This window comes from Emys orbicularis, chromosome 4, assembly GCF_028017835.1.
Source record: "Emys orbicularis isolate rEmyOrb1 chromosome 4, rEmyOrb1.hap1, whole genome shotgun sequence".
Taxonomy (NCBI): domain Eukaryota; kingdom Metazoa; phylum Chordata; order Testudines; family Emydidae; genus Emys; species Emys orbicularis.
In genome coordinates, this window is record NC_088686.1 from 14069243 (window position 1) to 14128172 (window position 58930).

General features: G+C 44.3%; 2 protein-coding genes across 2 annotated transcripts; one reads left to right on the top strand and one right to left on the bottom strand.

The window, feature by feature from the left end:
* The first annotated feature begins 9126 nt into the window (after nt 1–9126).
* Nucleotides 9127–20191, top strand: PCNX4 (pecanex 4). Its single transcript, XM_065403886.1, has 10 exons — nt 9127–9815; nt 10495–10674; nt 10774–11282; nt 12150–12250; nt 12398–12520; nt 12775–13138; nt 16989–17092; nt 17702–18753; nt 19092–19278; nt 19831–20191. The coding sequence occupies exons 1-10, from the start codon at nt 9127–9129 to the stop codon at nt 20080–20082; spliced, it is 3561 nt and encodes a 1186-aa protein (XP_065259958.1). The 3' UTR covers nt 20083–20191.
* Nucleotides 20192–21530: 1339 nt separating this feature from the next.
* On the bottom strand, nt 21531–55861 carry DHRS7 (dehydrogenase/reductase 7). Its single transcript, XM_065403080.1, has 7 exons — nt 55649–55861; nt 38680–38832; nt 34155–34261; nt 32860–33099; nt 24287–24409; nt 22445–22660; nt 21531–21765 (listed from the first exon to the last, which is right to left on the bottom strand). The coding sequence occupies exons 1-7, from the start codon at nt 55776–55778 to the stop codon at nt 21727–21729; spliced, it is 1008 nt and encodes a 335-aa protein (XP_065259152.1). The 5' UTR covers nt 55779–55861; the 3' UTR covers nt 21531–21726.
* Nucleotides 55862–58930: the final 3069 nt, after the last annotated feature.

Consider the following 58930-nt stretch of genomic DNA (forward strand, 5'->3'; position numbering starts at 1 on the left):
TGGCCCAAGACTGTGGATGAACTCCCACAGGAAATAACGAGCATCACAAACCTCCCCACCTTTTGCTCCAAGTGCAAGGTGTATTTCTTTGACCTTGCCTTCTCTAACATAAACATATAGCAGCAGGTGTATATATTATTTTTTTTAAATCCACAAAACACTTCACTGCACACACTTCTCCTCCTGGGGAAGAGGATGAGAGAACAAACACCTGACAAATGTTAGTCACGTTGCTTAATGCTCTAGTGGGAAGCACTCATCCTAGGGTCATGAGCACAGTACAAGAACCTAGAAAGAACAGAATAGAGGCACTTAAACATAAACTCCTTCCCATTATACAATATTACAATAACTGGCAACTCAGATATTCTCCTCTTTCACAAAAAGGACCCTCTGAATGTAAATCTCTGTTCTAGGACTACTTGTAGATTGATGTTGCTGATAACCCATTTTACCTGATGATGCTGTAGAATTATAATGTTAAGATGTTCCTCATATAATAATTAACAATATATTTGATATTATTATGCTTAGGTCTGTCTGGAATTAATTAGTAACGTTAAATACATTTTTGTTTTTCTTGTTTAATTGGTTAATTTACTTTGTTTAAAAATACATTTAAAAATATTTTAATAAAAAGATGGACCAACATTTACAAATGAAAATCACCTACTAAGGACAATTTTAAATGTGTAGTATACTATGTAAGGCTGACAATAGCTATATTCCTGTATATGTCTGAACACCCATTAACACACCCATACATTGAACATTTTTGTCTAGTCAATAGCAAAACAATCAACGCTCCTCTTGTAGTGACACCAAACTCTCGTCTTTGTTTCTTTCATACCTAAGGCCTGATCCACCTAACCCTTACTCATGGGATGAAAGACAGGCAGGAATCAATAGCTTAAGAAGTGCTGACTATGGCTGTTGACATCTTACATTTAGAAAGGTCAATAACAAGGTAAATTTAGAATAGCCACTAGCCTTCTTCTCTTCATCATTTAATTTCATAATGGGCTTAAGAAGTCTGCAGTATAAATTTGCAGAATTCTTAAATTTTAGGAAAACACTGTACCGATGTATGAAGCCAGTTACGAGTATACGATTTGTCAAATGGCTAAAACTGATTCTTTTTATGTCAATGTTATAATTTCATGATGTGGGCCTAGGAGGTTTGCATACATAGATACATTAGCTCTGTATGTAAAGATACTTGAATTGTGAATGTCACATCAATTAGATTTGTGGTTAGACACTACACTGATAAGTGCCTTACAAAAACCTATGGAGAGATGAACACATGGAGTCTTAATGAAGAATGGAGAATGATGGTCTTTAGTATGCTGCTTGTCTACTAAGAATTTTATACAATATTTGTCATGCGGATGGTAGATAGGCATAAAGAACATTAGAGTCAGCATATCCACTTTGGAGCTGAAAGAAAAGCATTGACAGGTCAAATGAAATTGATTGTTATGGATGGATAAAGTTGTTTCAAAGACCCCTCTCCATTCCATCTCCCACGAAATTACTGTTAGGACAGAGTTAAAGTTGTTTTGGTGTTGCACAGCCAAAAATGCCCAGTGTATAGATGTGTATTAATCAACAGTGTGTTACAGTTGGGCAAGAGCTATATAATTAACCTTAGCTGATGAATTCCAGAGTTTAATATTTGCAGTGATGAATAATATTTGAACTTACAAGTCACAACTTAACTGTTAGCTAACAAATGTTTTCTTTGGGAATGCCTATGTTTTTTGTAGTAGTAACTAATGTATCTGAAAATAGCAACAGTGATTTTTTAAAAATATAAATAACAGGATGGGGTAAGGAGACAGCAGGAGTATGTAGATCAGCAAGATGTCTCATTGGCCTCCCAATCTGTTTGTATCCATCTGTTGTCTTATCTTATTGTATGCACATTGTAGCAGTGACCAACTTTTGTTATGCAGTTTGTACAGTCTTTAGTACAGGTCTGCTCAGGCCTAATTTTAAAGCCTGACCCAGCCCCAGAACAGACTGGAGCACAGCTGACCCAAATTCCACCCAAGAGTATCAAGTTATTTTCAGATCTGACCTGACCCTGACACTTCCCCCCAAACCTGCCCCCCATACTCATGATATGTCTCTGGTCACCGCCTGTCCCTGGGGCTGGCGTGACAGCGCCTGCATGGCCCTTCCCTCCCCCCGTTGGCCATTGCTGTCACCTCACTGTGGAATGAGAGATGTTGTGACTCATTGGCAAGCTAACTCCGTAACGCACACAGCGCAGGCGGTGGCTAGCAAGAGCAGGGCACGCAATTGCCACCACACCGACCTCCTGGGCAGAAAGAGAAGATCAGAGCCAACCTGAGCCTGAGAGGATTGGGTTGTTTTCAGAGCTGGCCCAATCCCTGTAGTCAGGTTGCAATGCTCTAGTGCAGTGGTTCTCAAACTGTGGGTCAGGACCCCAAAATGGGTTGCGACCCTGTTTTAATGGGGTTGCCAGGGCTGACTTATACCCGCTGGAGTCCAGGGCTGAAGCCCAAGCCCCACCACTGGGTCAAAGCCCAAGGGCTTCAGCCCCAGGCAGCAGGGCTCAGGTTACAGCCCCCCCTGACTTGGGCTAAAGCCCTTGGGCTTCAGCTTTGCTCCCCCCAACCAGGGGCAGCGAGGCTCAGGCTTCCCCTCACCCCGGGGTGGCCTGGCTCGGGCAGGCTGAGGCTTCGGTCCCCCTTCCTGGGGTCATGCGGTAATTTTTGTTGTCCGAAGGGGGTCGCCGTGCAATGAAGTTTGAGAACCCCTGCTCTAGAGCCTAGCACAATGTGATCCTAACTCATGAGCGGGGCCCCAAGATGCTACCAGTAGGTCTATCAGTGCCTTAAGTGTGAGGCGGGAACAAACGTATATTTTAACGAAGCGTTAAGAGTGACCAGGGCTTGGTTGGGACGCCTGTTCAACGTCTGCAGTGAGCCTCAACGGACATTACGACTCAATAAGGTGAGGAGAAGGATTGGCAAAGGCAGGGCAGCAGGCAATGCCCACCACCCCCATCAAACCCCCCTCTCAGCCCACAGGTGTCCTTTGGGGGATCCAGCCCCCCAGCACGGGGCGAAGGCAGAGTCAGGCCCCTGCCCCTTGTGCCCAACATCAGCAGAGGAGCAGCAGAGCCCCGTGGCGACCCTACAAACACCGCCCGCGCGCAGGAGCCGTTGTTTGTACAGACCCAGCCGGGAACTAACCCCCCGGCCACGCTGCCGCCAACGTGCGGCGCGTGCAGCAGGCGGCCCCGGGCCGTTTCCCGCGGCAGGCAGGCAGGGCCGGTTCCCGGGACCGAGGGCTGCGTCAGGCGGGAAAATGGCGGCGGCTGTGAGTAGTAGTAGTGGTGGTGGTGGCGGCGGCGGCGGGGGGAGGGGGACGCAGCTCCCTCCGTCAGCGCGCGGGGCCGGGCGCCCGGGAGACCTGCAGCCAGCGCCGCCGCCGCGGAGAGAGCGAGAGCGGCCCCTGCTGCCGCCGCGTCTGAACCCCGCGCCCCCGCTTCGCTGCAGCGGCCTAGGCGGAGTGGGAGGGATTCCCCCGCCAGGCGGTGCCCGCCTCAGTTAGGTTCCCTGTGGAAACCAACGGGGGGGATTTGGGCCCGCGAGCCGCTGCTGGGGCTCCGACGCCGGGCAGCCCGCGCTGCCCCCAGGTACGCGGCTTCCCAAGGGGCGCTGGTCGGGCTGCGCTGCCCCCAGCCTGCTGCCCTCAGGGCTAAGCCCCGCAGGCGGCAGCCTGGAGCGCTCCCCACGCCCGGGTACCCTCAAATGAGCTGGGCGGGGAGTGAGGGAGGCTCTGAGCAGCTTGGGGTGTCAGGCTCGCCAGCCCCCCGAGTCTGAGCTGGGGTGTCCGGCCTCAATCTCCACTGGGGCCAAGCCCCAGGGCTGATTCCGGAGCCTGAAAGTGCCAGGGTTTGTGGGGGCTGTGTCCCTGGCTGGGTGGCTACTGCAGACCTTGGCAAGGCACCCGCTCCTGGATGAGGAACCTGTTGCGCTAGGTGCTGTACAAACGCAGAACAAAGAGACAGTGCCTTCCCCAAAGGATATTTGGGATGCTGCTGTGGGAGCTGAGAGGGGTGTGTGAACAGGGCCGGCTCCAGGTACCAGCGCAGCAAGCAGGTGCTTGGGGCGGCCAACGAAAGGGGCGGCACGTCCGGCTCTTCGGCGGCAATTCGGAGGTGGGTCCCTCAGTCCCTCTTGGAGAGAAGGACCTGCTGCCGAATTGCCGCTGAAGAATGAAGCGGCGGCGGTAGAGCTGCTGCCGAAGTGCCACCTATTGCGGATTTTTTTTCCCCGCCGCTTGGGGTAGCAAAAACGCTGGAGCCGGCCCTGGATGTGAATGCTGGTCCTAGGACTAAGGTGTTGATGTACCCCGGGCCTTGGACTTCAACTAAAACAAACTTGACCTTATCTTTCTTAGTTTTTAGTACAAAGGCTGTGCAATTTGTAGGTGACCCTTGATCTGACACGAGGTTTGTGTGTATGCAGATATGGAGCTGTAGTGTTAGATAACAGTCTTCCAAAATTGTCATGATCAGTTGCTAATCCAAGTACAAAATCTACTTCTGATTTTAGGGTTTTATATTGCCACCCCCTCATCATGATAGCTGAGCACCTTCTATGAACATTTCATAGCAGTAATTAAGTCCTTGGTGAACTTCATGAAGTCTCTCAGGATTAAAACTCTGCTTGGGGTAAGGGGGTGCTTATTTTTGTATTTATTTTATTTGTTTGTTTATGGTTGGTTGATCTTACTGACTGATAGTTTCATGTGTTGAGTATTGTGGCCTGGCTTGTACTAAGCAGGTAACTTTTAAATAACCTCAAAGCCTTATATGACATAATTTAAAAAATTAAAATTATACAAATATAATCCTATGTTTTGCTGTGAAATATTAGAAGTAGGCATTCATCCACCTCACCCTTTCAGCCTCTCCAAGAAATTTAAAGCTGCACTTAACGATCTAAGCCCTGAAGAGGAAGGATGGTCTCATACATAGGGCACTAGCTTGGGACTTGGGAGATTAGGGTTCATGTCCTGACTCCACCAATAACTTCCTATGTGACTTTGGTCAAGTCTCTTTGTGCCTCTGTTCTCCATCTGTAAAATAAGGATAACACATCTCTACCTCAGGGGGATATTGTGAGGATAAACACGTTAAAAGATTTAATGGTGTTCAGATACTATTGGGTAATGGGGATGATATAAGCAACTGAGAAATATAGGTGTAGAACTACCCTGGTTATGTCCAATTGTTGTTGTTTGTATTGTAGTAGTACCTAGGAGCCCATTGTGCTAGTACAAACGGAACAAAAAGCTGCAACCCCCCCCCAAGATCTTACAATCAAAGTATAAGACAAGGAGCAACAGATGGATATAGGTTGGGGGAGTACAAGGAAACAGTGAGACAATATTGAGCAGTATGATAGGCAGTGGTATTAGCACTTCAGTGGCCTACCTATTGTCAGTGTTTTTGTAGGCATCCCAGCAAAGGACACTAATGAGGTAGCTTTGCAGATATTTTGTGGGATGCTTCTCCCAGATGAGGGACAGCATGGAAGAAAACACAACTGTGCTTGTTTGACAGTTTAACAAATGACATCATGGGCTGATCAGAGGTGGAAGTTGATGCTTCAGTAATGAAAGAGAGAAAATAGGTAGGTTGGAGTTAGGCCATGAAGGGCTTTGAAAGTGAAGAAAGGTAGCTTATGTTTGATGTGACTGTTGTTACCCAGGCCAGCAGGGTAACCAGGCAATGTGGTCCGCCTAGAACTGTCCACATACTTTAGAAATGCAAACTAAGGGTAGATCCTGCAAACAGTTACTTTTGCTGGGACTCGTGCAGAGGTAACTATAAGTACATAAGCTCCTGTTTGAAGATTTGGCACCAATATATTTATCAATTCAGAGGTCAGAGATATTTAAGATTACATGGTTTCCCATATTTGTTGGGCTTAAGTCTCTGATTTCTCTTATAAATTTGTTTATTGTTTTTTTTATAGTGCCTTACAATGTTTCTGTTTTGCATTGCACTCAAGTAGGAGGACTGTGTTGTTTATACACATAGATTTTAAATTTTATGCAAGTATGTCTATTATTTATGCAGAACTTGTAGTGGAAATATGTTTATTTAACAAATAAAACATTGTTAAATATGTTTTATTGGTTAATATTTTGTTTATGGTTTAGCAAATATATACTTAGAAACAAGAATGCAGACTAAACTTGAAACAAATAATAACACTGTGGGAAAACAGTAAAATCACAGCTGCCAGGGAAACTTTATTTTAAAAAAAAAAGTAAAACTTTACCTTTGATTTATGTTTCCTTTAAAACTGAATTTCTCTCCTTTACATGCTCCCACAATTTTTCACATATCAAACTCTTTTTAACCTGGCACTGTTGCACACACAGCTTTAAAACATGCTATTTAATTTTATTTATAAAGTTCCAGTGGTTTCTGAGCAAGCTTAGGATGTCCTTTTTTTTTTTTTAATGTACTTTTTGAATCTTTTTACTAGGGTGTGTCCATATTGCATTTACAAACTGTAGAACTGTTTGTAATGAATGCCCTATCCAATATCTGTATGATTGGCAGTATTTTCACATTACATTTTAGTTGCTTTCAGACATGGTTGCTGTTTTCACCTCAGTTGCAAGAGAATGCAAGTAACACCACAACATGCAAAGTTACAACAGAAGAAAGAAATATACAGTACTATGTAGAGAGTGCTCTGTGTTATAAGGGCAGCAGATCAACAGTACCTCATGGCTCTACATTTTATTACTGAGTATTATGTATTGATTTAGCCTAATATCTTTTAGAGAAAATGCCAATTATTGGCCAGTAACACTAATTTAGAGTATCTTGGTGCCTCTCATTTCCATTATTTCTGACGGAATGTTGTGATGCCCAGTGTATGCTTGCAGACCATGTGACTGTTTCCTTGGTGAATGTAAACTGTACATTGTGCACTAAAGCACTTACAAGTACTGAATATAGTAGTGAGAGGATACGTCAGTGGCCTTAGCACATTTGTTTCTCACTACACCTGTAGTGCTGTTAAAAATGGGGTGCAGTTTACTTGTCAGATAGACGGTAACTAGTATAAAACACTTTCTGCATTAAATCGTCTAGCTACACCCACAGGTACCTTATTTAAAACAAAACTAGTGAGTCGCTACACAGTAGATTTTTCTGAGTCCTGTTCTCTATCCAGGCCCTCAGACTGAGTACTCCTGTCTGTTGCCTCTAGATCCTTGCTTCTGTGATCAGTAAGAGAGCAAAACATACATTTATATCATTACGTTTGTAGAGTACAAAGATACTCTCCATTAAGTTTCCCTACCCCTTGAGTAATAATTCCTTTTGGATGTCTACTTACATTCACAGTTGGCCCTGAAAAAATCCAAATGGAAGCAACAACCCTGTAAATGGTTTGCTGGACTTGCTCATTCATATAATTAACAAGCATATGCTGAATACATGTTGTGCCTGTTACAATTAGGTCTTCAATTTTTTTCTCCCGCATTGCAGATGGGGAAGTGGGTATGTCAGCCAATAGCATTCATTGTCTACTTATTAAATTTTCAAACAAGCACCTTGTGCGTTCTCCCATGCTGTCCCTCTCTGTTGCATGGAGCGCCCCATAAACATCTACAAAGCTACCTCATTGTACTCCTTAAAACTCTTGTTGTCAATGTTTTTGTAGGGATGGCAAACAATTAGGCTAGTGGTGTGCTGAGGCCACTGTCCATCATGCTGACCAATTTTGTCGCATTGTTTACTTGTACTTCCCCATCTGTCTCTTATCTTATACTTTGATTGCAAGCTCTTCGGGCAAGGGCCATCTTTTTGTTCTGTGTTTATGAAGTGCTGAGCACAACTGGGTCCTGGTCAATGAGTAGGGCTCCTAAGTATCAGGGTAACTGAAAAGGGCTTTGATGCCACTAACTATATATATATATATTTTTTTTACAATTAAGATGTTATATATATATATAACATCTTAATTGTAAAAAATATATATATTTATATATATATTTTACAATTAAGATGTTATATGTTTGATCTAGACCAGGGGTCGGCAACCTGCGGCATGCGTGCCAAAGGCGGCACGCGTGCTGATTTTTAGTGGCACGCTGCTACCAGCCAGGGTCCTGGCTGCCGGCCCCACTAAGCCCGCTGCCGGCTTGGATTACGGAACCCCAGACCAGCAGCGGGATGAGCGTCTCAGCCCTCTGCCGGTCTGGGGTCCCAGCCGCCGGCCCTCCTCAGCCCGCTGCTGGCCTGGATGGACGGAACCCGAGCTGGCAGCGGGTTGAGCAGAGCCGGCGGCCGGGACCCTGGCTGGCAGGGTCTGGTGGACAGAACCCCAGACCGGCAGCAGGATGAGCGGCTCAGCCCGCTGCCGGTCTGGGGTTCCATCTGCTGCCTGCACTGCTGGTCTGGCATGCGAAACCTTAAACTGGCAAGCGAAACCTTAAATTAATGAAGACTTGGCACACCACTTCCCAAAGGTTGCCGACCCCGATCTAGACAGCCCTAATTTTACAAGGAACTCGATGTGGAACCTCTGTACGCACGTGGGTCCTCACTGAAATCGATGGGGTTCCTCCTGGACATGGGTGGCCTCCAAGTTGGAAGTCCTTGGGGGATCGAGGCTTAAATCATAAGTTGGAATTGGGCTAGATGTAAATTTCAATTCTAGACAAGTGCTCTGTCGTGAGGGTAAACAATTCATTTTATTAACTCCAAAGAGTAGAGGCCATGTTAAATTAGCCCCATAATTCTTCACATAAGTTCTGCAATGGTCAGTATATTCTGTATTTTAAAATATGTTGTAATTTTTTCCCCATTTTAACAGTTTACTTATAGTCCTTAGAGTTCAGTGTATTCTGCAAATAGGATAGAAGATGTCTACTGAAATTAACAACATGAGAATTCCATATGATTTTACAAATGAAAACAGTACAAAACAATTATCTTTATTGCCTACTTGTGAAGTTTTGAATGTGGCATTTAGTAACACTACCTTATTTTTCTTTATCTGCTGTTGTTCTACAGGGAAGATGGGACACATCCAAGATTCCTGAGTAATAAGAATGGGTCCAGATGTACCTCTCCTGAATGATTACAAACAGGAGTTCTTCTTGAAGCGCTTTCCACAGACTGTTTTGGGTGGTCCCCGATTTAAATTGGGCTATTGTGCGCCTCCTTACATATATGTGAATCAGATCATTCTTTTCCTGACACCATGGGTTTTGGGAGGAGTAGGAACACTTTTGTATCAGTTAGACATTATGAAAGACTATTACACTGCAGCACTTTCAGGAGGACTGATGCTTGTTACAGCACTTATTCTCCAGATGACAAATCTGTATGCAAGACAGAAAACAGTGACAGTAGAAAGAATGCAAATTCAGAATACCCTAAGGGATGAAGATGAGTATGAATTTTCCAGCTGTGTGGGTTCAGAGACAGTTAAATTTATTATTCCAGGCAAGAAATATATAGTCAACACTGTTTTTCATTCCTTTCTTGCTGGGGTAATGTGTGGGTTGGGAACTTGGTATTTGCTGCCAAACAGAATAACCTTGCTGTATAGTAACATTGGAGGAACTGTTGTGATCTTTGTGTTTGGATGGGTAACTATTTGTATAGGAGAATATTCTTTAATCATAAACACAGCTACAGAGACAGCTACTTTTCAAGCACTGGATACTTATGAAATTACTGCTCTGATGAGACCATTCTATATTTTTGTCTTTATTGCAGTGGATCTTGCACACAGGTAAACTTCTATAATGTTTATATAACTGTAATGTTGGCTTATGTATGCAGTTTGTTGGTAGATGCTATGAAATAACTTTCCTGAAAGATTTTCTATTAGAGATGTCAGTCAGTTGGAAAAATATACACTAGAACTTAATGCTTTTATTTTGCCTTTATAGAAAATTAAGAACTTAATAGCTTTCAAGAAAAGTTAGGTGGGAGACTGAGAAGTTATAAGGTTAGCATAGTTAAAATGGTCACCCTCAGTCTTAAATTCAGTACTATTGGAAGTAACTGTTTGCCTCACTGTCCTTTTAAGGATCAGTTATCAAGCAATATATTTTTACAGCTTTTAAATGTCTTAAAATAATGTATACAAAATATAGTACTTTTAAATTAGAGAGAGGCCTGATTTGGAATTATAGATCCAAACACTGAACTTCAGAAACATTTAGATCTGGATTCGAACTTTGGGCTTCTAGTTGTTGTCAGTCTGATAATGTCCAGGCATTAATTTAAGTATATTTAAAAAAAAAACCCAAAACACAAAAATAAAGTCTGACTGTATTCTGACATTTGAATATGGGATACATAACTTTTATACTTCTGGATTTATCGTGTGTGTTAAACTTGAACTGTATCTATACATACAGTATCTTCCTTTCATAGGAGTCAAATACATTTCCTTTTTCATCCAGGTTTACTGTTAACATACCAGTTTTAGAACAGACAAACCAGATTTTGCACATCATATTTCTGTTTTTGCCATTTTTATGGGCATTGGGGATTCTGCCCCCACTTGATGCACTTTTTCTATGGGGAATGGAACAAGTGTTGGAGTTTGGCCTAGGAGGTTCACCCATGTCAAGTAATACAAGGTAAATTTTATTGACATAATGATCAAATATAACATTGTAGTTTATAACCTATTTTCTTTTCATTCAAATCTTTTTTTTTTTTTTTTTTTTCATTTTCAGGTTGTTAGTAATGTTTCTCATTTCTGCTGGAACAGCTATAGCGTCATATTTCATTCCCAGCACTGTTGGTGTGGTCCTCTTCATGACTGGATTTGGGTTCATACTCAGTCTTAACCTAAGTGAGATTGGTCTAGCCTTCAAGCACACCATGATCAGCCATTTAGCTTCCAACAAGTCTAAGTCCAGTGGTCCTAGGATACACTTTGTGTGGAGGGAATTCTTTTTCTATTTGACTGTCTTGACATTGGCTCTCATAGAAGCCAGCTTGCTGCATCACTTTGCTGGTTTTTCAGCATTTTCCAAAGCCAGTCCCCAGGCTATAGTGAGTTACATTCTGATCATATTACTTATAGTTATGTGGATTCTTAGAGAGATTCAGGGAGTGTACTTGTTTGGAATCTTCCGAAACCCTTTTTATCCAAAGGATGTCAGGACTGTGACTGTGTTCATGGAGACGCAAAGAAGGCTTATGAAAGTTGGTGTTGTCAGAAGGATTTTACTAACACTAGGTAGGAATTCCTTCTATATACTATGTGTAAGATGATTAAAACATGGCAATATCATTTCTCTGTGTGAGTTAAAATGTATGTGCTAAGAAGATTTAAATGGCTTAAAGTTTTCATTGAAGTTTTACTTTTAGCCTTGTATGCACAATTAATGGATTCAGATTTTCAGAAGTGACTAGTGATCTAGGGTGCATGAATTTTAGGGTGCTCAATTTGAGGGACTGACTTTCAGAGTGTGGGTGCTCCATGCTTTCTGAAAACCAGCACCCTTTAAGGAGTGTAGATTTGGAACCCAAAAATCACTGGTCACTTTTTTGAAAATCTTTGCTGTAACTTTGATAAAATAGTTCTAAAAGAAAACTGTTTTGACCCTGGAAGTCAGTCAAAATATTTGTTCCTTGCAACTTCCTAATTAAAGGTCTAATCCTACTTCCATTGAAGTCGATAGCACATTTTCCACTCTCTTCTATGGAACCAAAATTTGGCCCAGATTGAGTTTGTTTGTGTTGATCTACCAGTTTTGGGACATAATCCTGCAGTGCTTATTCACATGTTTCACTCATTTGAGTATTCCCATTAACTTCAGAGAGACTGATCACAAGTTAAGCATGGGCGTAAGCGCTTGCAGGAATGGGCCCTTTGTGTTAAAATGCCACCTAATTTTAACCTTTTTTTTTTTTGAGGGGGAGAGGGAAGTTCACGAAAAAAATTACTGGTTTAGTGGTGGCAATTCCCATTCACAAACTAAGATTTCCATTCTGCAGTGAGCTCACTGCAGGATCTGGAGCCAATTTATGGACTTTGGTAGACATTGCAAAGAAAAAACATTGATGTTTCTCTCGTGTTTTCTTTTTTTTTTTTTAATTGCAGTGTCTCCATTTGCTATGATAGCATTTCTTTCATTAGACAGTTCCCTACAAAGTCTTCATTCTGTATCTATTTGCATTGGATTCACAAGAACCTTTAGAATGGTAATTTTTAAATTTTTCTGATTTGTTACCTTGTCGAAGAAATTTTTTCCAAAAGAAATAAGAAGTGACTTGGAAGAAATACTCCAGGTCAAGAAGAGGGAGAAAGGGCAGATGCTTGGTACAACAAATAATCAGTTTCTGTTTTAGGTTTGGCAAAATACAGAGAATGCCCTGTTGGAGATGGTGATTGTATCGATAGTGCAGATGTTGCTATTTAATACAGATGTGTGGTGGAACAGAAGCCTTGATACAGGAATCAGACTCTTACTGGTAAACCTAATTTTAATTTTGATTAAGCAGCTAGCTATTGCATCCTATTCTTTTCTTGCCCACTTCTTCCAAAATTAGGGCTCAGGGCTTATGGCTATGGAGACTGAAACTCTGTAGACCTGGATTTTCTCTTGGTTTAATAATTAATGTTAAGTGTACTAAATAAAACTATGTAAACCTGAAAGAGCTCTAGCAATGCTGAATGTGACCTGATACCTAAGAAAAATATTTGATTATTGTATGTATCTCAACAGGCTGGTGTCATTCGGGATCGATTACTTCAGTTGATCTCAAAACTGCAGTTTGCTGTAGCTGTTCTCTTGACATCATGGACAGAGAAAAAGCAACGTCGGAAATCTACTGCCACCTTAATAACACTCAACATTGTTTTCTTCCCAATTGTATTGGCCTTCATAGCTGTCTCTGCACTACTTTCTTCCCCCATGCTGCCGCTCTTCACTCTACCAATATTTTTGATTGGGTTTCCTAGACCTATCCGAAGCTGGCCTGGACCTGTGGGTGCAACAGCATGTGTTTGTTCAGATACCATGTACTACCAGCAGGTGGTTCCGAGTCTGGCCGCTGCACTGCAGTCTGCACTAGCATCTGGTAGTCTAGGTAGGTAAACTGTAGCTGTATAAAATAATTTGCAGATAATATAGTTAAATGCTTTAATCTGTGTAGCCTCTATTGGAGAACATTGTGATTTGCAACCTCTACGTTAAATAAATGCGCTTACTACCTAGATTAAAACTTACAGTGCAGTGTTTCAGGGCTTATTCAGCTAAGAAAAAAATGGGTGGTTTCTGACCTTGCTGTATTCTCTTAATAGAGAATGCTATGATTTAATACAATGATACAGTGGTGGCAAAACTATGTTGCACTTGGCATTCCTTATATTGAACAAGAGAGGATGTCTTTCTAAAAGATCTATCTAGGCTTAACTGAAATCTATGGGCTTAATCTATGAACCACTTGGTAAAATTCTGTGGCCTATGTTATGTAGGAAATGAGGCTAGAGGATCATAATGGTCCCTTCTAGCCTTACAATTTTACGAAAGATTGTGGCATGTATTTATTTATTTGTAATGATACTAAAAGAAAACAAAAACCAAGATTTTTGTTCTCCGCCAAACATAATTGCTGAAATTGCAAGAAATTCTTTTGAGAAACACTTGGCACACATAACCAGAATAATCAAGAGCATGTTGCCCCACTGATAAGTTATTAGTATTTAATTTTGCTGTCTTACATTAATGGCTAGTAAGGGAGGCATCTTAACATTCAAAGGTAATTGAATCTAACTTAATTCACTCTTTCTCGGAGGAAGAGATAAATGCAGAAACTTTTGTCAACGGCCCTATGCGATGGTTTTGGTATGAGGGCTGAAGAGACTTGAAGTAATTATTGGAAGCTTCCCCACAAAAGGAGAATCCCCACTCCCAGTTCACTCAGCCAGTAAATAAGAGAACATCTTCCTTATTGCTACTATGAAAGTGCAGTGTTGTGGCACTCATGCCTCAGATTCAATATTTTTTTTAAAAATAGAAAAAATTACGTGCTTTTTAAAGGGATAATCTTTGAATGGATATCTCCAGGCAAGAGATCATGTCAGGATCTCAGATCATTTAAACATGAAGCGACAATGCTCTATGTGCCACTATTTTAATTTAAAATAAAAGTCTAAACTACAGAGAGGATTTTTAGTAGCTTTGACAGCCCAAATTTTAAAATAATCTTTGCAAAAATGGTAGCAAGAAAGTGCACTTTATTAGCACAGTGGAATATAAGGTTATTTTTAATTTTAACTATAACCTAATGGCTGGTTTTACTGATTTGTATTTTACAACATTCTGAAACTAAAATTCACTGTACAAGTCAAAGATGATTTGAACGTGAGTGAGGATGCAAATGAGCAATGTACTGGCAGCAAACAAGCATTGTCCTGTTTTGGAATATCACAGATGTGTTGGAGAAGTGACAGCTGACTGTAATCTAAGGCCTGAATTAAGGAAATCAGTTAGATAGCAAGTTTACCATCATCCTCTTAGATCTAAACAGAGAGTAGAGGAAAGCAATGTGATGTTTCTGTGGGAGGGAGAGCAATCTACTGGCTAAAGCAGTGAGCTTGATTTCAGGACTTTTAAGTGCTAGCATTGCCACTAACTTGACATGTGCAAGTCATTTATGTCTTAATTTTCAAATGCCTACTAATTTTGGTTTCCTCAGGTTTTTTTGTGGTTCCCAATTTGATATCTAGGGCCTGATTTTTCTTCCTAGTGGTGCTGAGGAACAGCAAATTCCATTGGAGCTGTGGGTGCTTAGTACCTCTGAAAATTAGTCTGTTAGAGTTTCATGTGGGACATCCAAAAATGGGTACACTTGCAAAATATAGGCCTTAACATCTGCTTAAGCAGCTGTAAAGCAGGCATGATAATACCTCACAGGTGGATTGAGGTTTAATTGATATTTATAAAGCATTTTGAGATCCTTAAATAAAAATGCCATAGAAGCACAGCTTATTGTTATTAAAACTATAATAAATCAGTGTTTGGGGACTGTGGTGACAGGCACTTTAGAAAAGTCTTAAATAGATAAAGGATGACTTACGCATTCCCAAACTCTCTTACGAATCAGGTAATTTAGACAAAAATGCAATTGTCTTGCAGAAGTTTTTCCCTTCCAACTGAGTAAGTAATGATCAACTATGGAGGTGGTGTATTACAAAAGCATGTCTTAATGGTTCTTGGATGCAGGTTTATTAATTTAGAAATTGGGAGCCCATGTATGAAGTCTTATTCGGTTATAGTTCTCTTCTTCACTTTCCGCTAACAAAAATATGATGTACGACAGTGATTAGAGACTCATAGCGATGAGGGCTAATATAGGGTCTGTTGGCTGGAAGACTGTTCTTTTTTAACATTTTTAATTGGGTATATTCCGCAGTCATACACGTGTGGAACTCCAGTTGATATCCGTGGGTGTGCTATGCGGGGAAGGACTGCCAAAAAGAACTCTTTTAAATGTTTAGTTATTCTGTTGAACAGTGCTCCTTGAATTACACAATTTTGTTTCTTCCTCCTCCTCTTCCCTGCAGCCTGACCCTCTGCTGCTGGGGGAGTCTCTGAATTCCCTTTTGTGTACACATTGATTTTGCACAAAAGCAAGAAATCATAGGAGCTTTCTATTGGCTGAGAAATGTTGGCTATGACTCCTTCCAGAGCTCATTGCTGCTGCAAAAAAACATTGTGAATTAATGAAAAAAGTTGAAAGGCATGCCTTCCTCTGTCTAATCTTCAGGATCATCAGCCTTGCTGATACAGGGAGTAATAGAAGAAACATGATCCTATATTTTAAGAAGTCTGCCCCCTTTCCTGTATTTCTCTCTCATCTCATTCCCACCTTCCTTTTGGAGTATTTTAAGTACCTTGCACTCCTTTGCTGTTTCTCACTTATTTTATCTGTGGCTCCCTCTGTCTTCATGCCCCACAGTTCTGTTTCTTGCTGTGCCCGAGACTCAACTGTGTGATCCTGGACCAAGCCACTTACTTCATTTGCCTGTTGTAAAGAGGTTAACATCTCATAAGGTTGTCATGAAGCTGAATTAATGTTTGGAAAGCACTTTGAGATGCTCTGCTGAACGGTTCTATAGACGTGCATTGTAGTAGTATTATACAGCTTATGTATATACGTAACCCTGTAGGCAAGAAAATTAACTTGGTTTCCACTAAGTTTTCCCAGCTTGCCTCATCATTTCTATTTACACTACCTAAGTGTTTCAGAATGTACTGTAGTCATTGTTCTGGACACAGTATTTGGATCCAGATTTGCACCTTACTTGCTTTGGTTTCTATTCTTGACCTGACACAAGGTAGTTTAATATAAGCAGCAGTCCATAATCTAACTAAAGTTGTGGACGCTAATGCACAAAGGCTCAATCTATACCGAAGAAAGTATGGCAAAAAGCAGTGCTTGGAAAGCTCTCTGTGTACACAAATTCACCAAATATTTCAAGATGTTTTACAAGTTCTGGTTGTAACATCGAGGAATAGGTCTCCAGCTCAACCAGTGTAGTCTACGGTAGTTTCTTCATATTGCAAGAGGAAACCACAAGCATTGCAGCTGCCCTAGTTCTGCTGGCCATTCTAACCCCATTCCACAAGGCAATGCCTCATACTGGCAAATTGCCCCAAAGCTCCAGCTAGTAACGGTTGCGGGCACTATGGGATATGTACATCAAGAAGCCAGGAATTCACTGAAGCAACACCTGTGCTGTGCTTGGCCAACCCAAACTGGTTCTGGCAGGATCATTGTTGCTGTGTAAATGTGCTCGGCTGTTGCAAGGACATCACAGGCCACAAACTATTTCATACAAGAGCGTCTTTGCAATGGTTTCCTCAATGTACAGAAGAAACCTTAATCAACAGAATCCAACAGTAAACGTTAACTTTTTCTGCATCTTTTTTAGGTCTGTCTTTACCTGGATCACACTACTTGTGCCGTTTTCAGGACAGACTGATTTGGATATTAGTACTAGAAAGAGGCTTCACATACTGCTGTGTTAATATTAAGGTGAATATTTACTGAAAACTTACCTAGTCATGTTTTGGAAACACACACATTTGTTTTTGTGTAACTTCCTGTAATAGCACAAATAACACATTACATAAGGTTTATATATTCTGGGTGTGTAGCTAATTTAGTTTTGCAACTGATAGGATCTTTTGTGTTGCACCATTAAGTCCGTAATAATACATTTGAAACAATCTGAAGCACATAAGCAAGTTATGACATAGAAGAAGTTGGGGGGGGGGGGGGACTACTAGATTAGCAAGTACAGAAGTACTGTGTCACTCGTCCTGTGGCTCAAGACATTTTTTGTAAAAACAACCGTATACGGTTGATCTGTAAGGGGCAAAGGTAACATGGCAAATAAAATGCAAGGTTCTAAAGAAAATTCAGATTTATCCTGTCTGTATTTAACGTCTGTAGTCAATCTTAGATTGTACGATGGGTGCTATATAAAAAAAAAAAATCTTAGCTTCATTGGTGCCAGAAATATTAGAAATGGAAGTGTGTCTTCAATTGCTGGGAATAATTTTTAATACAAGAAAATAGCATTTGTTAGCATTGCTTATTCGGCCAAAGAGCAAAGATGACTTGTTTCCATTTGTGCTATAGGGGCTAGAATTGCAGGAAACTTCCTGCCACACTGCTGAAGCACACAGAGTGGATGAAGTTTTTGAAATGGCCTTTGAACACCAGGAGCATGCAGAGACTTTCTCTCTCAATCATCATTTTGGAAACATTTTAACCCCTTGTACTGCCCTACCTGTGAGACTGTATTCTGATGCCAGGAATGTCTTGTCTGGAATCATTGATTCACATGAGAACTTAAAGCAACTGAAAGATGATTTCCTTAAAGTGCTTGTATGGATACTTGTCCAGTATTGCTATAAAAAATCAAAAATGTGCGAGAAGCTGGACAAAACAACCAAGAACAAAGAAGGGTCATTTCCATTAACCCAGCCCAAAGCATTTGACAATGCAGTAGAAAAACCCAGGCCCATAAAGGATGAAGATAGCTTTAGTGTAGATACAATTGCGGATTGGACCGATGATAGTGATCTTTTTGATCTTGACCCCAGCAGAACAAGAGAAAGAAAAGAAACCAAGCCATTGGAAGCTGCACCAAGAACACTTTTGTCTGTTCCAGGATCAGTAGAAATGGAGAGTGCAGTTGGTGCTCTGCAAGAGACAGCACCTGAAGATAAACTCTACAAAGCTGTTGTGCTTGGACTCCCTGCTGTAGACAAAGGAAAGAAGCAGGAAGTTGTAAGCTTACCTTTAGTTGAATTTAGCTGCTCCTACTCTGAGTTGCTAAGCATACCTGAAGAGTGGAGAACTGCACCCATACCTACTTCCAAACTCAATGAGATGAGGCAGAGGTTTCCAGAAGCCTGGTACCATTTTGTTTTGAGTCAACTGGATTTTTTTCATTTGAAAGAAAAACCTTCCAATTTACTTGAAGACATTACTAAAGACAAAGCTTTGAAAGAGTTGTACGTCCATGGTGTATTGTCTTGTTGTTTTGGTTTGTTTGGACTAGACAATACAGTTCCTGCTCCTAGTCATGTATTTAGAGCGTACACTGGTGGCATTCCCTGGTGTGTTGGTTTGGATTGGCTAACTGGAAAACCAGAGCTGTTCCAACTAGCACTGAAAGCATTCAGGTAAAAAGCCATGCGTATTATAAAACATAGCATAACGCTGTCGGAAGAGAGCATTTGTGCTTTCAGAGTTGGCTTTAAACTATATGTAGTGAAGAGATATTTGCTATCTAAATGACAGTAAGTCACCATATTCATTGCCAAATAGTATAGCAAATTAGTTCTGAAATTAAATATTTTGCATTTTCCATGATCAATCCATAGTGCCAATGTTTGAGCTAACTGAAACAACTATAACAACCTGTAAGTAGGTTATCATAGCTACATTGCTTTTGATAACTGCTTTGTCCCTCTCTCTGAAGTGTATACTTACTCTAGGCATTCTGTTATGCATCTTTCAGATATACGTTTAAGCTCATGGTTGACAAAGCAAGCCTGGGTCCAGTAGAGAACTTCAAAGAGCTGATTAACTATCTGGAAGAATATGAAAGTGACTGGTACATTGGTTTAGTATCAGATATTGAGTGGCAACAAGCAGTTTTACAGGAAAAGCCGTATCTTTTTTCTTTGGGACATGATCCTAACATGGTAAGGGGAGGGGAAAAAAATGCTAGCAAGCAACATTAATGTATTTTTTTCCACTGCTCATTATTTTAATGTGTGTCTTACTTCCAAGCCTTTACAGAGAACTTTACATCCAAAGAACAAGTGAATGCTTGACAAAATTTGGCATTAGTACTGCTGGAAATTGCTAGACAGCTGTTCTGCAAACGCAGCAGCATTTGTTAACTATGACATGGGATATTCAAGCATTCAGCCATTAAAGATTCAACAGTTCTAGTTAATTATATGCAACAGCATAGTCTAGAGGCCTATACGCCTTTCATCTTACACTAAATATTGGGAAGGGACCAGTGCATGTGACATTATTTGGTTCAAGGAACTGCAGTGTTGAAAGTCTCACTTGTTAAATTGCAGTCTCCACAGTTTCACCTGTTGAAATTATGGAAGAGGCAGTTTTAAAAAGACAGTACCCAGAATGATGCTAACTATTCCCTTTCTGCTCTGTAACTGAAACATTTATCTTTGTCTGATTCTATTAGATAGTGTACTGAAAATTAAATGTTTTTTCTTTCAAAGGGAGTTTACACCGGCAGAGTGCTTACCCTTCAGGAATTGTTAGTGCAGGTTGGGAAGCTCAACAATGAAGCTGTCCGAGGTCAATGGGCAAATCTTTCATGGGAGCTGCTGTATGCTACCAATGATGATGAAGAACGCTACAGTATACAAGCTCACCCAGTCCTTCTGAGAAACCTTACTGTGCAAGCAGCAGACCCACCGCTTGGCTACCCTGTTTATTCATCTGCATCTCTCCATGTGCCTTTGTTGTAGGCTGTTGATTTGTAAGGTGTTTTTTTTGTATTTCCTATCTGTAAGTAGGAAACAAAGCACTAATGCTGCATTTGTATAACTAGAAATATGAAGATTTTATTGAGTGGCATTGGATGGCAGTTGCCAAACCAAGGAAACCTAATTTGCACAGAAAAGGTGCTAGCTGGAGGCAAGAACTTTAGAAGCTGTTTTTTCACTGCTGGAACTACCCAAACCCCTTTCCCTGTGTGGCTGCCACACGTCTTGATTTCCACTTCAGAGAAGAGAGACTTAGCTCTGGCCACTAACTGTTGTTGGTGCTTTTTTTTTTTAAATAGCTTGACAGGTGACTTGCATTCGTAGGCAGGTTACAGCTCATTGTAGTATAGTGAACTGTAGAGTTGGTAACCAAAGTGTACATATGAATATTTATATGAAATTTTTATTCTGATCATTTTATATATTGATGTATTTTGATTTTTTTAGAACTTGTTAAAATTATTTGAAGTTATACATTATATTTAATGTGTATTACCAGCTGCCCTTTCACAAAGGAAGCCTTGGAGTGTTTCTATAGAAGTGCACACTAGCTACTACAGGCTTTCCCCTCCTCCAGTGTAAACAAACCATTATAGAGGCTGTATGTAGGCAGGGGGGTAGTTCAGGATGCAGGTGGGCTCCCCCTTGCAGTCTTCCTGCAGTTCCCTCCCAATTCCACCCCCAGCTTTTGCCCCATGGAGGGCAACAGGGCACTGGACTTCAGCTGGACAATCTAGGTGTGTAAAGCTATTACACTTGAACCTGTTTGACTGCCCAAGCCCTTCAGCAGGGCAGTCAGACTCCTCCACTTTCCTATGTACTAATAGGAAGGAGATCTTCTAGCAGGAGGTAGAGTCCTTGCTGACTTGGTGTCCAAGACAGCTGAGACATTTAGAACTATTGACCCTGACTACCTGAGCAGAACTCTACTAAAAGGAGAGAGGGCTCAGTTGACAATTACTTCTCCCCTATGTAGAGAGGGGAAGTGCCTTCCCCTAACCAATGCAGGGCTAAGGGGAAAGCCACAAGCCTGCTGCATCCCCTCCCATCCAAACTGATCAGATGTGTGCACAAGTTATCCAGCCCCAGTGCTGCCCTTCTAGAGTAGCCCTCACAAGCAATAAACACTCTTTTCCCCCTTCATAGGCTTGGTTGATATTGGTCCTGAATGTCAGCCTAGGGTGCAACCAGCTTATGGGACATGGGGCTTTCAGGCTCCAGGAAGGGAAGAATCTGGGCTGGTGGGTGGGGTCTGTAAGGTGTGAGAATGGTGGAAATAGGATCAAGTAGTTTATGATTCGTAGCTACCCTCCAAATACAGGGTAAACTCATGGCAGCAGAAAGATCACGATAGGGTTCCTGTCCTCCTACCATTGTTTTTATAAACCTAAAGAATGAATTTATAGAAGGCCCTGCAACAGTAAAGCAGATATGTTTAGAGACATGCTTTTATTCAAAAAATGTTCTTACAATCACATTAAGTTGCATTTGTCAGGTTACATGATAGCAAAAAAGTAAGGAATTAAAAAAATAAAGGCCTTAACTTGCAAAGATTAATAGAGGACAGAACACGCCTCCTGCTACAGCTACTACTTTGCTTTAGTGGGGTTTTGTGCAGGTTTCTCTTCAAGCTTTCTTCTTTTGAGAGTAGGAGATATCAGCATCCTGTAATAATGAGAACACAACACCTTTTAAGCAATGTTTTCCTCCATTTTCTATTTCATTTAGATTTGGAAATCCTTCACACAAGATGGAGTTAAAAAAAAATAATCTCATTCTACTTGTATTTGTATTGTCAGCATCTGATCACATACTGTTGTGCAGGAGGACAGCTTTAAGTGTGCACATGAAACTTTTGCTGCTTGATTTTAGAGTGCTTAACCTTTTGCATAATATAGGTTTTTCTACCTAAAATGAGGCTTTTGTCTCAGACACAGCTTTAAGTATGTGACATAAGCAATACTTGCAAGGAAGTGAGAGATTCTCAGCCTGTCTGAATTCCAAATATATTGCTCAAGTCACTTTAAATATTATAGTAGTGACAGAGCATAGTGCAGGCCAGGTCTATAGCAGCTGCTCAGTATCCAGCTCTGAACCTACATTTGTGCACTGCAGACTAGATATATTTGAGGTGAAATGTTTTGTCATAAGCTTACTCACTTCACTGTTCTGCTTGAACAGCAATAACCCATGGAGCTGTATATGCTTGTGTAGTGTCCAAATGTGGTACCAAGCAGGGAGGAAGATGAACAGCAGACCCAGAATGCAGCCTACATTGAGAACTAAAGTCTCTCTACTAAGAGATGAAAGGATATACAGAAACACCCTGTTAGGTATGGCTTACCACTCCACTCTTGAAGTTTTGTATTCTTATTTTGCCCATCTTGTTCATAAGCCACCATGCCCAGGTGGGTGCATATTGCCAAAGGTAGCAGACTGCTAGATATGGGTGATCACTGATCCAGGCTTCTTTCAGATCATTTACCATGCTGACCAATGTAAGCCGAACGCAGCGATCAGTTGGCATTTTGTGTGACTGATCACCGGTGTTATCTAGTGACTGGGGAAAAAAAGAGGAATGACGAAATGCTACAGAACTTTTGCCTAGAGAAAAATTACTTCATTCCCCCATCTTTGGATTTCCTGTGTACCCATCATCAGAGCATTTAGAGCATACATAATTCAAAACAAAATGTCTGCCTCAATGCCGTTCTCCCTTCTTCCCTCATTTATGCTGCATCCTTAAGGGGGAGTTATACTTTGTTTTTAAATGGATCACAGCTCATTGCATATGTATCCCTAAGAATAATAAAATACAGGTCTCTTATGGCCTCTGGCAAAGTAGGCTGGCCAGAGGACTGGTCTCTATTTATTTTATATGAACAGTGTAGGACTTGGGGTAAATGAAGCCTATATAATACACCTGGGCCCAAAGCCCACCCAAGCAACTAGATGTGTGTGCTAAGGAGAAGTCATTTTCCTCCAAAGGCTACGGCAGCTCTACGCAGGCTACTGGGTAGGCTGCTAAGGAAAACACTCCCTGATTGATTGGTTGTGGAAAGAGGCAGGACCAGACTTCTTATCCCCAGGAGCCTGAGAAATTTTTTATTTTTAAAGAATCAAACGAAGATGCTGATCTCCAGTGTTTTGCTCTCAGCGGGGTTTTAATAGAATAGATAACTTTAGACACAATGTTTTATTTTTTGTGAAAGTACAGTTACACAAGCACCTACCAGAACCTGGCTCGAATGTACAGGACAGGTGGCCTGTTCCCCACATGGCATGGAATTATCCTAGGTATTATGTTTGCTGGGTAGTTTGTAGACACCCTCCCTCCCCCCCAAAAAAATTGTTCACCAATTTCAATTACTAGGGGTTTTTTGCAGGATAGTTTAGCTGAAACAGTTTTGGAACTTGAGAGATTTTCCTTGGCTTTCCAAGAATGCATGCCTTGAAGCTGACAACAGTAGGAGCTTTGCCAATGATTGCACCATCGAGTCAACAGAATAGGGAACTTTGTGAGTTGAGCAGACAGAAGTTGCCTAGATGGCAGCTAATGTATTCTGCATTTCAAAGTTCTGTGGGACTAATCCAGACCCTTTCCTTGCAGCTGCAAAATGGCTTCTATGCAGCAGAGCAGGGTGATTCTGTGAGTAAAAGCTGACTGTACAGGGAGTTGGCTGCATAGTGGCAGGTTCCAGGTTGCCTGGAATGGGAGGATGTACACCAAATCAATCACCTACAAAGGGATTAACACACCTGTGCACGTAGGAAAGGGAAGGTACACCATTTGCAAAGGTGAGTAAGGATGTGATTCTATATGAAGTTAGGGACGAAGGCCCAGATTTTTAAAGGTATTTAGACATGGTGGTGCTCAGTGTTGCAATGACTAACTGATTTATGTGCCTAAATCACTTCTGAAAAATGAGATTTTAGACTTCTAAATCAGTTAGGCATTGCAACACTGAGCACCACAATGCCTAAATACCTTTAAAAATCTGGGCCTATATAATGTTCCTTTATTACACTGTAGGGTATTCATCTCCTTACTGCTGTAAGCTTAGTGTTTGCTAACACGGAGGAGCTCAGTTCTACATTGGAAAATATAATTAAAGTTTTACTGTGCTTGTAACAGAATTAGCTTCTACTGTAGCAGAGTTTCAGCAGGGAAATATCTGCTCCTTACCTTTGAGAGGTCTTCAGTAAAGACATTGTGTATAATTTTGGATTGGACAGGTCCTGGACAGATGGTGGTAATGATTATCTCCGGGTATTCACCAAGTTCAGGCCGAAGAGAATTAAAGAAACCCTAGAAAAAAGGAAGTTATGTTGTTATTGCCCCATGCTTCAGTTTCCCTAGTCACAGAATGAGGATAATGTTTATGTAGTTCACTGTGGTATTGTGAGGTTTAACTTATTTAATAAGTATTAAACTCTAACTCTGCTGTAGAAGTTCCAGGTATTGTACTAAATGCGATCACCACCACCAGTCTTCAATCTTTCATGTTGAGTGACCACTTTGAATGCTTACTCCTAGTTCAGTCTACAGCTAAAGGGCCTGGATAGTAAGAGATTGTCTGCAGTCACTGATGCCTCTTTCCATCAGCTCTCAGAAGCACAAGGGTCTCTATACCAGAAGCTTTCCCCACTCTTGCAGTTCTCAGGTCTGCACAACACCCACCAACAAAGTATTATGGGGCCTAAATTTTAGAGGTACTGAGCATCTCTAGCACCAAGTGACATTAATGGCACTGCATAGTGCTCAGCCCCTCAGAGAATCAAGGCCCCTGGTGTTTTGTCAAAGGGAGTTGTGCAGGAATAAGAACGGCAGGAGCATGGAAAGGAATAGACCATTGCAATCAAATGCCTATCGCTTCTCCCAACTCCTCATGCAGAGAGTAAAACATGATAAAAATGATTCTTTAAGTAAGGGACAAGGATTGTGTGTCACATGAAGGAGGGTGTGACAGGTTGGACCCCCCCATCTGGGATGCCACTTGATGTGCTGGTGTCCCACTGGTTCTGCCCATTCCACCAGCCTGGGTTTCCTCACCCTGTCCTAGGCCCTCAAGCCTTCTCCAGCACACATTGGTAGGGACACCCAGCTGAAAATAGACACAGAGCCCGAGATCAGCTGTGTGGGAGAGGAATCAGCTTGGGGATTCACCCAGCACTCACGTGCACATCCCCCTTTGGGAGTAAACCCAAAATAATATTGTCTTGCACTGTATAGAAAAATCTGCACAGTGCAAGCTCATAAAAATCACCCTCTCCCTCAATGTGGAAAGAGAGATGCACAGCTTCTTCCCTCCCAGATATGAATTGCATAAACTGGGTTATGTTATGAACAAGAAATAAGTTTATTAACTACAAAAGGTAAATTTTAAGTGATTATAAGGGATAGCAAACAGAACAAAGCAGATTACTGAGCAAATAAAACAAAACACACAAACTAAGCTTAATATATTTTGTAACCAGTTTCTTGAGTGTAATTTCTCACCCTAAATGTTGTTTTAGGCAATGTGATACAGGAGGGCCAGGGAGCAGTGGTAGAGTGGAAATATATAAGCCCTAGGCTAATTAAGGCATGGTTCCCTGTAGACTAGGGAGGGTTGCTACAGGTTAATTGGTTCAGGCAGTTGGGAAGAGGAGGAAAGAAAGAGGACTGGAGCTTGGAGATATGTTGTGAGAGCTGAAAGACCAGAGAACTGAAGTAAGGGAGACAGGGCAGGGAGACTCCCTCCCCCAGCATCTAAGGACCGAGGGTAACCCCACCCAAGGGGGAAGAAGATAAGAAAGCCACAGGGGTTGAGAGGGGCTGGGACTCAGAGCGAGGAGCAAACCCAGACCCCTTCCCCGCTTCCCTCCTCTACCACCTTCCCAGGCAGGGGCAAAGGGTGGCATCTTAACCCCCCCCTCCCCCAGAAAAGCACAGGACCCACCCTACGAACATCAGCCATCTTGTCACAGCAAGTTGCAGAGTTTCCGGAGCTTAGAGTTTCAGTTATTTCTTTTTACAGACTGGACCCCATCTCAACCCTGCCTTTCCCTTCAGGTGTTCTTAGCAGTCTTCCTTCCTGGGCAGGCAATGGAGGAGAGTCTGGATTGCCTTGCTTCCCAGCCTTAAATAGAATTTACATAAGTACCAGCAGTGTCCAAGGTGGTATTTTGTACCCCATAACATTAGCACATGACCTTGCAGAGTCAGGGCAACTATGAGACAATGTTTATTTGCAAGGTCCACAGGAAGGAATTCCTAGAAGGGGTGTGTGTGTGTGGGGGGGGTCCTACATCTTTAAACACTCATTGTCTTTTCCTAATGGCTCATTAAGGCTGATTACTTACTTTCTGGTGGGCGTTTCCCAAGCACATAGACCATATTCCTAACTTTAGATACAGAAATGATACATGCATACAAATGAGATAAATACATTCAGTAAATCATAACCTTTTCACTGATACCTCACATGACCCATCTTGCATAAGACATAGAATATGGCACAACTAAGATAATATTTCTATGAAGAATATGGGGTGTAACTGTACTGCCAAAACTTCACTGCTACCTGAGCTAGCTTTGAGCTAAACTAGCTTGGGTAGGTCTATGCTTGCTCCAATCACACCTCCCATGTGCAGTGTAGACACACCCCATTTATCTTTAAGGTGTAAGAGTGCAGTCCTTCCTAGGCTCTGTAGCTATTAACATTTGTACAGTAGCTGCTTTGGGGAACATGTGATTCAAAGACATGTTTTGCATGGAGTTCATGGTTGAACATTAGTTGATTTATGGTCTGGTAAACAGAATCAGGAATAAACCCTCCTGGGAGAAGTATCCTGCAGTTCCAGTGTAGGGAGTAAACAGGCCAAAATAACATCCCACAACATACTGCACGTTTATTATTAGATCACTGCATTGAGAGACTCCTAGCTTAGAAATCATAACAAAGAGATAAGTAACCAGCTCCTTCTACTTAACTGCATCAAGAAGCTTCTTAACTAAAGTGAAAGTGTAGGTGTGTCCAATAAGAGAGATGCTGTACACAGAGGATTACATAGGTGACTGTCCTCAAGTAACACAATTTTTTCTTCCACATCAGTTAGGTTCTCCCCCTTAACGCTGTTCGAAATGCTGTTCTACTATGAAGAGCAACCATGTAAAAAAGGCAGATTCTTACTCAGAACTGCCACTTAAGTATTCCAAGTCACATTTATGTAATTAAACATTTTGTCCCCTTTTTCCTGTTGGCTCTGCAGAGCCAACAGCTTCAGGAAGTGAGCTGGAGTCTATTCTGGCTCATAACAGAATTTTTAACTACAGTCTTTGTCTACACCGTGCCTAATGCGTACACTGCATAAAAAAACCCTGGCACAGAATCCCAGACTCACTGCTATGGTTATTTTCTTTGTTTGTTGGGATGGGGTGGGTTCAGTGTCTGAGAGCACAGATCAGTGATTTTATAATATTATTGCTATTAAGAGACAAGCACTGTCAAAAAGATAGATATTAGGATAGGCTTCAAAGAAAGCCCAACATTTGAAAGTACGGAAATACAGTTAGGCCACACAGCAACCCTAACTCTGGCCCTGGTGACACCCTCGCTGGAGTGCATTTGGGGAGGGGACAGTGTTAGAACAGAAAGTGTTATCCATCCATACGCACTTTCAACTCAATGACCACAAACATTAAGATGTTCTGCTCCTAATTGCACTGCTATTGTGCAAGAACTAGCAGCCTTTATGTCTAGCAAAGACACCTATTTTAGAAATTTTTGATTAGGCAGCAAGCTAAGACATCATAGATCATTCTTCAGTGCAACTCCATGTGGCACCAATACTACAAATTCCTAATTAGGATGAATACTGAAGGCTGCCATTGCCCCATTGAGCCACCATGTGCTACCAATTATCAAATTAGGAATTTGTATGAAGAGCATACTGAAGTCCATCATTCTGCATGCTTCATTAAGACTCGCTGTGTCACCAATTAAGAATCAACAAATAAAAAACAATTACATTTAGACAAACTTCCTAGACCCAGATCATGGAATTAAAGCCACTTCAAAACCTAAGGTAAGGGTGCTCCTCTGCCATCACAGTAACTAGCACTATAGATACAAGTCTTTACAAATACAGTATCTTCATGCTGAAGGTTTGTGCTTTTAAAGAATGCAGACTTCTTAAAAGGTCTGTGATGTGACAAAATGAGGATGATAGTGGGGTGGTCAAAGAGTCAATGTACTGACTCTTACAAGAAGATATCCACTACCCTATCCTGAATTTCTTAAGCCTTTGGTTTAAAAAAACAACCCCACACACACTACTTGTAGGATCAAGCCCTCTGCTTTAATAACAAGGAGTCTGGTGACACCTTAAAGACTAACAGATTTATTTGGGCATAAGCTTTCGTGAGTAAAAACCTCACTTCTACGGATCTGTTAGTCTTTAAGGTACCACCAGACTCCTTGTTGTTTTTGTAGATACAGACTAACATGGCTACCCCCTGATACTTGCCCTCTGCTTTGCAACCCTGTAGGAAGCTATGTGAATAGCAGTTTGTAGAACCAAGCACTAGCTGTGAAAAAAAAAAAAAAACAGAAGAAAGGTGATTTGAGGCTTGTTTTGCTATACATTAAGGCTGTTGGAGTGGTTTAATTGTTCATTTCCATACTTTCAAATGTTAGATTAAGAGAAGATTAACTTTGTGTCCTGGGGCTTTTTTTTTTTTTTTTTTAAATAAATAGCCCACCCTTAACACCACTTAGCAAAGTGCTCTACATCTAGGGATTTACAGAGCCTTGTGTGTGCACATGGTGATGTACAATGGGTGAATTGTGTTTAGACAAAAAAGCATTCAGAATTGAGTTTGCAGTCAGAAACAAGACTACAGAAGTGACCCTGGGGGAGGGTGTTCACATTTACATGCCTTTTCTCTCAATGACTTCCAGATCAGTTCTCAGTGTAGAATAGGGTGACCAGACAGCAAGTGTGAAAAATCGGGACGGGGGTGGGGGGTAATAGGATCCTATGTAAGAAAAAGACCCAAAAATCGGGACTGTCCCTATAAAATCGGGACATCTGGTCACCCTAGTGTAGAAGTCAAAAGCTGACTTTTTAAGGGAGAGCTCAAACCGCCACCTATGATTTCAGCAGTCAGAGTTTTCAGTAACAGCTGACAACTGTCTTGTGCCTCCTCAACAGAATTGGGCTCATTCTTTCATATCTTATTGCCTGGCTTATTATGCCAGCCCTTTGCTTTACAAAATGTTGTTTCAGTAAACTAAGCAAATATCTGCTGTGTGCACCTTCAAGGCAGGTGTTGAGTAAGAAGGTGCCATTTTACAAAGTCACTGACTGGAACAGTCACTGCAGTTTAAGCTGAAAACAAATCACACTTTAGCAAAATAAAAATATATGGAGATATACCTATCTCATAGAGCTGGAAGGAACCCTGAAAGGTCAAATCCAGCCACCTGCCTTCACTAGCAAACCAAGTACTGATTTTGCCCCAGATTCCTAACTGGCCCCCTCAAGGATTGAACTCACAACCCTGAGTTTAGCAGGCCAATGCTCAAACCACTGAGCTATCCCTCCCTAGCCCTTCACAGAACAATCTTGAAGGCAGATCATATCTAACCCCATAAATTTATACAAATTCATATGCAACCCTTACAGCCATTTTGTTTCCTGGTCTATTGCTCTGAGAGCCTTCTGCACTGGTGAAGATAAACATACACATCCCCAATTTGTTGCAATAAATGGTGAGAATAAAGGGCAGGATGCTGAAAGATACCAGGTACTTCACAAGGGGCCATGAGCCACTGATTCTTTGAAAGTCATGAAAGTGCTCAAAATTCAAAGGACTGGGCCCAGAATTCCCTCAGTTATTCCAACCCATGAACATGAATTTCAATTCCCTTCTTCACAAGGAGTTCCCATTACCACTCATGGCTTTCTCCTTCAGAGATGCGTATTTCAGCTAGTAAGGCTGTAGGTTTCATATGGGATTATTTCTATTTCAAAATATAAATAAGGAAACCCCCATACCAAAGTGAACACAGTTTACAGTAGACCCTCAAAATAACAAACACCTTGGGAATGGAGGTTGTTCATAACTCTTATATTTACACCAATATAAAAAAGCCTTACAAGGAAACAGGGCTGTAATAAAGTATGTCCTACAGCAACTGTTTCTGGTTTTTTGATGATTTCACTGTGCCCCTTGACATACAGCATTGCCAAATCCTATGATTTTATTGAGTCTCGTAGTTTTTGGAGTCTTCCTTAAAGCCCCAGCTGCTAGAGTCAAGTGATTATTAGACACTCAGCTTTCACTGAAGGGGAAATAAATAGTTCTCTGAAACCATAAGGGCCAGGAAAAGCTTGAAAGGGGGCATCCTAAAGGCTCCAAAACCAGAAGGCAAAGAATTAAATATTTAAACCCCCCCCCCCCAAGTTCTTGTGATGTTTAGACCACTTATGATTTTGTGCATAGGTACTGACCTTTGTTTTTGCCAGTGAGTGCTTCTGAAAGGGGAGGGAGATGCTGTTGGGGGAGGGGGGAGAAGAGAGAGAGGGGGCACTCTGCCAGTGTTGGGGGGGAAGGCTATTTTCAGCATATTTTAAATACTTTTCATATTCTAGTTATTGAATGCGTCTACCGTTGGTATCTTTACTATTTTAATAATTAAGTTATGAACTACATAATTACATCATGAATTACAGTATATTAAAATCATTGCAATCACCTACAAGCTGTCTTCACTAATGTCGCAGTTTAAAGACATTATGTCTCACTGTAGCTTTCTGGATGAAACGGTCAGCAATCTTATTTACATCTAGTTCCCTGGTATGGTCTTGATGCACGTTAAGGAGAGCTACATTTAGTTGCGTCTGTCCCATTGATGACTGGAGATCATTTTTAAGTCTTTTGAAGCTGGAGAATGAGTGTTCTGCAGTTCAGGATGATACAGGCACAGTGAGAAGGATTCTTATAAACCTGAAGTACTCTGCTTCCAGAGTACTGCAAATGACTCCACGATCTCTTTCTTGAAGGGTAACAGCTAATTTAGGCCCCATCATTTTGTATGTATAGTTGGGATTATATTTTGCCATGTGCATTACTTTGCATTTAACATTGAATTTCATTTGTCATTTTGTTGCCAAGTCACCCAGTTTTGTGAGATCACTTTGTAACTCTTTGCAGTATGCTTTGGACTTTACAAAATTACTCAAGATAGTTATCACCTGCAAATTTAGCCACGTCACTGTTTACCCCTTTTTGCAGATCATTTATAAATACAGTAAACTCCTCACTTAACATTGTAGTTATGTTCCTGAAAAATGCAACTTTAAACAATGTTAAACGAATCCAATTGTCCCATAAGATTTAATGTAAATGCGGGGGGTTAGGTTCCAAGGAAATTTTGGGGGGGGGGGCAGACAAAAGGCATTATACTGTATAGTACTGTACTGTGGTTGGGAAGTGCCCCTGGCTTACCCCACACAGGCACAGCCCGCTTCAGGCAAGGACGCTAGGAAGCACCTTTGCAGCAGCAGCGGCAGCTTCCCCGGAGAACAGGCTCGGATTTTGCCGGGAATGCTCCAGGCCCACCTCCTCCCACCCCCACTCCATCTCCTCTCCGGAGCACACCACATCCCTTCCCCCCCCTCCCAAAGTCCTACGTGCCACCAAACAGCTGTTGGGGGGAGGGGGAGCGCTGGGAGGGAGGGGGAGGAGGCGGAGAAGCAGAACTTGTGCAATGCTCCCTTGTAAAGTTGCTGCTCTTCCACAGAACCTTACAAGCAGGCAGCCAAACGACGTTATAAGGGAGCACTGCACAACTTTAAACGAGCATGTTCCCTAATTGAGCAGGGACATAACACTGAAACAACGTTAAGTGGGACAACCTTAAAAGAGGAGTTACTGTATGTTGAACAGCACTGGTCCCAGTCCAAGCTCTTGGGGGACACCACTATTTACTTCTCTTCATTCTGAAAATAGACCATTTATTCCCACCCTTTGTTTCTTACCTTTTAACAAGAGCGCCTGGCAATGCTTTCAGGATCATTTTAGGATTCTTAATTTAATGACAAGCCTTTTGTTATCTTAATCACCCTACCTCTGTTTACAAATCTCCCTATCCCAAGAGCAGAAGTTGTTAGCAGCATGGAACTCATCACATTCCACACTCAAGCTCTGGCTTATGGGTGGTGAGCACCCATTCCTCCCCCCCCCGCCCCCCATGAGTGCTTGAGCCCCAGAGCACCCACAGAGTCAGCACCTATGATTTTGGGGGGGGCCTAACTCGTGGTTTTTGGATCCAAATCCCATCATACTATTTTGCCTAACAAGCCTAGGAAGTCAGCCAGGCAAAAAATGGTGATCTTATTTCAGTTGTAAATCTGTTAGCCCTACCTGAGGCCCCTGCAGTCCCCCACCGGGAGTTGTTTGCTATCCGAAAAGGAAAGGATGGATGGATAGGAGACACTTTTCCTTGTCACCAATTGTGCCCAGGTTTGGGAGGGGAGTGTCGTCCATAGCCAGCCCCTTCTGTTAATTCTGAGGAGCTTTAAAATATTTGGGCAAGTAACCCACAATAAGCATACACTTCTTCAGCCAAATCTCTCTCCTTGCCGGATGTTGGTTAGAATAAAAGCTTCTGCAAGGACTAGCTGCTATAACAATAGCGCTTCCTAGAGACAGAAGGTGACTGTGTTCCAAGACTGCTAGTTTAGCAAGCCAGATGGAATTTAGCTTACCTGGAGGGCATGCTTGCTGGCACAATATCCCGTGGCAAGGGGGGCTCCCATGATGCCCATTACACTGCTCATAGTTACAATCTTCCCTTTCTCCCTTTGGACCATGTGATTCAGGACATGTTTAGTTAAGGAGACTGTACCCAGGTAATTAAGTTCCATTATGGCAGCATAGACTTCCACCTTCGTATCCACAAACAGGGAGCGCTGGGAACGTCCACCATTGTTCACCAAAACGTCAATCTTCAGAAAACAAAAACAAATTAATACACGTCTTAACCAAACTTGGTCTCCAAACTTTTTTGATCGCGCACCCCTATCAGTAAAAAAATTTTGAGCACGCACCCCCTGCCGCGCTGGCTCTACCATTTTTGCCAAAGCAAAAAAAAAAAGCGTTCCTCCTGCCGCGCACCCCCAAGGATCCTCTTGCGCACCCCCTGTGGTGCACGCACCCCACTTTGGAGACCATTGCATTAGAGGAACAGTTGCAGATGGAAACCACATAGCAGGATTTAAAAAAAAAAAAAAAAAAAAAAAAGCCTGTAATCTTGTAGCAAGTAACATCTAAGGCCCTGGTCCTGCAAGATGGTCCACATGGGCTGACTCCTAGGTCTGCCCAGAGCTCCACTGGAGGAGACAGCAATGAGGGAGAGAAAGACAATTACAAAAACAGGACTGTAAAAGCATAAAGTGTATCTAAAACTTCCCACTTTATTACACTGCCTGGATTTCAGATTATGTTTGAAGTTAAAAGGGACAACAGCAGAGCCAGGCATTTGGAGCAAAACACCTATGCACAGGAAAATATTTGATCTTCCCCCCCCCCTCCCCCCAACCTTGATATGAACCATCAGCTTTTGAGTTATGTACATTTCTGTTGTGCATGGTAGCTAACACAAACAGATATTACTAACACTGCAACACAAAGCTCTCTGAATTTGCTTTCTTCTGTTCAACTTTCAGACCAAACACCCACAGTTATGGTTATTCCATTTTCAGTATGGGTCTAGACATGAGGTTCTGCAACCACAGATCAGGAACAATCAAATTAGATTCTTAGATCCTTACTCAAGTTATTTGCTCATTGTTGCACCCGTGCAGAACCCCACTGACGTCAATGGCATGCCCACAAGCAAACAGTTATAGGATCAAGGACTTGATATCCACACAAACATGCGCACACACACACATACAAAATGGGTAACCAACTTTGCTGAATTACTGGAAATTCAAACAAAACCAAAGAATAAAGGTGGAGGGATGGGGGTGGGAAGGCCTCAGCCCAAAATTCAACTCACTCTGCCAAAATGCTGAAGAACGGTTTTAGTTGCAGCTTCATGGGAGCTTCTATCAGTCAAATCAAGGGGCAAAACAAGGATATCTTTACTGCTCAAGTTGGAGATCTCTAAAGTAAAAGAAAGTATTTAAACGGAGCATTCCAGACAAAACACCAATAAGGCACATTTAATTCCTGATATTTTAAAATAAGTAAATCCAACAGCCTCACCACCAACACAGCTTCCAAAAAGGAAATTCCATTAAGTGGGAAGGGAACAGATTTTGTTTTCTCAAGCACTGAATCAGCTAATGGAATGCTATCATAACAGTACCAACACAAAGTACTATCTTATTAAATGAAATGGGTTTGTGTACCTTGAACAACATACCAACACGCTCCAGTCTACAAGGAATTTACACATACCTTATAACCACTGCAATATGGTTTTTTAAATTAAGATTTTAACAAAGGCCTTCAGAAGCACAGAGTATCATGATCCTTCACATTTTGCCTGTAGGTTAAACTGTTCAGCTGTGTGCATTCCTGAGAGCATGCGGGGTATTGTCCTCTCCAAGAGGGCCAGGGGGAGGTAATGGCCAACCTACATACACAATACCTGAGCCAGAGGCTGAAGAACCTTGAATATGGTTACTGCTATATGACTTTCAAGGCAGAAAGGATTAAAATAAATTCTGTATTAGGGAATAAGCTCCTTTAAAGTTATGCAATACTCCCGTATGTCGTTTGGCAGCTGTCTGCCTTGTCCACTGCTTGCAGGATTCTCTGGAACAGCAGCCCCTCCTTGTGGGGGATTAGAACCCCCCCCCCAATCAGCTCCCCTAAATTCCCTATAAGGCATGTGGCTCGGCAACTGCTCAGCAGCAGTTGAGCTGTCCCTCCCCCCACTGCTGTGCTGCTCCTGCCCTGCCCTCTTCCTTGGAGCTGCTCCCGGGAGCTTCTTGCTTGCGGGGGGCAGGAGAGAAGAGTGCCAATATCAGGATGTCCCCCCCACTCTGTACCCCCTCTCCACAAAGCGGAGGAGAGGGATAGAAAGGAGGGAGCTGGCTAGAAGCTGTTGCTTCCTGTCTGATCTGCTTAAAAGGGCAACAAACTTGAAGTGGAGTCAGCGTACTTAAAGGGGCAATGCACGTCTCTCTCTCTCTCTCTCTCTCTCATGCACGCACCCCCCAGCACTTTGGGGCAAGTCAGCACCTGTGCAGCCGTGCATGTGCGGTCAGGAGGAGGGAGTGGTGCGCTCCAGCTGAACAGTGTGGGTTCATCATCATGTTCAGTTTTTGCAGGGAAGTGTTTCCAGCTACTGCCCTGCATCTACTGTGTTTCCTTCCTCCTGCCTCAGTCCATGCTGCCTTGCAGAGTGTGAGGCTACATTAACAACAGCTTATTAACCCTTGAGGGCTCAGCTGAGTGCTGGTTCATCATTTAGCAGCAAGGCATTCCCTGCAAAAATATTCCACCCCCTTAATCCACCATCTCAGCCAAGCTTCACAGTCATTCATTGCTGTGTACAATATTAAACTTTGTTTAAAACTTACACCATATATAATGTCTTTTGTCTGGCAAAAAAAAATTTCCCTGGAACCTAACCCCCCCTCCCCATTTACATTAATTCTTATGGGGAAATTGGATTTGCTTAACATCATTTTACATAAAGTCACATTTTTCAGGAACATAACTACAACATTAAGTGAGGAGTTACTGTATAGCAAGGGTCTCAAACACGCAGGCCGCATTTCCTTCGGCTGCCAAGCTCCCCTCACCCTCCCCTCCAGCACGCTGTGTCCCCGCTCCTCTGCCTACCTCCCGGTGCTTCCTGCCACCGAACAGCTGTTTGGTAGCGCTTAGCGCTTTCCAGGAGGGAGGGGGAGGAGGCGGAGAAGAGGCAGGAATTTGGGGAAGGGGGTGGAGTTGGGGTGGGGACTTTGGGGAAGGGGTGGGAAGAGGCGCGGCAGGGGCAGGGCCTCATGGAAGGGGTGGAGTGGGGGCAGGGCCCGAGGCGGGGGGGGAGGGCTTTTGTACATTTATATGAAAAGGTGTCAGTGATGCGGCCCTCGGGCCAATGTACTAGTCCTCGTGTGGTCCTCATGGTGATTGGAATTTGAGATCCCTGCTGTATATAGTCATGAAAAATAAGGCACAGTGGAAAATTCACAAGCGTAACCACTAGAGCTCATGAGTTTCATAGGGAGTAAGGCCTCATTCACATGGCAAGCTGGTGCACAGTAGATTCACACCTGGGCTTGCCACACATTAATTTGACATCTGGGCAAGCCCTCAGATATTAAGCGTTACTTTGAAGTTTTACAAAGCGAGAGAGAGACACAGACACAGACACAAAACGAACATTAAGGTCACTTGAGATCAAATCCCAGTAAACTTGTAAGGCTAACTGACAAGAACCAGAGAGTCAGGGAAGGTTGAGGTGACTTCAGTGGCTTTTTTAATGCCCTCTGCCTGGGAAACACATGAATGATCTGAAGTACTTCCCACAAGAATAAGAAAAGCATCAAAAGGCCATTCAGTGTTCCAAGGCATCCTATCACTAATGAACCACATATGCTGGCCTTATTGCGAGGCCATTCAGACAGTATATTTTCAGAAGACTGGTTCTTTTCCTTTCAATAGGAGAGAAAGGAAGCATGTAAACATAACCCCCACCCCCCAACTATTTTTGTAAGAGTTTTAGTTGGCAAACCAAGTACTAAGCAAATGGCATAGATGTTCAATAATTTAAACTGGCTTCCCTCTTATACATTAAGATGTGGTTCCATCCTCAAAAGTGGGTTTGTCTGTCTCAGTTTCCACATCAAGTGCGCTCGGATTATATGGCTTAAAATGTGTGCTGACAACTTTCTGCTTCTAATTAAGCACCAGAAAGATTTAGTGTAAAGCTAGCCCGAGTTTGTTCCATGCCAATCACAGATCCCAAAATGTCTGAGCCAGTCCTGTCATTCTGAGCAGTTTCATCAGCTTGAGCCAGTGAATCCACACTCTTCGGGAGAGGGCAGGGGATGGACCCTATAGACACCACCTCTCCTGGACCAACCCCCAGTCCCTCACTGTCAAGCTGCCATTTCTTTTGTTAATAGTACTTTATGGTAAAGCAGAACACTTGCGTTTGCTAATTTCTTTTTGTTATGAAGAAGGATTTGAGGAGGCTTAAATGCAGCTCATAAGATATCTTCACTATTGCATCACAGATGTCTGTTTATTACATTGAGTGCTCTTTAGGATGCTTTCAGGCTGATGAATACGTTAGCAAAGCCAAGTGCCATCAATTCCAAGTCTTCATGCTGAATGCATCAGCTTTTCTATTTATTTTGAACAACTGACCTTTCTCACCCTTGCACTGAGCTTGCTTTCTAAATAGTGGCTTGGGAGTCTTCTTCACACAGCAAAGGCAACAAAATTATTCCCCTTCCCCACATCTTAATGTCTATTTTTGTGCGTTTTAAATGTTTTTAATTAGACTCCACCTGGTAACTAATTCTCTTTCATCTTGGATTGTTTCTGGGCCATAACTACATTCATCTTTCTCCTTCCCTCATCTGCACACTATTGAGAAAGTAGAGGGCTGCAGCACGATTTGTTAATGATTACATTTATAGCAATCCAATATATGCAGGCTAGACTGAATCTTCTTTCCACAATGCTAGGCAAATACTGTGTTGGACCTTGTCCCTGCTCCCAACAAGTGTTTTTTCATTAGAGACATAACCTTTGCCACAAATGCGGAGTCCCTGCTTGTGCACCTGGATGCAGTAACCCCATTTTGTTGAGACTGAAGCCACCGCTGGTGGCATTTCATTCATCAACACCAGTAAAATATTCTGCAGGGTAAACAATTTCCTCAGGGACACCTGTGCAATCTTGCCGTTACCCTGTTCAAACATGTTGAAGGCAGACTGGACACCTGAATGTTTCTGTTGTTTAGTGAGGCCATGTCTACACAACAGCATAGCCTCATACCCATCTGTAATAGGGAGTAGGAGCTAGTTACAGCTACCAAGACGTTTAGGTGCTATAAGATAGTGCTGAAGATCACAAACTGCCACAAAGGCAAGTTTAGCTGCACATCTTGGACAGCTCAAATACTGCGCAACTTTTACACGAAGAGCCTGCCAGAATTTCCACATGACCCCACCCTGCTGGCACAGTGCCCTTGTGTTCCTTTTGAAAACAGCCTCTTATTTTCAAGAGGAAAAAAAGGCCCAGACTGCCTAGTTGCTTAAAACTGCAGATAAGTGTTTTTGACAATCCCACTAGGTACCTACGCATCTGCAACTTTAGCACGTAAACATTTTTCATTTACTGCTCCTGTAACATTGCATCCTTCAGTTGGAGCTTTCTAAAATACACGTTCTAAGAATACACAACTCAAAGAAAAGCATCTAGGTTATAATAATGTAAGTTCATAACTACCTTTAATTATGAATTTATTCCTGTTGTATGGATTAAGTTTTTTTACAACACCTCTATCATGGCAAAAGCCAGATCAATAACATGGAAGTTACTTTTTTACTTACCAAGACACTTCTGTTTCACCCTTTCCAATTCATTCTCTCTTCTTGCAGAAAGCACAACTAGAGACCCTATCTTTGCTAGCTGGTAAGCTAACTCTTCTCCAATTCCACTTGAGGCTCCTGTCACCCAGACGACCTTGTCAGGCAGTTCATTTTCTGTTGAAATGACCAAGTAAACAGTTTATGGATCACTGCCAACAGGGATTCAAATTTGCACAATTTATACAGAAACATGGAACCTCACAATAGCATTATTATAAAGTCACTTATCCATGTAACCTTAATAGCTGGTTATACACTGAAAAGTGCTCAGAATGTCAAGAAGTTCCAGAGTTAAGAGCATATGCAACCTTAATTTTGCTGTTTTGCACATTACAGTGCAGTCATAGATTGTATCACTTAAAGTCTTACTATTTTTATACATAATTTTTCCCCTATAGTTTATCCCAAACTCTGATTTTGTTAGCCATCTCGAGGATACACACACTTCCTCCACCCATCCCCCCCCCCAAAAAAATCTACATAATTAAACAATATTTGTTGAACCACCAAAGATATTGCATGTGTCCTCTCAGCAGAGAGGCACTTTAGTTTTCAACATCAAAGGGAAGAGGGGACAAATCTCCTCTTGCCTACTGGTCAGATTTCTCATCCCCCAGCTATTTAGGACTGATTCACTGCCACTGATTAGCATAAGGCAATTAACCTTTGAAAGGTTCATAGGTAGCTTACTACAAACTTCAAAGAGAAATAAAGACAATGATATTATTGCACCAACAGTTTCATCTAAATGTTAATATCCCTTTTGATCTCTGAATTAATAGAATATAGTAATGAAACATTACAAACAGGAACAGAAGTTTAGCATCTAAAAGTTAATTAGATCACATTGTATCAGAGGGGTAGCCGTGTTAGTCTGAATCTGTAAAAAGCAACAGAGGGTCCTGTGGCACCTTTAAGACTAATAGAAGTATTGGGAGCATAAGCTTTCGTGGGTAAGAACCTCACTTCTTCAGATGCAATGTATCACATTGTTATACTTCTAATAGATCTAGGTAAACACAAATACAATTAGTATCCTCTTCTAATTCTCCAACAACACAGAACTCATCTATTTAATATGGCTTTGATAACCATCTACAAGGAATGGCCCTGGTTACCATTTCAATACTTTTCTAATATGTCCTAAAGGTTGATTTTGGGTCACTTTGCCTGCTGGCTGCTTAACCCTCATTGGCTCAGTGTCACAATGGTATTGCATCTTAGCAAGTACATTAGGATCAATTTGGGTGTTGCTCTTCTGTGAAGAACTTGGAATAGAATACTGTTAGAGACCAGTCATAGAACTGGTTTGTTCCAGTATGTGTTTTTGTTGAGAAGACCTTTTAATGGTTCACTTTTAAATAAGTGTTTTAAAATAAAATAGAATTACAACAGAATGGTGCTAAGGGTTAACTAGTGTGCTCAGATACACAACATACATGAGAGGTTGTGCAGCATAGCAGTATGTGTCAGCCAGCTAAGAAATTCAGATTCTTCTCTGGTGCAGTTTGGATTTTTTCCTGGAGTTTCATAGCTCCTGTATAAACAGAAGGCCTCTATTTCATTTCACCAGTGGGAGAGGAGGAGATGGGATAAATTTAGAGCTATGAACCACCACAGTTTAAGAGAGAGTCCACCCTTCCCAGGGTAGGTTAGTCAGATGGGATTGTTCTTCATATTTAGACCAAGTGCAACAGTCACCTTAAACTGGCTATGCTCTCCTCAGAGTGGGTAAGTACATTTCCCAATCCATGTTCATTCTCTAGAACCAGCGCCATCAAGCATCCAGGTACATACGTGGGTGACAAACAAATGCCTACAATCTGAGACAAACTCCCCTCATCTGCCAATGATAGAACTTACAGCCTGACTCCATATGTAATGTATACCATGGAACCTTACATTAACTGTTTTACAGCTATTAGCCGGCCTTCCCCATTCTTACATATAGGGTACGTCTATACTTACCCGCTGGTTCGGCGGCAAGCAATCGAACTTCTGGGTTCGATTTATCACGTCTTGCCTAGACGCGATAAATCGAACCCAGAAGTGCTTGCCGTCGACTCCGGTACTCCTGCTCAGCGAGAGAAGTACGCGGAGTCGACGGGGGAGCCTGCCTGCCGCGTCTGGACCGCGGTAAGTTCGAACTAAGGTACGTCAACTTCAGCTATGTTATTCACGTAGCTGAAGTTGCGTATCTTAGTTCGAATTGGGGGGGTTAGTGTAGACCAGCCCATATTGTGTATACCCCTCAGATTGCAATCTTGTGTTTATTACAAGCAGCAGCGGCATCACTTGGGCCAGATTCTGCAACCCTTACTCAGAGGGTATATCTACATAGCAGTTGGGAGGCATGATTCCCAGCTCAAGTAGAAGTATATACCTTAGTTCTGATGGGGCTAGTGCCTAAAAATAGCATTGTAGCTGTTGCCTGTGCTGCTGCAGCTGAGACTGAGGCCTTGGCTACCCTGGCGCTGTACAGCGCTGCAACTTGCTGCGCTCAGGGGTGTGAAAACACACACACACACACACCCCCCAAGCGCAGTGAGTGCAGTGCTGTAAAGTGCCAGTGTAATCAGCGCCTGCAGCGCTGCACACTCGCTCGCAGCGCTGCAAGCTATTCCCCTCGGAGAGGTGGAGTACTTGCAGCACTGCGAGAGAGCTCTCGCAGCGCTGGCGGCGCGACTACACTCGCGCTTCGCTGTGAATTCTCAAGTGTAGCCAAGGCCTGACTGAGCAAGTGCATATCAAGGGGATCAGGCAGGACTTTGCTCAGGCGGCTAGCCTGAGAAACTGTGGACAAACTGCTGTTTTTAGGCACTAGCTCAAGCAGAATTAGCATGCGTCCACCTACTTGAGATGGAAATCATACCTCCCAGCGGCTATGTAAATTACCCAGACTGAGTAGTACCTTCATCCGCAACTACTGAAATCCGTGCTATTAAGTGAGAGAAGCGATTACTCAGCATGAGAATGGATGGCAGAATCTAGAGACTTTTTTACATTAATCCCAGATGTTAGCCACTTTGCACAGTACACACCCCTCCTCCCAAAAACACTGCAGAGTGCGAGAGGTTTAAAAAGTGTCTGTTTAGTTGGTAATAAAGCAGAATTGACAAGACTTTGTGATTCCTCTTTGAGCCCCTACACCCCACGATCACATCTTTTCAGAAGCACAGTGGCCACCAGAAAGTGATTTTAAATAAGTTTCAGTTATAGATTTCAAATGTGATCAAAATTTAGTTTAGAAAGCACTCATTGCTACATAGGCACCAAACTGCTGTGCTGAGAAAATTGACCATAGCTTCCACTTGGAAGGCCACCAGTTTCTAATCCACTGGGATAATATTCCCATTAAGATTTACAACAAGGCTCAGTGATTCCATTTTACTTTGAGAGATCCTTAGCTAAGGCAGTAGTTGTCATCAATGCTCCTTTCCCACATTTACATTCTGCTTAAGTCAAAGAAGACACCTTTGATGCATTATAAGAAGTTCTACTCAGTCATAATGATCTTTTCCCCAGGTTTGGGGAAAACTCTCCTAGTTTGTTTCAATAGATGAGAAGCACCCCAAGGATACACTGATCTTGCTCTCGTCACATTTATAGCACAGAAAGTTGTTTGACCCTAACTCCTTGGTTTCGATTGCATCCTCAGAATATTGTTATATCTGCTAAAGCATGGTCCAATTTTGAGAAATCTGGGATCCTTTTAAGTAAGCTTTAGTGAAACTGAAGACTACACTCAAAGAGATATTAAGAAAGTCTGAGACCTCTTCTTATTCCTCCCTTACATATATGATCTCCATTATATTTGTGTTGTATAGCACACACAGATATGCTATGGACAAAGTTCAACACACTTTGTCCTGGGACAGGAGGTGGAAATCTATGTTTGAGTTGGTAGGCTTATCTTGTGTTTTTCTATCACTTGTATTCTCTGATCTTTGGTCCAGGTTTTATTTTGTTTTTTTAACATAACTTGAGAAATGTTTGCTTAATTGATAAAATTGGGATGTGCAGTATTTTTAGACACGTGTCTGATAAAGGTAATCTGTCAGGATAAGGCCTTTGTCTGCAGCCAGATTAAAAGAGCAGCCAAGCAGCAGCCATTCGCTGAAAAGCAGGAAGTCTCATTCTCATAATCCATCTAAATTACATTAAAACAATGTAACATCCGGCTGTTAAGAAGGAGACCCCGTCCTAATATCACCCACTACCACCAGAAAAAGAAACAGATCTTAAGATGGTTAAAGAAAACTTAGTTTGACAGCATCTTGTCTGTTAAGAAATCACTTAGCAGTTGTGGTTGTGAAATCCTCATTTCTTTATTGTTTTATCATTATGGTCCCCACTTCCCTATTGTTTATCTGTATAATCTCTGGTTCTTTAATTGTTTGTCTGATACACCTAGCAAAATTAATTATGTAAATTAATTAAGGTGGTGGGATAGGATTGATTAAAGAATTTTGTTATACTATGTTAGGATTGGTTAGATAGATTTCAGTAAAATGATTGGTTAAGGTACAGCTAAGCAGAACTCAAATTTCACTATATAAACTCGGGTCCAAAAGGAAGTTCTTTGGGAACCAACTCCAGGACACAGCCCCAAAGATCAGAGCTGCCAGACCTCAACACTCTGCCAATGACACCGTGCAGAAACTGGAATCCCCCAGATGACCTGATCCTGACTGGCCATCAAGGAAAGTTCATCTGTCTTATTGGGAGTGGTGAGCACTGTATGTGTAGCACATGCAGTATGTTTTTGGTGATTGTTAATAAATAGAGGTTATGTAGTATATTACTGTGTAAAGTATCAGAGGGGTAGCTTCACTTGCATCTGAAGAAGTGAGGTTCTTACCCACGAAAGCTTATGCTCCCAATACTTCTGTTAGTCTTAAAGGTGCCACAGGACCCTCTGTTGCTTATTACTGTGTAAGGCTCTTTCACTGGTAAAAGACCCTGTAAACCCCAAAAGAACCCCTGAGTCCACATGGAAAGGGTGTTTGCCCGAAGCCCACGGAGGAGTAGAGCCCAGAGCCCACAGAGGAGTAAAGTTAAGTGCTTTTCGCCTGGAGCCCTAGGAACTGAGAAAGGGTGGGGGTGCCTAAATTAAGAGGGTTACGCCTTGAGCCCTAGGAACTGGGTAAAGGTGCGTGCCCTTGAGTGTGTGAGTAACAGAGAATTTTGTGCAGGTAATACATCCTACAAACAGCAAATACATCTAAACGATTTTGTTTTCTTGCAGTAAGAACACATGATAGGGCAGCATGACACAGATGTTGCCCTGCAATTGGGGGTAAAGTTACCCCAGAATTTGATCAAGCTAATTGCAATCATTGTGTGCATTCAGCCACCAGGAATTAACTGAACAGAACAGCACATGGGTAAGGGTTCATTTGAATAAGCAGGGCTTCTGGAGGCAAGGTCAAATGCTGGCTGCAGGCTTGCGGTTTCGGCTAATCAGAAAGAGAGGAGGGGAGAAGAGAGTCAATAAATTGAGACAAACAAAGTAAGTGGCTGGAGATCTTGAGTTTGGGCGCCTTTGATATAGAAGCTTATTATGACTAAGGCGATGTCTACACTGCGCTCCTTACAGTGGCAGAGCTGTGCCGCTACAGCAGAGCCGCTGTAAGGCACACAGTGTAGCTGCTCTTCGTGCCAACAAAATAAAGCCACCCCCAACAAGGGGGAAGGAGAGCATCTCCTGCCAACAAAGCACTGTCCACACCAGTGCTCTTTGTCAGTAAAACTTTTTTTGGTCAGGGAGGTGGTGTTTTTTTCCACACCCTTGACCAACAAAAGTTTTACTGATGAAAGTGCAGTGTAGACATAGCCTCAGGCCTTGGCTACACTTGAGAATTCACAGCACTGCCGCAGCAGCGCTGTGAAGAACGAGTGTAGTTGTGCTGCCAGCGCTGCGAGAGAGCTCTCGCAGCACTGCAAGTACTCCACCTCTCCGAGGGGAACAGCTTGCAGCGCTGCGAGCGAGCGTGCAGCGCTGATTACACTGGCGCTTTACAGCGCTGCACTCGGGTGGGGGGGGCGTTTTCACATCCCTGAGCGCAGCAAATTGCAGCGCTGTACAGCGCCAGTGTAGCCAAGGCCTAAGATTGTTAGGAATGTTTTGTTGGTCAATAGTTTAGTGAAGTTAGAAGAGGTGATGACCCAGTATGAGCTCTGTATTTTGTAAAAGTTAGTTATAAAAAGACCAGATAATAGTGTGCTTTGGAGCAGTTCTCTGATGCTATCCTATCCTGAGAGACTTTTTTCTGACACCATACTCCATGGCAGGGAAGTGACAGGCCGTTGCTGACCTGCTGCTAATTACTCAATATCATCTCAGATTCTAGGTAATTATTTGGGATGTTCTAAACCTATTGCTTCTGTCTGTGTGTGCTTAAATCTAATAAATAGTAGTTTTATAGAAGAGCTACTCCTGGGGGAATTTTGCGCCACTGCACATGCACAGAATTCACGTCCCCCACAGATTTTTTTTTTGCTTTCCCATACTAAAAATGACTGACAGGGAATTAAAGGGAAGCTGCGAGAGCAGTCATGCACCACTCCCCAGCTGCACAGGTACATTGTTTCAGGTACCCAGAGCAGCCAGCAAAGAGGTAAATCACCAACGGGCTGGGGACACCCCAGCCCATGGCTCCTACCCTGATCAGCTGCTAGTCCCAGCTGGGCTGGAAGCAGGAGAGGACGGGACTTCCTCTTCCCCTGCAAGGAGTGACTAGAGCTGTGTCAGACCCACCCTCAGCTGCAGGAAGCTCCGCATCCTCCCCTGCTTCCTCCCCACATTGCTCATCAGCTGTGGGGGGAAGGGTCACTGTACAGGGAGCTGCTCCCCCATCCACCCAACCCCTGTACATCTGGACCTCCCATACCCAGACACCCCTGCCAACCCTCACCTGGTACATCCAGAACCCCCCTAGCCCTCCATACCCAAACCCTACCCCACTGAACCTCAACCCCTGCATCTGGAGCCCCCCTGTACCCAGACCCCCTACCTCCATACCTGCACCCAGACCACCCCCTGAGCCCCCACATCCAGACCCCCCTCACCACTGACCTCCAATTAACTGCACCCAGACCCCACCAAGCCCCACTTCCCCAGCACCCAGACCCCCCTGCTGAGACCCCCACACCAAGACCCCTCTGCTGAGCCCCAACCACCTTCACCTGGAAGCCCCTGCATAGTCCAATTGCCACTGCACCTGGAACCCCCCCCCCCCACACACACACAAAGCCTCTGTGCATCCAGATCCCCCCCACACCTAGACCCCCCCCACTGAGCTGCCTGCACCTACATTGTCCCACACAGAATCCTCTCACCCCACACCTGGATCCCTCCACATTGAGCCCCTCCACACTTGGATCCTGACTGGTTAAGCCTGCCTGCCCCACCCCTGGTGTGCCTGGCGCAGAGAGGCAGGGCCCTGCGGTGTTTCTGGGGCAGGCCCAGGCCTTGTGCTGCGTCAGGATCAGGTGCAGCCTCACCACTGAGTCTGTGTCCCGGGGCTGGGAGGACTGCAGGGTCATCTCCCACCTTTGTGCAGCCAGTGGCCTGTGCTCCCCACTGCCATGCTGGAGCCTCTGCATTTATTTATTGACAAATAAAACTTGCAGAATTTTAAAATATTGTGTGCAGAATTTTTAATTTTTGGCACAGAATTTTTAGGCACAGAATGCCCTCAGGTGTAAAGAGCGCACACTTGCATCATTTTTTCAATCAGCCAGAAGCACTGTGTTTCCACTGATTTATTCCTGACACCACCTGGAGTGAAACAGTTAAATTACCACTGCTTTGGTTTCTGAAAATCCTGGGTAACACAGGCACCAGATAACTAACAGATGTTTATGATGGCGCTGATAGGCATGCTTCCATCACATAAATGGAACAAACACATGGAAAGACACTTTGGAATTGGCTTCCACCCATATTTGTATGGCCCTACCAATTTCACTGCAGTGAAAAACGCATCATGGACCATGAAATAAGCCCTTCCTTCTGAAATCCCATCTCCCCTGGTGCTAGGAGTGCCCCAGCCAGGGGGCTCCTAGCTCCGGCTAGGCTGGGGAGGGACAGGACTTGTCCATCCCCCGCACAGCTGCTCTCAGGGAGAGCTCAGACCCACCTCCAGGTGCCTCCCCAAATCAGATCGTGTGAAACAATTTGGAAGCCAAGTTCTACGTGCAAATGGCGACAAACTATTTTGTAGAAGCTGCAATGTTTCATTGGATCACACACGTCGGGCAACAGTTCAGCACCACTTAGACTCAGAAACCCATCAAAGCAGAAAGAGGGCTGCGGATATGCATTGCTGGTAAACAAAAAGTTTAAAAGCAAAAAGCAAAAACAATTTCTTCTCTTTCTTAGAAGATGACAGAGCTCTTGTACCCATCATTTAGCTATAATGGAACTTGTGGTGACATCTGCAAGTGCTTATATACTGTTGGAAAAACTTTATGACCCAAAGCTGCTTGAGTTCATTCAACGGAACGTACAACATGCCGGTTGCTTACCAAGTGCAAATAAGCTAGGACAGGATTATCGTCAAAAGGTTTTTGCTACACATTTTGAGGAGAAGAAGTCTCAAATTAACTCATGTGAGTCTTCTGCAATTATTTCAGATGAGTCCGCAGATGAGCAAGAAAACTATGCACTGCATGTTCGGTTTGATTTTATTTCTGACCAGGCCAAAGATGTACAGACAGGAAAGCTAACAACAGTGCTCGTCAACTACATTTACTTGAATGCTGTTAACTCCATTACAGTTTGTCAAGCGATAATTAATACCATTTCAAAATACAGTGCAAAGTTTGACAAAGTATCTACTTTCACAAGTGACGATGCAACTTACATGACAAAATCTTTCAGCAAGATAGCTACCGTGCATTAGTTATCCCACACTTAACTATCAATTTCCCCCCCCCCCCTTTTAAAACAGAACCTCTGACTCACTAGCCAAGATGATCAGAGGGGGAAACATTTCCTTCTAGAAAGGAAAGGAATGTTTTGCTTTCTACTGCTCTCTATTCAGGTGCCTGGTTGACAATAGCCCAGAGCTGCAATTGCAGGGCAAGTCCTGCTCAGCCCCATGCTGGTGTGTGCCCAGTAAAAATGGAATGGTCTTCAAATTTAGCACTAAAATGTCTGAAGTCTCTCTTGAGTATATGCAAAATGTGTTGTTTTTAAATTATAACTTGGCTAAATGTTGGGAAATTTTCATGGGGACCACAAAAGACACATCTTTTTGGCACACCTATTTCCAGTCCCTGCTCCAAAGATAGAATATCAGGGTTGGAAGGGACCTCAGGAGGTCATCTAGTCCAACCCCCTGCTCAAAGTAGGCTCAATCCCCAGACAGATTTTTGCCCAACTCCCTAAATGGCCCCCTCAAGGATTGGCCTCACAACCCTGGGTTTAGCAGGCCAATGCTCAAACCACTGAGCTATCTCCTACTTCAAAGGAACCAGACTTCAACATGTGCAAAGTGCTGTATTTTTCCATAGCTTGGTTGTCTGAAACGGCTGAAGAATTTTGTCTGAAGTTTTCCAAAACAATTCAGCCTGAGGCGGACATCCAGCATGGAAAATTTCTGCCCAGATAGTTATAAGCAGCTGAAAACAGGGTCTTCTAATGGGAAGTGTTGGGAAACCTTATTTACAACCAGTGCTACCATTCCTGCCTAATTAAGCCAATGGTAGAAGACAGCATAGTCTGCATACTGTTGTTGCCACATGAGACAACACCCAACTCTCTCTCTCTCTCTCTCTCTCACTGGGCTCAGATGCTGAGCATGTCTATACTGCAATCATTGGGTGTAACTGCAGTCCAAGTAGACATACCCAAGCTAGCTTTAATCTAGCTAACTTGGATACCAAAGCAGTGAAGCTGCAGCAGTACAAACCTTCCTCAAACCCTGGGAATTTTAGCCTGTGCTGAAGCCTTCTGTGACTGGCAAGAAAGTTGCAGCATCTACTTTCAGCTAACGGCCAGATCAGCGTGAGCCTCATCTACATGACCTTTAGAATGGATTATTGCAACTCCCCACACTTGGGAAGAGTGCACAAACCTTTTTTTAAAAGGTCCCAAACCCATTGGCCTGCTTCTTGAGCAACATGAGGTGCACAAAGGGCTTACAGTTGTTTCACTCCGTACACTGGCTCCCCACAGGTTAATTTCAAAATAGAGATTATCATTGTAGGTAACTTGAAGGACCTCAAATGACCATCTCTCACTGAGGGAGGTCTCTCACTCTTCTGACAGTTACACTCCTGAGAAGTGTAACAATCACTCTCAAGGGTCAAACTCCTGAAAGCAGGGATAACACTTTCCCATCAACTGGTGCGAGACTATGGAATACTCTTCTGGAAGAGGTATGAATGACCAGAAACCTCACTGTCTTTTAAAAGGTGTGCAAGACTTCTCTCTTTAGCCTTCCCCCAATGTCTGCAACCAACCACTAAAGAGACTGAAGTGGGTAAAGAGAAGCAGGTGTGCGCGTATGTACAGACACACACAAACACACCGTGCTACCTAGCAATCACTTAGGGAGGCGGAAGAAAGTCAGCTTGTTGGACCCTTCCTTGCCTTGGTCCTTTTTGCAAGGCATCCAGATACTATCAGCCAACCATCACCCTAAGAACCCATCCAGGGAGAGAGAATTTGAAGCTCTGATTGCTGAGCAAAAGCATGTTTAAATTTCACAACCTGCAGCTACTTGGCTCAATACCTTTGGAACAGCCTGTCCTATACACAATAGGGCATTCCACATGAGGCAGGCCCTCTTGCAAACTTTTAAGGAGCTGTGCAGTTCCTAACATGCTTCAGAGAACAGCTCCCACACACATCTTAAAAGCCATGCTGGAGTCCTCCTTTAATCCTCTGGCACCACAGGAGGGTTGAGCGAAGGAATCAAGCCAAGGAATCCTATGGCGATCTTGCCTCTGCCAAACTGCACTGCACATACTAGGTCCGTCTAAACTGCAACAAAAGACCGGCCGCATAGCCACAGCTAGCCCGCAGCAGACTTGGGCTCAGGGGGCTCGAGCTGCAGGGCTATAAAATCGAAGGGGAGACATTTAGGCTGAAGCCCTGGCTCTGAGATCTTCCCCTCCTTGTGGGATCTGGGCTTCCGCCTGAGTGTCTACACTGCTATTTTTAGCTCCACAACCCAAGCCAAAGTCAGCTGACCTGGCCTCTGAGATTCAATGCCACTGGGTTTTTTGTTGTTGTTTTTTTTAAATATTGCAGTGTAAACACACCCTTAATGTTAAAGCATGCAGCTTAAGCACAACCTTCCTTAGCTATACACCAGTGGTTTTCAACCTTTTTAGGGGTCTGCAAATGAAAAAAATATTCAGATAGACGTACAGATCCCTTTGGCAATCTTGGACAGCCTGCGGACCCCCAGGGGTCTGCAGACCCCAGGTTGAAAACCATTGTCAGCTTAGTGAAAGAGTTATGCATAACATACTGCACTTGAGCAAACTCTGATTTTCAAAGGCTCACAGTTAAGAACCAGTTTTTACTAGAACACCCAGAGTAATCGCTCAGTCTGTGGCAGAACTGGGAAGAAATGCCCTGGTCTTATAATTTCAAGTGCAATGTTTTAACCATAAGACTACCTTCCTCTTTCTATTACAGGTGCTAATCTTTTGGCCAGAGTTCTAGTTAAGCTGTTGTAATCAACTTTCAGAATGCTGCACTGAGCAGAATAGGAGGAAGGGACCTCAAGAAGTCATAAATAGATTTCCTGGTGGTGCTTAAATAGGGCCTCCCTTTATCCTCAAAACAGGATTTTAATAGCAGTCTCAGTGGAACTGAAGTCATGAGCAGATTTCACAAAGCTGCCTGTACTTCTATGGCCAGATCATCCTTTTGACCTTTCTATTTGCATCTTGTACCCTTACTCTTTCTTTAGCCCCAATCCTGCAAACCACTTGGAGAGCTGGACCCTCCGTCCATGTGGGTTTGACCACACAAAGCAACCCGCAGTATCAAGCCATAGGTTGTCAGCTCTTGGAGTCAGGGACCATGCCTCCTTTATGTTTATACAATGCCTAATATCTTGTGAGTCTTACCAATAATAAACAAACCACAAGGCATCCATTTCTGTGGTATCAACATTGTGAAAACAGGTCACATGTAGCTACTGAAAAATATGGGAACCAAAACAGGAACTTAAAGAAAAAAAAAAAAAAAAAAAAAAGTGGGAAAGGGACTGATGAACAGCAGGGCCAGTGCAACCACTAGGCGAACTAGTTAGTCGCCTAGGGCGCCAAGCGGTTGGGGGTGCCAAAAAGCAGTGCCCTGGTTCGGCTGGGAGGAGCCGCCTGCCGGAGGCACCGGAGAGCCAGAGCATCAGCTTGCGGTGGCAGCAAGCCCCAGCCATGGAGGAGCCGGCACGGCACAGGGGGGCAGCAGCCCTGCAAAGGCGGCGGCGCTGCTAGCGGGGAGTAGCCACGCCCCCCGCCTCTCCTGTCCAGGCTGCAGCCGATGCATGCGGGCGGTGGTCCCCATGTGCTCCCCGGCTCCTCCTTTGCAATGCTCGGGCTCTGCAGCTCCCGGGTATGTGAGCCACCACCGCCGCTGGCAGGGCCGGGTCCAAGCACCAGCTTAACAAGCAGGTGCTTGGGGCGGCCAAGGGAGAGGGGCGGCACCTGCAGCAATTTGGGGGCGGCAGGTCCCTCGCTCCCTCTGGGAGCGAAAGACCTGCCGCTGAAGTGCTGCCGCCGATCGCGGCTTTCCCTCCCCCCCCCCCCCCCCAATTGCCCCGCTGCTGATCGCGATCGCGGCTTTTTTTTTTTTTTTTTGCTTGGGGTGGCAGAAATGCTGGAGCCGGCCCTGGCCGCTGGGACACGGGGCCCTGAGCCTGCTCCGGGAGGAACAGCGGCGGCTCACACTCCCTGGAGCCGCAGAGCCCGAGGGCACACGGGGGCCGCCGCCCACAGCCTGGGCAGGCATGCCCCCGGCTCCCCCCTCACCGCACAGGTTCTGTGGCTCCAGGGAGTGTGAGCCACAGCTGTCCCTTCCAGAGCTCCCCCCCTCCCGCTACCTCAGCACTCTGTGGGGGAGAGGCTGTGCGCACGGCAGCATGTTTTGCCTCCACATGGAGCCAGCGTCTGACTGGCATAGGCATAGAATATCAGGGTTGGAAGGGACTTCAGGAGGTCATCTAGTCCAACCCCCTGCTCAAAGCAGGACCAATCCCCAGACACATTTTTGCCCCAAATTCCTAAATGGCCCCCTCAAGGATTGAACTCACAACCCTGGGTTTAGCAGGACAATGCTCAAACCACTGAGCTATCCCTCCCCTCCAGGCAGTGCAAGGGGAATCCCGGGGGGCAGTCAGGGAGCAGGGGGAGGGGGTTGGATGGGTCTGGAGTTCAGGGGGGGGGCCCTGTTAGGGGGCAGGGATGTGGAGAGGGATCGGAGCAGTCAGGGGACAGGGAGCAGGGGGGGTTAGATGGGTCAGGAGTTCTGGGGGTCCTGTCAGGGGGCAGGGGTGTGGATAAGGGTTGGGGCAGTCAGGGGACAAGGAGCAGGGGGGGTTGGAGGTTCTGAGGGGGGCAGTCAGGGGATGGGAAGTGGGAGGGAGTGGATGGGGCGGGGGCAGGGCTTGGGTGGGGCTCTTCCCTCCCCCCCCCCATCCGCTTTTTTGATTGTTGAAATTTGGTAACCCTAGGTGAGGGGGGAGCCAGGGGACACATGAGGGCTGGCGCCTGCATGCATCCGCTGCAGCCTGCAGGAGCCCCCCGGGGGGGGGGGGTGCCGGGCCGCAGCCTGGGCAGGAGGGGCGACTGCTCCCCGCTAGCAGCGCCACTGCCTTTGCAGGGCTGCTACCCCCCTGCGCCGCGCCAGCTCCTCCATGGCTGGGGCTCGCCGCTGCCGCAAGCGGGACGCTCTGGCTTTCCGGTGCCTCCGGAAGGCGGCTCCTCCCTGCCGAGCTGCTGCAGCGGCCCAAGCCTGGCAAAGCCAGTGAGTGGACTTGGGGTGGTGGCCGCCGGGGTGAGGAGGGGAGTGCTCGGCTCGCGGGGGGGGGGCTGTGCACCCTCCAGGGGAGTTCAGGGGGCAGGGAGGGGGGAACCTGGTCTGGGGAGCAGCCCCTGGGGTCTATAAAGGCTCGTTGGGATTTGCCCCTCAATGAATCGATGTGCGGGGGGGGGGGGGGTGCAAGGTGGAAGTTTCGCCTAGGGCACAAAATATCCTTGCAGCAGCCCTGATGAATAGCTATAAAACAACCTGACAGCACTGAAACAAACAAAATGTAAAACCAAGAAAACTTTATTAGAAAGATCCATCAGATACTTATAACTGCTCTTCAACATTTAATTTTTAACATTGATACACATGGCACTGTACAGCATAAGAGACCGGTTTATCTACCCTATCAAACTTAAAATCAAAGGCACAGATTGTGAAATCCTTCTTAAGTCAGGAAAAAGTAAGGAAAAACACTCTTGGGAGGACATTATACAGAGAGCTTGAAAACACAATTTGTTTATGTTGTGTGCTTAATTTCCTTACTGGCTTTTTAATTAACAGTTTTTATGAGAGTGGAACCTTAGTGCCTGGGCTGAATTTAACTGACAAAGTAAGACAGTCAGTTTTGAAGAGGGATTTGAAGAGGGGAAGCTAGCCTGACACAAGCAGAGAAGAAAACTTACAGAAGGCCTAAGCAGCTTGTAAATTCAGGAGCAGGAGGAGACAGTGAGAACAGTAACACTTTCTTGTAAACTGTCGCAATCCTTGTCCTATCTCACCCGCATCCCCTCATTTTATTAGTTACCCTTATTCATTCTGTTCTTTCTAAATAGTGCAGTCTTTTATTTGTTCTGTAGAATACCTAGCAAGCTTGTGATGCTATAAAAGTAACAAACAAATTAGACATCATACTAGAATAAATCTAGAAAGAGAATTATTAGCACTGTATTAGTGAACATGTATTTAAAACAGACTAAAAACCTAGATTGAAACCTCTTACAGAAGTTTCCATAACTATCTCCATTAGATCTTCAGGTATCCACCAATGACAGCTCAGAGATGGACAAGTCTTGCTGATTAACTTTTCTGCCCTAATGTCAAAATGTTTAAATAGCTGGCCTTTTTCAAAAGGTATGAGTGTACATTTTTTAATTTCCTGCACATTTGTGAAGCATCTAGCAGTTGGATGGCACTAAAGGAATATAGAAATGTTTTCGAAAGACCTCTTCCCTGTTTTTTCCACAGCTGTGCAGGGTACAAACATCAGCATTATCTGGTCAGAGGCAGGTTATTTCCAGCCTACAGTTTCTTTCAAAAGGTAGTATAAATAGGGACGTGGCAGAGACTCCTAAATACCCCATCCCATTCTAGATCCTTCCCCTCCCCCACATATACTTTCCTGTGACTATCCCACAGAGACCCCCTTGGGACTGCCACCTGATGTACTGAGACTACATCGGAGCCCATTTTCCCTGGCAGCTTGGGTCTTCAGTAGCCTGTCTTGTTGAGCCAGACACACTAGCCTGCTACAAACACAGACCCAGGTTAGACTGGCTTAACATTTGGTAAGCAACCCACATCCTTTCATGTATTTATACCTGCTCCTAGATCTTTTACTTCATACATCTGATGAAGTGGGTTCTAGCCCACAAAAGTTTATGCCCAAATAAATTTGTTAGTCTCTAAGGTGCCACAAGGACTCCTCGGGTTTTTTTTGCTGATACAAACTAACATGGCTACCACTGAAACCAGACCCAGGTCTGGATCACATCCCCTACACCACACTTACTCCATGGCTTTGCCTCGCCACCACTACACAGGACCCCACTCCTCCTCCCCTGGCTTCTACACCATGACCACACCCCTGTGACTATCCCAGCACTTTTCCCATAGCCTTACCCTCCCCTCCATACACACACACACACACACACACCCCCGATCCCCACACTCCCTTTAGTCTACCCCAGAGCTGGTCTACACAGGAAGAACAGGAGTACTTGTGGCACCTTAGAGACTAACAAATTTATTTGAGCATAAGCTTTCGAAAGCTTATGCTCAAATAAATTTGTTAGTCTCTAAGGTGCCACAAATACTCCTGTTCTTTTTGTGGATACAAACTAACACAGCTGCTACTCTGAAACCTGTCTACACAGGGGCACTCAGGAAAACAATCCACATTAACTATAAGGTTTGTGTCCAAAGTGGATTAGGTAAACTGCATTAAACCCCTGTGTGAACACTCTCATTCAGCATCAAAGTGGCCTCAATTCAGTTTAGCTGAATCCAGCCACGTGAATGCTGAATACTGAGTCCACACAGGGGTTTAAGGTAGTTTAACTAATCCACCCCTTTAATTAAATCGGATTAAAATGCGTGTCCCCGGGCACAAAAGCCCCAGTGAGGCACATGCTGGCTCTACCCCACCCCTGCAGCTGCTGCCACCCCGCTGGCTCTTGCCCCCAGCCAGGGCCGGCTTTAGGAAGTGCGGGGCCCGATTCGAACAGTTTCGACGGGGCCCCGGCAGGGATGACTAAAAAAAAAAAAAAAAAAAAAACCCACATAAAAAAATACACGTGGGGCTTGTACTCACCGGGCCGCACTCCTAGTCTTTGGCGGCGGGTCCTTCACTCGCTCCAGGTCTTCGGGGGCACTGAAGGACCCGCCACCAAAGTGCCGCCAAAGACCCGGAGCGAGTGAAGGACCCGCCGCCAAAGACCTGGAGCGCCGCCAGGTGAGTAAAAATTTAAAAGGTGCCTCTAGCCAGGGAAGGGATTCTCTGGCATTTGCCCCCCACTCTGGGCGTCCCTGCCACTGGGCGCGGGGCCCGATTCGGGGGAATTGGTGGAATTGGCCTAAAGCCGGCCCTGCCCCCAGCGTTGGATGGGGCAGGGCTCGCCCCCTGGCACCGCACTACCGGGGGAGGGGGGTTACCTGGTCTCTTGCCCCGCCACTCCGCCCACAGCAGGGTGAGGTCGCCGTCCAGGCCGAACAGCCAGCGGCCCAGCAGGTAGAGCAGCGCGCAGAGCGCCAGCGGGAGCAGGAGGAGCGTGGCCCACTCCATGGCCGGAGCGTAGCGCACTGGCGGGGCCCGCTCAGCCCCGGGGATTTATGATGGGCCAGAGGCAGCCCCACCCTGGGCGAGCGCCCCCCGCCATGTCCCGGTCCCGCCGCGGCATAAAGCCCGCCCCCGCCGGGGAGTGGCCGCCGCTGGCCTGGCGGGCGGGCAGCCAGGGACAGGCGCTTGGAACGGGCCTGCTGCCCGCGCACGTCGCAGCGGGGTAAGCCCGGGGAGCCCACCCCAGCGACAAGAGGCGGGGAGCTGGGGCACCGCCTCTGAAGCGTCCCAGAGACCCGAACCCCCGGTTGTGTCCCCCACTCACCCCCCTCCCCGCGGGAGTTGCCCGACTCCCCCCAGGGGAGCCCCCCCCTCTGCCCCCCGACCCCTGCTCCCCCCTGTCCCCCGCGGGAGCTCCTCACTGACTCCCCTCCCTCACTCTGAAGCTCCCCACCTCCCCCTTGGCTCCTCCCTTCCCTTGCTCACGACCTAGTCCCTCACTTGATCCTAATGCCAGTATCTGCATTTCCTCCCACTCAGTAACTCTCTAGTCTCCTCTGAGGCCTTTCCACAGTAACCCCCACCTCGGAATTCTCACACTGCAGCCCCGCCTCAGGGCTCGGCTTCCAGCCAGCTCAAGGCTGAGCAAGCTGATAAATAGTGGGTGAGAGGTCAGCCCCATGACACAGGACTAGGCTCCTTAAACACTAGCCCTGTCCCTGGTGTTAACTTTCCTCTGCCTTGAAGGTTTACCATAGTGGTAAGTGGGATGGGTCATTTCTATTGTGGGAGAAGGGGAATTTGATTTATATCATTTACTTGTTCCATAAACAGAAACAACCTTTGAAAGCCCACAAAGCATGCTGCTGCCTTCCCTCCTTCTTGCCCCTGCTCCTGTTTTACACCTGGAAGTGTAAAGGAGCATACCAGCTTCCATTTGTTGTCTTTTAAAAAGTAAAATAGCCTTGCAACTCCACACTGATCACTAGGGTTGGCGAGTTGGCAGTATGTTTTCCTGAAGATCGCAGGTTATTCACAGTCCTATTACAGACACCTAAGGCTGGCCTTTAGGATCCAGGAAAAACACAACCATGGGTCCCTTGATGCTGGGGAAGACCCCAGCTTGGTTGGCAGCAGTAAGGAGCAGTTCCACCTGGACTACCACTGATAACAGTACTGCCATCACCAGCTCCCTGGGCCAGCTTCCCTACTGAGCAGCCATTGTGACATCAAGGGCTGGTCTACACTAACCCCCCCACTTCGGACTAAGGTACGCAAATTCAGCTACGTTAATAACGTAGCTGAATTCGAAGTACCTTAGTCCGAAGTTACCGCGGTCCAGACGCGGCAGGAAGGCTCCCCCGTCGATGCTGCGTACTCCGCTCGCCGAGCTGGAGTACCAGCGTCGAAGGCGAGCACTTCCGGGATCGATCCGGGGCACTTCCGGGATCGATCCGGGATCGATTTATCGCGTCTTAACCAGACGCGATAAATCGAACTCAGAAAATCGATTGCTTACATCCGGACCCGGATGTAAGTGAAGACGTACCCCTAGTGATGAGGGGTACCTCAACAGAATGAGAGACATTGCGGACTAAGCAAGGCACTAGGGGTACGTCTTCACTTACATCCGGGTCCGGATGTAAGCAATCGATTTTCTGAGTTCGATTTATCGCGTCTGGTTAAGACGCGATAAATCGATCCCGGATCGATCCCGGAAGTGCCCCGGATCGATCCCGGAAGTGCTCGCCTTCGACGCTGGTACTCCAGCTCGGCGAGCGGAGTACGCAGCATCGACGGGGGAGCCTTCCTGCCGCGTCTGGACCGCGGTAACTTCGGACTAAGGTACTTCGAATTCAGCTACGTTATTAACGTAGCTGAATTTGCGTACCTTAGTCCGAAGTGGGGGGGTTAGTGTAGACCAGCCCTAATAATCAATGACACTGAGTCCCTACCCTCAACAAGTCACGTAGGCCAACATTTTCAGATTTAGATGCCTAATGTTAAGCTCCCAAGTCCAGGGGTGCTGAGCACCCACAGATCCAATTGACTCCAGCACTTCTAGAAATCAAATCACGTTTATACAGGTGCCTGAATATGGATTTAGATGCCTTACCTTATACACACAAGTTTGAAAATTCTAGCTTTAATCTTTCTGTGCCTCCATTTCCAGATCTATAACAGTCTCCACTTCTGCAGCAGAAGGCTTGGCCTGGTGGAACCTAACCATTCTCGCCAGCTGCACACACATTTGGCATAAATTGTCATTGATTATTATGGTAGTGCCCACATTCTACTCGGCACTGTCCAAGTATATAATAAAGCAGACCCTGCCCCAAGGATCTTGGAATAAGCAACATAAGGGTGGGCAAGAGGTATTATGGGTTGGGTTAAACTTCATTGAAACTGGTGAGTGTAACAGCCACCCTTCATTTGGAGTAAATGTAGGACAAAATTAAGCTTCTATGTGGAACCAGATAGCTGAAATAACAGCAGCCTCCTGTCAAAACACAGATGCAGGTCATCACCCAAAATAGAAGCACATGCAAGGCACATAGGGGAGGAGGAGTGTCTCTGGATATTGTTTGTTGGAGGTACCTGTTTCTGTGGGAGAGAAAGAAGCAGGAAAAACACCAGAGAAGCAGAAAGACCAGGAGCAGAAAGCCAAGGAATCAGAACATCCACTGGGATGATGGCCCTGAGAAAAAGGTTAGAGAGCTTTTTGCACTGAGTACTGGCTGAAATAAATTTAGAACTGTGAGCAAAGAAATTATTTCCTGTTTGATTACTGTGGTGCTCAGGGAAACAGGACTTTGTACACTCTTTGTAAATAAATAGGATTGCACCTGGCCAAAGAAATATCTGATTCCAACATCAGTTTCTCCTAATCAAAACAACCCACTGGGCTCCAAAAATTGGCTAACTACTTGGGTCAAAAGGGGGAAACAGAGGAATATACGTCAATATTTTTTACTCTTTGTGTAAATAGCCACTATCTTCACTTGGCCATTGAGCTAATCATTATTAGTGGGCTAATTTCTTGTGAACATCACAGTATAAGTGGGACTTGGGACAGATTTGAAGGAAGATTACCACACTTTTTATATCATAATCATCTCATTCTTACATCCTCACAACTTTTGTTGTAGCCACCCATT

What these genes read in the sequence shown, in the direction of transcription:
- PCNX4 (XM_065403886.1), top strand. Translation starts at nt 9,127, where the DNA reads ATGGGTCCAGATGTACCTCTCCTGAATGATTACAAACAGGAGTTCTTC. An exon ending in TCACAAGAACCTTTAGAATG is followed by an intron (nt 12,251 to 12,397) that starts GTAATTTTTAAA and finishes TTTCTGTTTTAG; the next exon opens with GTTTGGCAAAATACAGAGAA. An exon ending in CTAGCACTGAAAGCATTCAG is followed by an intron (nt 18,754 to 19,091) that starts GTAAAAAGCCAT and finishes TGCATCTTTCAG; the next exon opens with ATATACGTTTAAGCTCATGG.
- DHRS7 (XM_065403080.1), bottom strand. Translation starts at nt 55,778, where the DNA reads ATGGAGTGGGCCACGCTCCTCCTGCTCCCGCTGGCGCTCTGCGCGCTG. An exon ending in GGTGAAACAGAAGTGTCTTG is followed by an intron (nt 34,262 to 38,679) that starts GTAAGTAAAAAA and finishes CTTTTACTTTAG; the next exon opens with AGATCTCCAACTTGAGCAGT. An exon ending in TTACTGAAGACCTCTCAAAG is followed by an intron (nt 22,661 to 24,286) that starts GTAAGGAGCAGA and finishes TTTTTTCCCCAG; the next exon opens with TCACTAGATAACACCGGTGA.